Source organism: Dipteris shenzhenensis, chromosome 10 (genome assembly GCF_047967505.1).
Source record: "Dipteris shenzhenensis isolate YYH24624 ecotype China chromosome 10, Dip_SZ_1.0, whole genome shotgun sequence".
In the NCBI taxonomy this organism is placed as follows: domain Eukaryota; kingdom Viridiplantae; phylum Streptophyta; class Polypodiopsida; order Gleicheniales; family Dipteridaceae; genus Dipteris; species Dipteris shenzhenensis.
This window is the reverse complement of record NC_141605.1, coordinates 5,964,919-6,037,007: the sequence shown is the minus strand read 5'-3', so window position 1 is coordinate 6,037,007 and position 72,089 is coordinate 5,964,919. Positions and strand designations below refer to the sequence as shown.

The 72,089-nt window shown below is 40.9% G+C and overlaps 1 protein-coding gene across 2 annotated transcripts; it reads right to left on the bottom strand.

The window, feature by feature from the left end:
- Positions 1–44,591: 44,591 nt before the first annotated feature.
- On the bottom strand, positions 44,592–57,704 carry LOC147897320 (Protein kinase superfamily protein). Of its 2 annotated transcripts, XM_087380258.1 has the most exons (5): positions 57,102–57,704; positions 56,220–56,291; positions 53,407–55,911; positions 52,932–53,200; positions 44,592–45,188 (listed from the first exon to the last, which is right to left on the bottom strand). In XM_087380258.1, exons 1-3 carry the CDS (start codon positions 57,109–57,111, stop codon positions 53,729–53,731), a joined length of 2,265 nt encoding a protein of 754 aa, XP_087236384.1. In that variant the 5' UTR covers positions 57,112–57,704; the 3' UTR covers positions 44,592–45,188; positions 52,932–53,200; positions 53,407–53,728. The 2 variants fall into 2 exon arrangements, with proteins under 2 accessions (XP_087236384.1, XP_087236383.1); XM_087380257.1 differs by having other exon boundaries at positions 52,932–55,911.
- Positions 57,705–72,089: the final 14,385 nt, after the last annotated feature.

Here is a 72,089-nt window from a genome sequence, read left to right as displayed (position 1 = left end):
TGCATTTACTATGCTAGGTCCATAGGTGGTTTTGATTTGAAAGATGGTTTTAGTTTGAAAAAAGGGGAAGCAATACCATGGATTTTGGGAGAAAAACCACCACCTTTGGTGAGGGAGCACCATGTGTTGCCATGTGTCCCAGATTTGAAAAGGTGGGAGAGGGGATGCATTAAAGGAATCTCATAGAAGTCAAAAAAGGTGGTTAGTGGAGAGGGGGTGCATTTAAAGTGGCTACTGCAAGGGTCGCACACTGTACAATGAGTAGAGGAGAGAGAAGACGTGCACCCGAAATTTGGGAACCATTTGAGGAAGGGGGACACGTCCACCAAAAAGTAAATGTGCATTGTGGCTACTAGTAGGAATTGAACCCCTAACCACTTGAGTATGGGTCCTCCACTCTAACCACTAGGCCATTGAACCAATTATGTAACTCTTCTCTGCCACGTTTTATACATTCTAATATGACTTTTTGCTACTCCATCATAATTATTTCCAACACCATATATGGTCTACCAAAACCACCTTAGCCTCCATTACGCCCCTCCACATAGGATTGGATTATGAAAACTAATCGGGAGTTCACTAATACATTCCTTATGAGGCCCTTTTGAGGCCCAAATTATGTTGGAGTAGCAAGAAAGATTCAGCAAGTGAAGTAAAAGAGAGTTTATTCAAGAGAGATAGGCCCAATATATAGGCACAGGTTACATCCAATAGTGACATCATTTGTGAGCTCAATAGAGCATCTAGATCCACAAATCTCTCAATAAGTTCCATGATTCTCTCAATCACACACCATGCACCTGGATTCACTCAATCACACCTACTAAAACCTATCCAAGCACACCATGTGTTCACACACTCACAACCTTAGACCTTAGGACTCTAGATCCCATCACATCAATTTGTCCTTCATTCCCCCCCACAAATTGATGACCTCAACCCTAGCAGTAGTCCATGGGAAACTTCATGGTTTGCCCACCTCTAGTGGCAACATACATGATCCACAACTTGGTACTCACTCTAGTTGCACCAGTAGTAGACTCTTTTGGGCATCTTCATCCCAACATAATCTCACTCTGACTTTGGTTTGTTGGTTTACAATTGGGAGATAGACAATGACTATGCATGGGAATACCCTTAGATCTAACAAGGTAACACATAAGACTAACAATCATTTGAGGGGGACATCCCAAGGCAGAGAACCTTTATTGACCACACACACAAAAATTCTAAATTGAAGATGTGGGGAAATACCCCCCTTTGATGGCATATCTTGTCCTTTTCCTCCTTCTCTTCCAAGCTACCATAGTGTGAGGTACATTGTCATTGGAGACGTTCTTGGTGTAGCCCTTCTGATCCTTGTCCTTTACTGCATCTTCAACAATCATCTTGGTCTTCAAGTCTTTCCCTTGATTTGTGAGTAATGAAACCCATAATGAATTACCTCCAGCAGTCATAGGGAAGGTCTTACCTTTGTAGGCAGTGTCTACTCCCTTTACAAGTGGCACAAATGCCATGATTATGTCATCCAAATATATGACATTCATTTCAAGAAAAAATGGAAGATAATAAAAACAAACACTCATCAAAGACAGTCAAACAATTGACCATGAGGACAAACTTGATTTTAGTTTACCGATCTACAAGTGTCCCTCTCTCAAACTTATCAAGTTTTGAATAGAAGTATCTTGAAATCCACTTAAAAGTAGCATAATCTCAATCCTCAATATAAAGATGAAAAATGCATTCAACCTTCCAATGCTGACAGTCAAAGATCAGTTTCAGTCAACACATATAGTCAAACTTAGTCAAATATACAAAGCTTCATATAGAGATCTTGGAGGCCAAAATTGAGGTGATAGAGAGCATCTCTTTGAGGGCATTTGGTGCACAATACCTACAACCAAGCTTGGGTAAAGAAATGCGTCAGGTTGCCATACCTAAGAGCTTCAATCCTGACTGGTTTTTCTGTCAGTACACCTTAGATAGTGGACCATTGGCCTTCAAAATTCATCAGCAGCTTCCTAATAAGGTCTCGCAGCACCAGCTCAAAGCATTTGAGCAATGGTGACTCCAACAGGCTCAATTTGAAGAAATGGTACAGAATGGAGCGAGGAACAGCATGAGCTGTAGATGCCTTATTTCTTCAATTCCTCCTAGTGGAAGTGTGTCCTAACTAGGCGAAACTATAGCTAAAAGGGTAGGAGCAATGGTTCAGAGAAGGAGAACAAGCACTTGGAAATTTTATGGGAAGAAGGGGAAGAAAAGCTTCAAAAAACTTCATGGTGAAGAAGATGATGGCATGGCACTCAAGGAGGTCTCAAGGAGAGTGAACCAATGCTCTGATACCACATGTTGAAGTAGCAAGAAATATTTAGCAAGTGAATCAAAAGAGAGAGTTTATTCAAGGAAGATAGGCCCAATATATAGGCACTAGTTACATCCAGTAGTGACATTATCTGTGAGCTCAGTAGAGCATCTAGATCCACAAATCTCTCAATCGATTCCATGATTCTCTTAATCACACAGCACACACCTAGATTCACTCAATCACACCTACTAACACCTATCTAGGCACAGCATGTGTTCACACACTCACAACCTTAGACCTTAGGACTCTAGATCCCACCACATCAATTTGTCCTTCAAATTCTACCCTAATGAACATTCACAGCGGTATGGTATGAGCCAAGGGGTAGGAAGGAGAACCAGGATAACAATACATTGTATAGTAGTTGTCTAAAAAAGGAATGGGTCCCAAAACATGATGAAATTTCAAAGCTTTCCACAAAGACAGTCATAGTATCTTGGAAATCAAGGATGAAGAAAACAAAGCACATGGGGTATGATGTAGAAGAAAAAATAAAATTACTGCAGTCAATTATTTTGCACATTACAGAGTTCATAAAGATACTTGCCAAGGAGGAAGTAGAAGGAGATAGCACAAATGAATAATGCCCATGATAACACCATTTAAACATCGAGAAAGGCTGAAGGTGATGGCAGTGGTTAGATGAGAGTGAATGAAGATGGCACCTGGCAAGCGACAAGTGATGACAGAAAGGACATTTGAACAAGCAAATGTTTTGATTGCCCATTTTTGTAATGACAAAAAGGACATTCGAACAAGAAAATGTTTGGATCACCCATTTCTACTTAACTCACTATAAAGGCAAAATTGAATTATTGAAAAGGTCACGACAGATGTCCTTTATACAAAGACTCATCCAAAGCAATATTTCTTGTGAACTTATGATAATGTAAAATTTCAAGCATAGCTATTGCTATTTTTTAGAGTACGAAAGAGGCTTCCATCATGTTCATGTCTATATAAACCTTGTAATTTATTGAATATTCAAGAGTGTTATAGTTTTCAGCATTGAAATTAAAAAGAGTTTTGTAGATCTCTTGTGTATACCTTTTTAAAATTTTGAGAATCTTCAAGAGTGTGGTTTTCAATGGATTTAAACTAATAACTCAAGGGATTTTTTAATTTAATAATACGACTCTTAAAAATAAAAAATACAAAATTAGGATTTAATAGTTTTTGCGTTATTAGTGCAACATTGTAGAGAGATGTTCTGAAATGTATTATGTGGAAATGAGAGTGCTAGAAAGTAAACTTTTGATTCTCGAATGGCATTTTCATAAAGTAAACTTTTCATTTGGAAAGGATTTTAAGGATTAGTCCAAATGTAGACATATGGGTCCAAAATTAATGAAATAAGTGTTCCTATTTAAGTGTAGTGCAAACACAACAAGAGCCCATTCTGAAATCTAGCCCCAAAACTCTATAGACCGATCCACGTACTACAAATCTATGGCATACCCAAAAACCTTCACAATGCTCATGTTCTATCTGAGAACACTTTTAGATAACCTCCGTGTAGAAACAAACCCGGAGACGAGGAAGGAAAATAGCTACAAGGAGGACATGCGTTGTAATTGGCTGTTTGATATGGAGGTGGCACATACGATGAATATTCATTTCCATGGCTATCATTTTTCATATTCCTTTAAGGTACTTGTCAAGCTCATGATGTAGGTTTCTTTTGGTAGGGCTTGGAGGAGGCTCGCCATTGTATAGAGCATCGAGAGTAGGATGAAGGGGACCCCTAGTGAAAGGAGGAGTTACTATGGGCATACAAGACCACAGTGAGTAGCAAGCAGCTAGTGAGAAGAGTGTGCTGAGGTCTGCAATTGTGCATCAGAATAGCCTAAAGAGCTGGGAGATGCTTGCTATAGAGAGGTTGATAAGATAGTGGGGAGTTTGGAATTTCCCTGAGCCACAAAATGTCATTGTATTTTTAAAAAGGAAAAGTTTTGCAGGCATTTCCTAGACTTGTGGACTTTCCTGGACTGCCATCATCCTTGATCTATGGTGCTCATAATACCTGATTTTGTGTCGACTTGCTTCCATGTTAATACTTAAATGTCTTTGGAAATGTGCAAACTACAAACTCCTTTAATTTTCTTACAATTGTGCCAGCTTCTCCTTTGTAGTTCATCCACTTTCACTTCATGGAACACTCTACATACTACACTATTCTTAAGGCTTTGTTTATTATATGTTGAATCCGCGCCTGTGGAGAGGTTAGTTGTAAGCCATGTTACAGCATCATGGGCATCATTGATCTTTTCTTGAGGGCATGTTAATTGGTGTTTAAATAGAGATTGCTTAATAACAACACCACATCCATCATGGTCACCCTTGCCATGGCTAGACCCAAAGAAATTCCACATCATGTCTAGACCAATCAAGGATTTGAACCTTGAGACAAAGTAGAATCCAAGTGCTGATAAAAATTGAGAGGCAACACGATCTGACCACACCCAATGTTGTTTTATATTTTTTGGATGGGGATTTTTCTTTTTCAGCCATTCCCAATGCAGTAGAAAACATGCTAGACAAATAAGGTGTCATATTCCCTATCACCTAAAATGTAGAAATGTGTGTTGCACTGACCTGGACTTCTATGAGTTAGCAAGCAGATTGGCATCAGTCGTAGAAGAATCAAGCAAATAATTGTACGTGATATGCACAAGAATTGTTATCTGCTTGTTGTAACAATGAGCACTTTGTATCTCATCTTGTTCTTGAAAAGAATAATTTTTGAGTGAAATCTATGACACAAACAATAGCATCATGGGGAAAATTGCAAGGCACGTCCTGAATTGCTTATCCTACTACCTGGCCATGAAATTGTGAAGAACATATTTTAGGATGGATTGAGTCACATGACCTATAAGCACCCTTGGCTGAGTGCTCTTATATGATAGTAGCCATCTCTTTTTATCAGATCCTTCAACATTGACATTTTCAAATCTCCTCCATTTTAGAGCAACATGGTTGTCTTCCCTCATTTCATTTGGATAAACATGAAATGTCTTCTTCTTCAGCTTCAAACCACAATGTTTGCATGTGCCACAAATGCATTCAATGTAGTGTCACTCATGGTCTCCCTTTGGATAAAGCACTGGCTCCCATAGAGACCTTAAGCTACAAAACCTACTCTCCCTTGCAACACATGATGAAGATCTAGGTGGCCTACAGACTGCACATTCATCGAGGAGACATGGGCATCGATCCCCATGGAGCAATGCTCCAACACGACTAGATATCAAGTCATTCATAGCTTGCTGGGCCAAGTCAAAGTCTATGTGTGTTTTGCAACAATAAGCATTCATGTCTTTGAGTTTCTTGATGTGCTAGGACTTATAACGCTCAAAGCTCCTCTGCCCAATTGAAATGTCAAGATTCTGATCCATAAACTTGAGATACAACTCTGTTTGCTAACCCAACATGCAGGAACAATAGGATAGTGAGCCCTCTTTTAAATGGAACAAAGTATAATGAGTCCCCTTTTTGCACTACTAAAACAAGACAAAACACAGTATGTGCAAAAACACATCTAATTAAAGCATATAATGAATCTAAATTGAACTAATCATCTAATATTAAACTAATCAAGCTACTAGAAGCAAAACAATTTCAACCACTATGCTAGTTTAGGACAGTCACAATTTCAACTATCGGGCAGACAGTCATAATTTCAATCACAAGAGCTAGTTTAGGACACGGTCGTAATTTCAACCATCGAACTAGTTTAGGACATGTATAGGATAGTCACAATTTCAACGATCGTGCTGGTTTAGGACAGTCACAATTTCACCCATTGGGTTGGTTTAGGACATTTCACAATTGAAAAAACAAAATATATTTCTTTTCATTTTTTAATTTCACAATTTCAATCAATAGCTGCTATTTGTCTTAAACCAGCACCAAGCTGGTTTAGGAAATCACATTAAGTCCAAGCCATCTCGATCTAGAAATGAAGTGGTATATGACCTGAATAGTAAAAAAATTAATTTAACTAATCTAAGTACTAACAAACACATTAATTTCAACCAGTAGGCTAGTCAAGAATTAATTTCTATTGAACCAAGCTGGTTCAGGAGAATCACATAACTGGGTGATTGATGAGCTGAAGCAGCCATGATTGCATGATGTTTCAATCATCGGGTTGGTTTAGTAAAATAACAATATGTTGCTTTTCTATTGCAAAATATATTGCAGTTAATTTTTGCTCAACCACGCCATTAGGTTGGTCAACAACTAATGGTTTCTCAACCACGCTGGTTCAAGACAATCACATAGCTGGTGTTTGAGCTGAACCAACCTACGGTTACATGATGTTCCAACCACTAGGATGGTTTAGGATAATCCCATTTAGTCCAAGCCTAGTAAACTATCCCAAAGCTCAATCACAAACAACCACCGGGCTGGTTTAGGCACACTGACCTACGTTGTATCCAGCATGTGTATGGTGTGCTCCCCTCCAACACCTTGTGTCCCATCTGCTTTTAGAGATGTCCTTTCTATTTGGAGAACCTCTCATATTTTCATGCCAAAACGTCATCACTCTAGCAATGACTTCTGTACTTAGGATGTCTCTCCTTTTTTTTCATTCTGTTAAAGCCTCGTTAAAGCCCACAGACCTCTCGGATCGGGATGATCATGCATTGCTTCTGCTCTATGTTCAACCATTGGAGCCACATTGGTCCTTCTGATTGACAACATTTTTGGCATTGTACTCCCAAGCCATTTCTCCTTTGTTTTAGGGGACACCAACATAGCCACTGTCACCCTCTTTCTAGCTAGTTAATCTAACTTGTGCATCCCTTTCACTTTCTATAGGCCATTTCTCAGGTTAGAAAGCATCGCCTCTTTGTGTGTATCTCCCGAGGTGTTGGTAGGTTGTTACTATACAAACTTTAGGAAGTAAGCTAAATCTTGTGAAGACTCGAGATTGGTATTCACCTGAATGGCCTGATGTTGCTACCTCGAATGCTCCCACCAATCATGACACCACAGCTCATATTCTTTGCTCCGATGGCAACTCGAGGGGATCATTATCTATAAATCCTATTTATCATGTGCGTTCAAGGCCTCTTTGTAAAACCCCTTATCTATAAGTTTATCATAAATAAAAGATACCCTTGTTTATTCAATCTGTGAATACCCCCTTTATATGGTACCCTTCTGTATGTGAAAAATGTGTGAAAAGAGAATTTGAAAAAAATATTTTTGTTGAACCCACGTGCTATGTTTACATATTTATGAGTGACCCCCCTGAGGATGGCAATGATCAAATGCATGCATTTGCAACTGCTTTTTGCTACCACTCTGCAAGGAGTCTTCTTTCTTCTCATTGTTTCTCCCTTCACAAATGTTGAAAAAGTGTCTTTTGTTGCCATTTCGATACCGTGCCACTACTTTCCTCGACTCGCAATCTATTCCTTGTGCCTTGACTAGGATTTTTAGCTTTCCTGACTCGCAACCTCTGTTTGCTTCTCTTGCAAGCCATGGTAAGTTGCATGCTGCCATTTATGCCATGGCCATGATCAGTCCAGAATAGACCTAGACAAGGTAGCTTGTGAGGCGAGTAAAGAATAGAAAATAACTTGCCCAAAAGAAGACAATGCCAACCAAAGTTTGTGCAAGGTCATGTCGAGGTGCATATGGGTTGCAAGGTATTTACATGGCAAGGGCAGGTTGCAAGTACTTAATATTTGAAGATTCGATGGGCAGGAATTGTGAAAATTCAAAAATCATGGGAGTAGCAAAATTTTCAATCGTCAGGTTTCCCCCCTCCGGCGATACACGTCAGCAGAATTGGATAACCCAAACAAGTGCAATGTGGCCTAAAATTCTTCAAAACACAAATAGGCCAAAGGGCATGCTATCAAGTTTGATGCCATGTATTATGACATGCAATGACCTTTGGCATGCTTACAAGCCATATAGCAAGCAAGTGCATCGAAAAAGAAACAATTCAAATTTGTAAATAGTGTTGGATTTATTAAAAGATATTTGCACATGCACAAATTGCACTCAATTTCTTCCAGTTTAGGGTGAGTCTAGATACCAATATCAACAACTATCAATGTTACCACCATGCAATAGTCCCACTAGTTTGGATTCCAAAATTACAATCCGTTTTGGTTTTCAACGTATTAAAAAAAAGCTATGGAGTGTGCCCTCAAATGGGTGTGCATCACTTTAGCACAACATTGGAGGCCCATTAACCCAGGCCTAATGTTCTCATTTAGGTGTGTCCTTGGGTTGAGGAGAATCTTATGTAGTGTATTTTTGAATGATTACTTGGTTGCATATATGTACAGTTTAATGTTTTTGAGTAAAGTGCTATATCCTATAGTCTTCAAGATGCATGCTTCACATGCAACATAGCACTTGTAATGCTTAAATGGTCTCGTTCCAAATCCTTATTCCATAATTTTTTGGTCTCATGTTCAAGCTTGGAGTATGTACTACAACTTGAAGACAAAGTTTGGCGAATTCTGTTGAGTAATGCATGAGTCATGGGTTATGCAAGATACCTATATACAAAAAATTATCTAACCTTCACAAAAAATGGCTACACCCAAGCGAACAATGACCCATGGTCAAAGGAGGATGCTTGTTGAGAATGCTAGCTTTAATATCAACTTGCAAGCTATGTCAACTAAACATCAAGCAATGCCACTTTTTGCAATATGGCACAAGAATAAGTCAACTTTAAAAGTTTGATGCAATTAAGAGATCCAAACTTGGAAATTGGAATTTTAAAATTTTAAATCCTTTGTAAAGTTTTCAAAGCATGTTGCTTTGATAAACTTATCAAGATTTCATCTTTGGAAGAAGCACCTCTAGAGTAAGGGGTAGTATGGATGTATAGGATTATGCACAATTCCACAACATTAATGTTCTAGAGTACTAAAACTAACCATCATCAATGACCACACCATTAATGGCTTAGCATACTACTTTGCTTTCATCAATAACTAAAATATTAAGGGTTCAGTATACTATTTGACTTTTGACTCCATCAGACATTATTGTGTCTATTTATTCAGGGAGAAATCATGAGTCTTTTCAAGATTTCATGAGTTTAAAGTCATGGTAGAGCACCAAATAGTTTGGAAACCAAATTTTGCATATTAAATAGAGGAGGTAAATACATGTCTTCCTCCTTCATAAAATTTTGCAAGTGTAATGATTGGAGTTAGAGCTAGGGTACTGATTGAGCTATCTCATGGCATGTGTTATATGGCCGTAGGCCAATTTTTGTATTACCTTTTATTTGAATATCAATTTGATGTTGGGAATTGTACTTTTAACTGACTCTTTTATTTGGATACAAATTTGACTTTGGAAATTGTCTTTTTATTCTTAGATATACAAGCTTGTTATGTATGTTAAATATATTACTTTATGTTTATTTATATGCTCATTTTAATATATACAAAAAGTCTTCCTACATGGAGAATACAATATTTTGGCTTATATCCTGGAGAACAAGCTCAATTCCACTGTAGATAATGACAATTATTAGGAAAATATAATTCTTGTTGCTACATAAAGATGTCATTTCATATATAAGAAACATAGAATCCACTCAATCGTCCATATAAAAGGTCACATTTCTTAGATAAAGAGGAAAAATCCCTTCCATGTATCTAGAAAATGTGCCTAAATCTCCTAGTCCTTTAGCTATTTACTCTATACAGATTGGTCAAAAGCTCATTGCATGGATGAAAGGATGAAGTAGTTTCAAGGGGAACATGGATTACTTGCCACAATGACAAGAGCACATAGATTTGTGCATGCCAAAGCCTTTGTGTTTACACACATTTTCACAAGCCAATCCGTAATCACAATTTGTGATCCTGCTATCTGTAAGACTGGTTTGCCTCCATAGTCACAATACATTAGGGTTTGCCTATAAACTGTGCCTAAAGTGGAGGCCTTTTGGTTAAACATCTCTTAGTGTCTACATAGCATGGTAGTCCGAGTGCTGGACACCGGGGAATTCAGAAGACATATGTGCTTCTGAAAAGACAATTGTTTTGGCCTGGAATAGGTAAGGACGTCCAAGATTATGTATTGAAGTGCCAAAAATGCCAGGTCAATAAGGCTGAACGCCCTAAGGTAGGAGGTCTCCTACACCCATTAGAGATTTTTTCTAGCAAATGGGTAAGCATCTCCATGGACTTTATTGTGGGATTACCTTGGACACGGAAAGGGCACAATTCTACGTGGGTAATTGTGGATTGGTTGACCAAGATGGCTCATTTTATTCCTGTCAATGAAGATGTTAAAACTCCAGAATTAGCTAGGCTGTTTTGTGGAGCATTATCGATAGACTATATGGGCTACCAGTTGCTATTGTTAATGACTGAGATAGCAAATTTAACAGCCATTTTTGGAGGACTATGTTTAAGAGGTTAAAAACTTCATTGAATATGAGCACCGCAGATCATCCACAGAGTGATGGTCAAACTAAAAGAGTCAATGAGATCATTGAGGATATGCTTTGAGCATATGTAAGTAAATGGCAAACTATTTGCGAACAATATCTCCCCATACTAGAATTTGCATATAACAGTGCCAAACATTCAACTATAAGTTTTGGTCCATTCATGATGATGTATGGATTTCAACCAAGAGCCCCAATGGTAGTGGGACTCGAAAAAGAGAAGGTTCAAGTAGCCAAAGTCTTTCTTGAAGATATGACTCAAATTCTTAAGTTAGCTAAATATAGCATAAGAAGAGCTTAAGATAGAGCATGAAGTTATGCAAACCCCAACTATAGAAGGTTGGAGTTTGAAGTAAATGAGAAAGTCTACATCAAGGTACCAGAATCTTCAGAATATCTAAAAATTGGTAAATGTCTGAAGTTGTCTCCTAGGTATTGACATATTCTTGGATCACAATGCAACCCACTAATCGTGGGTGCTATAAAGTGGTTTGGGAGGATGCAATGGACCATTCACAATACTTAAGAGGATTGGAGAACTCACTTACAAATTAGCCTTACCTGAGGGATGTAGAGTACATCCAGTTTTTAATGTTAGTAGGCTAAAAAGAAAATTAGGAGATGATGACAATGTTATTGGAAATGAAATCCTAGTTGAACTCATTGTACCTGCATCTTTACCACACGAACTAGAAAGAATTTTAGATAAACAAGAAAAAAGAACACGACATACTATCTAGCAAGAATGTCTGGTTAAGTGGAAAGATAGACCTGAAGAGAGTTCAATGTGGGAAAGGGTAAGCAATCTCCAAAGGAGGTTTCCTAATTTTGTTTTTGAGGACATAAACCATTCTTAAGGGGAAGGGAATGTTACATCAGCCATAATCCCGAAACCGTGTGATGTGGTTATGGTCAAAAGTGGAAAACCAGAGGGCTCGACGATGCTTAGAGGCCTAGAGGGTTTGGGTCTAGGGTCATGCCTAGGCCTAGACATTAATGAAGAGGTGCAAATGGGATCTATAAAAGGGTAGAATGTAAGGTCCCTTATGGGACACAAGGCACTAGGGCATGAGGCCACTTGGCAAGCATTGGGTTCAAGGGTGTATTCTAGAAGTAGTTCACAAAAGGTATGAAAAAAAGGTGAAAGGAACTCACATGGGAATCCAGTGGTTGGGCGGTGGACACTTTTGAGAACCCTCCGTTTAGAGGACGTATCAAGTGCTAGTTGTGAGGTTCTATAATGTTTGTGGAATATTGACATGTCATAGAGCAAACTATGCATTTAGATGGATAAGGCATGCGTTGATCATGGTTATGGGTGTCTAAGCACTGGATTAGAGTTGAGAGGCAATAAGTGGAGGTGAACAAGTGAGTAGTGGTCAAGCCATAGTTAAGGGGATTTATTCAAAACATCAAGGATTGAGCACTTGATGAGAGGGTTTGATTGTGTATATGCTATGTTTTACCTCTAGGTTACATGGGTGAAGGCAACAAGAGGTGGAGAGAAAAAAATGTCCTTGACATTGCTTTTTGTTAATCTAAAGGCATGATTAGTTTGAAAAGTCATCAATAATGTGCAATTTCATTCATCTTTCATTCAGTTTGCAATTGAATATTGCTCAATCACCATATGCAAGAAATTAAGGGTCGTAGTGGCCATCCACCACCACCCTACAAACCCGGCTTTTCCCTCCCCTTCACTTACTCTTTTAGATTGCTCGGAGGAGCCCAATTCCATGACTCCTTAATAGAGCTTCATTTTGAAAGATAGTATAAGCATGGTTGTTGACACAGTGCGGCTACTCTATAGCTCTTCCATTATGGTACCCATCTCTCTCTCTCTCTCTCTCTCTCTCTCTCTCTCTCTCTCTCTCTCTCCCTCCCTCTCCCTCTGTGTGTGTGTCTTATATACACACACACTTTTTTGGGGGTGTAAAAGTGCACGCGCGTGCGCACACACACACACAGCTATCTTAATGTTTCACCTTGAATGAAAATTTGGTGATTGTTGCTTTTGCAATCTTTTTAAATGTATCATGAATGTTGTGAGTGATCTATTGGTTTTTCCTACATGTAAAAACAAACATTTTGTTTGAGAATACAAGGGCATTGATTGTTGGAAATGAGTAGAAATCGTAGGTGGGTGATAGTGTTGAACAATCCATGCTTACATTAGGTGAGAACCTAGACTTTGTGAGGCAATCACTTGAGAAATATTGGTGTGACAAGAAAAAGAAGCATGCAACAAAGGATCACATGAGGAGAAAAGTGACATCATCATTATCAACAATACCACAATTAGGAAAATTTGTCAGAAGGTTGCTGGGTGCTCAGAAGATCACACCAAAATGATGTATCAGGGAGAAATAAGATTTTCTCTACAACCACTCCTTTGACACCCAACCTTCTCTAAGCTACACGATGGAGCAGTGTAAGACAAAGCTAATATCATGGTATCAAACTTTCAATGCACTCTCACACAAGTCAAGTTGCTGCACACACACACACACACACACATGGCTATCTCGGTGTTTCACCTTGAATGAAAATTTGGTGATTGTTGCTTTGCATTGTTTTTTAATGTATCATGAATGTTGTGTGTGATCTATTGTTTTTGCCTGTAGGTAACAACAAACATTTTATTTGAGAATACAAGGGCACCGATTGTTAGAAATTAGTAGAACAGTAGGTGGACACAGTGGTGAACAATCCATGCTTATGTTAGGGGAGAGCCTGGACTTTGTTAGGCAATCATTTAAGACATATTAGTGTGACAAGAAAAAGAAGCGTACAACAAAGGATCACGTGAGGAGAAAAGTGACAGCATCATTATCAACGATATTGCAACTAGGAAAATTTGTCAAAAGGTTGTTGGGTGCTCTAAAGATCACATCAAAAGGATGGATCACACATAAACAAGATTTTCTCTACAACAACACCCACCCTTCTCTAAGCTACATGATGGAGCTGTGGGAAAGGAGAGCACACACAAAGGGATAAGGAGACACCAAAAGTGGTAGAGCAAAAGCTACTCCAGCTTATTCCTCTATCATATATATATGAGTATACATGGGCACTGTACAAGTGGGTGGGCACACTGCCCTTTACCCCAACAACCTCCCACTTAAAGGCAGTGTGCCTTTAAGGGAGTATAGTACACATATAATACAATCAGCCATAGGCTGAAAAACAAGATGACCAGACCGTCATCCTATGCCCATCGGTCGGCACTTTACAATGTGCAAAGTGCATAGAGGATAAGCTGCCAGCAGACATCAGGTTTGCAGGATAGAAAATGACAAGCTATAGATGCCTGTCAACCAAGATCTCATGCTAGATCTCATTGGGAGAGTGAACTCTCACCACCACGTGCTCCTGTGCTAAGTCCATAGCACTCGAACTATCACTGTGCAGAGAAAATGTCTCTGTACCACCTGTGACCATAAGCACATAACCTACAATAGACCTCTGCTGATCTACCCAACCTGCATCAACCTACAATAGACCTCTGCTGGTCTACCCAACCTGCATCACCTGCATGCTGCTCCTGGAAGCATAAGGACCTGATGTCCACAATCGCTTCCCTACTGCCAAAATCTACCATAATCATGCTACCAACTCCCACTGCAACGGAAGCAAGAACTGGAAGTGTAGCCCCAATGGCAAACATGTGAGAACCAAGTCTCAACACAGTCATGGATGCATGAAGTACTATGGCTGCCATATCAACCATAACTTGCTGCTCAACTGATCTGTGATCGTCAAACCTGCTGTGTTTCAAGTATGGAGCCAATACAGGCAATGGAGTACTCAATAACTTCCCCCTCTCCATACTGAAACAACCAAGTATCTGACAAACATCATCAAGACCATGCAGCGCCCACTGCAAAGCATCCCTGTTCATAAGGAACCATATGGCAAGTAACCTCAGAAGGATAGCGACCTCCTGAATACTGAGACCATAACCTGTCTCACTGCGCATCACATCCTGAGCTCTCATAACGGTATCAAACCTATGAAGCCAAGCTCGAGGGGATTGCTTCTGGCCATGGAGGCACTTACGAAGTAAACATATCAATGATTCCTGCCCATGCGCAATATGACCCGAGTCAATAACTGCAGAAACCACATCTGTCCTGGCATAACCAGCCAATGGATCATACCGGGCATCATTAGCCAAGGTATCCTCCTCACCATGCATAGCCTCATCCTCATCTGCAAGAGGCACTCCGCATCCTGGGAGTAAACTGTAACTGTCCATAGAAGATGCATCAACAATCTCCATAGGAGCATAAACCTGTGGAATACTTGAGACATATGATCGTCTCTGACCAAAATCAGGAAGTAATCGTGGCTGTCCCAACTTTATAACCTGCTCACCGTGGGAAAAACCTCCCACTCCAAGGGATATGGGCTGTCCCTGAATAGAATTCGGAGGTATCAGTGCACTTACACCCTCCTAGAACACCACTCTCCTGCTATCCATAGTCCTGGGTTGTCCAAACATAGCATCCTCTCTAAAATAGACATTATGGCTGCGTATCAACTCTCTAGTTGAAGAATCCCATAACCTGTAGTCCCTACTGGACTCACTGTATCCAAGAAAGATACACCTCCTCAATCGGGAACCATGAGCATAAGCCTCACAGCCAAACACACGTAAATGCTCATAACATGGTGCCTTGCCTGTCAAGAAGTCAAATGGCACTCTACCATTCAGAGATCTCCTGGGTGACCTGTTAAGCAAGTATGCAGTTGTCTTACATGCCTCAGCCCAATAGCATTTGGTAAGACCTGCATACCGTAGCATGCTACCAATCTTGTCCAATAGAATCTGATTTATGCCTTCTGCTAAGGCATCGTGAGCAGAAAGATGAGGAGTGGTGAACACCCTCCTGACACCAAGTGTATCACATAGATGCTGAAATCTAGGAGAGGTAAACTCTGCATCACCATCAGCCATCAAGCTCAATAGCTTCTTTCCTGACTGATTTTCAGCATTACCCAAGAAGCGCTGAAATGTATCATATACATCATGCTTCTGCCGAATCGGATATACCCATATGTACTTTGTAGCAGCATCAATAAATGTCACAAAGTAAGAGGCGCCACCCAGTGAAACGGTAGGCATAGGCCCACAAGCTGCACTATGAACCAACTGCAATGGCTCAAGATACCTCTCACTGACTGTCTTCCTCACAAAGGAGGATCCTGACTGCTGACCATCATCACAATCATGACATAAAATTTGAGAGACATCCATAACAGGAATGTATCTCAATGTTATAAGGGCTTCCATACCTGCAGTAGACATATGTCCAAGTCTGGCATACCATAAACTAGCTGATGGCTGCTTACTAATCATAAGCATCTTATGTTGGATACCTGATACATGCAATGCATAAGAGAATCCAACCCGTGATCCCCTAGCCATAACCAGATTGCCTCTAGCAATCTTCCATGCATGATCACCCAAAGAGACATGATAACCTGCCTCAACCAACTGTCCAGTACTAATCTTGCTCGTAGCAAGTCCTGGTATATGTCTAACCCTATGTAGAACAAGAATAGAGCCACTAGGCATAACAAGGTGGATATCCCCATAACCATAGCATCCATAGAATGATCAATGCCCGTCAAACCACTCTCCACAATGCATTCCTGATATGCACTGAACCATGACCTATGAGGGGTCATATGACATGAAGCACATGGATCTAACATCCAATCACCGAGAATGGGTACATCAGTGGCCAAGAAGGAGGTGTCAGACATAGACAAAAGAATGCCTTCATCACTGCTACTATCAGTGGAAACCCTGGCATCCACGCCTTGAAGCTCAACATGCTTCTTCTCCTTCTTCCTGTCATTCTTAACCTTGCTCTTCTTCTTGTATTTTCTCAGCCATTTCCAGCAGTACTTTTTCATGTGGCCATACTTTCCACAATAGAAACATCTAACACAAGTCCGAGAGCTAGACTTGCTCCTAGAATTCCCCCTTGAACATGACCTGTCTCTACCAATTGATCGACCTTTGGAGTGCATATCAAGGCTGTATTTCAGCCCATCAGGACATTTCAGCCCATCATGCTGTAACATAACACTATCATGGTCATACATCCGGCATATACGAGTATAGAACTCATATACATGGCAATCTACACCCTGTACACCATCCTGTACCTGCAAGTAGACTGACTTTGAGAGTGATGACTGAATGATAGAGCATGCTTGCTCATCCATGTCATCCCAATCACTCTGTTTAATGCTATTAGGCTTAACACCTTTGCATTGAATGGGCTTATGCTGCCTCTTCTGCACTAACACATCATAAATCTGCTCTTTCCAATACTGAAAGTTTGATCCATCCAACCTCTCAATATCAAAGAGGGCACTACCAGCTATAGATGCCATATCTGTGGCACAATAGGTCACAACCAAAGAGCAGTATAGTGCAATAGGCAACCCAAATGACCAAAAAATATAGTGTTGTCCAGACCAATCAGGTCTCCAAATAAATTGGCTGATCCAATGCTCAAAAGCACTCAGCCATAAAGAGGCATAAACAAGAATATATGCAGCCCAGTAACCTGCCAATGCCTAGCAATCCAAGTAAGAAATGCACTGAACCAAATGAGCAATGCCTGCTCAACCAATGGCAATAGGAGCCCAGCTCAACTATCCATAAAAATCAGTGTGGCATCCACCAATGCAAATCCATAATGCATCGAAATGGCATTTACTGCATCACCAATGCATCACCTCAAGCGCGCAATTGTTTGGCAACAAAATCAAGCATTCACCACTTGCCAAATGTGCCAAAGTGACTTGCCAAAATGCCAATAATGCCCTTGGACTGAAGTGAGATCCCAATCACTTTCTGTAATTTACTGTGAGTTCCCAATTCACTGTTGTGCAAGAGAAATCCCTACAACAATACCTCACAGCCACTTTGGGCAAAATAACACGCTGTCCCTGTTTTTGAACAGCGATATCTTTTCACTGAAAGACCTGATGCCAAAGCTGTAAACAGCAAAGTTGTAGCTGGTAGAAAGATCTACAACTTGTCAGTTGACTCAAGAGCCAAATCCTTCTGGATTCTCAGATATTCTCACCTGAAAAACAGCTTCCTGCACATTGGTCACAAATAGACAGTAGACTGCAACTTTTTGTGGTTTTGCAGAGGCTGTAACTCCTGCAGCTTATACCGGATCAATTTGCTTCCAAAAGCAAAGTTGTAGTATGTTCTGTAAACTACAACTTTCCAATTCGGCACAAAGTGCAATTCTGCACCAGAAAAGAGATGTTCAGTCCTGAAAATGACTGTTTTGTCATAAAAACAGCAACAACTATTCAATGACCTGTCAGTCAAGAATATCAATCATTTTCTCACAGTCCAGCAATAAAATAGCCCAAAAGCACTGGCAAAATAGCCCCGAAATGTGCTCCAAACAATGCTAATCTGACAGGATCTCAATACATCACCATACCACAGTATGTATCCAACATAGGCAAATAACCATGCATCCAACAAACTGTCAATGCATCTCAACCAGGCATGTACCACTGTCAAAGCATGTGTCACTGCCACTGCCAAAGTGATGTATCTGCAAAAAAAATATGCAACCCACTGACTAGATGTAACGGAACGTTTACAAGGACTAAGATGCACTAGAGTATGTCCGTACAAGAACCCAAATGCACGGGAAAACATGAGCTAACAAAGCTCAACTGCAACCAAAAGAAGCTGCATAGTGCACAAGCACATATCCCACACAATGTCCACAAGGCGTACTTCTGCAAAATGTCCCACAAAGAGACCAAAATCAGCCAATGCTCAGCTCCAAGACCTCAAATGCAACACCGGCTATCCCCCAAGCATTCAACTGCATCAAACATGCAATCCAGAGGCTCCCCAACAGCTCCCAGATGAGCTAGAGACAATGGCAAAGAACTATGCCAAGACTGGAACATCTCCAAAGACTGAGGCAGCTCCAGCTTCATCAATGTGAAGCCTCCACAGGAATACATGCTCCAAGCATCCTCTCGGCCCAGCCACGTTCAAGATGGTGACTCAATAGAGCAAACAGCTCTACAATGGCTCCTCGGCATCGTCAACTCTTCTCTCCATGCAGCTTGCATCGTCCAACGCCATCTCATTTTTGGCACCCTGAAAGCAACCATGACTCACAATCGCCACGAATGGGCTCACAAGCCAAGCGAAGTCCCATGATCCAAACAGAACAAGCAATAAGAGTGCCTCTCTAAGTCACAACACAATAGCCAGGCTCCCAGCCACCGAGACACTTCAGTGCCTCAAACTTCAAACAAGCGCCCATGCGACTCAGTCGATCTCAAAGGAGTTTGCAGTAGCAAACATGCCTAGAGTAGCAACCAAGGCTTCAGCTTCTCTAACGAGCTGCAAGAAAGCAGCCGCCATGATGGGCCTCTATGCAACAGTAGCTCCATTGATGGAACTACAACGAGCACCTAACGCAAGACTCCCGGCTCAACCCACAGTGCACCTTCAACGCCTTCATAGCATCTTCAATGTCAATGCTTCTCTACCATGACGAACGAGCTCCACGAGCTCCACCATAGCCATAGCCACCACTCCCAACAAATAGCTCCTTCCATGCCCGTGCTCTACGGCCATCAGCCTCCCGACAGCTCCATTGCTAAGCTCAGAGAGCTCCTCGTAGATCGAACGCCATGGGCTCTGATACCAGTTGTAGGAAAGGAGAGCACACACAAAGGGATAAGGAGACACCAAAAGTGGTGGAGCAAAAGCTACTCCAGCTTATTCCTCTATCATATATATATGAGTATACATGGGCACTGTACAAGTGGGTGGGCACACTGCCCTTTACCCCAACAGGAGCCAGTCATTAGAAAAAAAGGGAGCTCATTTTGCGGCCTTTTAGAAGAGAGAGAAAATAGGCTCTCAACCAATTAGGAGTGGGCCAACGTAACATTGAAAATTCAACAAAAGAAGATGAAAATAAGAAAAAGAAATAATACTATATGTTCATAGAAGCATGTCACATTAATGAGGCGATCTAATTTGAATCTTTAAAAATTTTATTTTCTGTGCAGAATTTGGTGATTCTGACACCGCAGACGCGTCCGAAACAGCCCAAAACCCTAAGAACAGCATTGGAAATGCTGGAATCGGACATCCGGAGGCTCGGAAACGGCCAAAAAAGGCCGAAAAGTGAGATTTGCAGAAAAACGCGATTTGGTACCTTTCTCAGGGAAAAAGTGAGATTTGCAGAAAAACGTGATTTGGTAGAAAGGTACCAAATCACGTTTTTCTGCTTTTTTTGGCCGTTTCTGGGCCTCCAGATGTCCGATTCCAGCGTTTCCAGTGCCATTCTTGGGGTTTTGGGCCGTTCCGAACGCGTTTGTGGTGTCAGAATCACCAAATTCTGCACAGAAAAGTGTTGCTCTTATATGAACGTTGAATGTGAAGCATGTGAAAGAATATATTTATTCTTTTTCACAGTGACATTTCTCATGCAAGTATCCATATTTTCTTGCTTTTGTAGAGAGAGAAAAGAGAAAATAGTGAATTTCTTACAGGGCCCCAAAATGAGCTCCCTTTTTTCCTAATGCGCAAGTCGAAGCTAATATCATGGTATCGAACATTTGGCACACTCTCACACAAGTCAAGTTGCCAAAGTCATCTAATGAGTTCTTCCTAAAAAGACCATCTCTAATGATGATTGTAAATTCTGATAGTGGGTAGATTGAAGACATCAATGTCAACAAAATAGCAAGAGCTCTAGGGGTTGTGTATACTATGCAATGTCATAATTATGAAATGACAATGTTGGGGATTTGAAACTACACAATTGCCACAAATGAAAATGCAGAAGCACTATCACCCATGAGATTCAAGACCTCATTATTGGGTTTTGAATTGTAGAGACCCGAGTCTTTCTAAATAAAAAGATGTGTGTCAACAAAGAATAGGCACATTTGCATATGTGGAGCATCTTGTCCATCTCCTTGATGAGACTCAAGTATGTTATTCTTGGCATTCTACCGAGCTTCTTCCCATACCTATCTTTACAGTGGCTATGGTCTATAGTAGACTGCTCATAATCAATTATGTTGAGGGACTTTATAGTGCCTCTATTTCCAATTGCTTATAACCAGCTTCCTTCAATAGTTTGAATGTTTCTTGTCTTGGAATTTCTTCCCCAAGGAATTGGCTCTCTAGTTATTCTCCTCATCCAAAAATGGTTGGCACTAGCACAGTTTTGGACCCTCCAAATTTTGAATAAATAGACCATACAATATTGATTGAATCTTGCTGTGAGTGGCACTCCTCCACTTGTCTTTGCCACCAATTTCTCCCATTATCCGTTCATGCATAAATGCATCCTAATTCACTGGTTTACCTAGCTTAGTAAAATGCATCAATGAATAACTGTCCTTTGAAATGTAATCATACTTGGTCAAAAGTAGTACTCCTTCCATAAACCATTTGCATTGATCGTGGCTCTAGCCCTTCAAAGCATTCTTGATGTAAAAACAGCCCTTTGAGTGCTCTTGCTCTCTGAACTCCCTTTATCATAACTTCATCTGGGTACTTGCCTGGAGCCTTTGTTGGTGCATTTGGAATAAACGGTAGTTTAAAAACCCGAGCTACCAACTTGACTGTCACTTGCAATTCCCATGTAAGCATACCTTTTGTATCCCGCAAATGATCATATTGTCTTTGTGCCTCCATGTTCATTGCCCCCTCCCACCAGGGAAGATGAATTATAATAATCATGGAGTCCCATCTTATGCAACTATGAAATATTTCGGGGACTAGTCGTATCTCATGCTATGATATTAATCATGGAGTCCATCTTATGCAACCATGCAATATTTTGGGGACTACTAGTGTCTTAATCATGTTTAAAATCCTGAAAATCACAAGTAGAGGTGTCTGTTGACCTTTTCTTTACAGACCAAGGTGACTCCACTCCTTTCTCGTCAATATTAGCACTCACTTGACTGCGCAATGACCATCGTGATGCTTGTGGCCCCTTCCTCTTTCATGTTGACAGATTGAATGAAGTTGCAATCACTTGTAAACTAGACGAACTCCTTGCAACTCCTTCAACAACACTGTGCTCTCTAGCTATGGGTTTGAGGTTAGTTTGCATGTTGGAAAACTGATGGGAATAGAAGGGATGGTTTTTTGATAGTTGAATTAGGTGCAGGACAATGGGAAATTTGGACTAACTATTGTGAGTGAAGTGTAGTGCTGATTTTTGCATGTCAAATCTCTAAAAGTACTATGTCCGACCAACTGGTTTGAATCGTACTTTTTCCTCAATCCCACAAATGGCTTCATTCGAAACCCATTGACTGCTTTCAATGATATATTGCAATCCATATCAGCTATCGAAATGTGCCTTGGTCTAAATCCTTAACAATTTTGAATGGTCCATCATATCTCAGCTTCAATTTTCTAGGAAACTTTCCCAATTTTTTTATTAGACATCTCCTTCCTTGAACAATTTAAATTTGATATTTCTGTCAACCTAGGCTTTTCTTCGCTCTTGGATGACTTGTGGAGTATGTCAACTTTCAAGTTCTAGTTGATTCAATTGCTGTTGTTGGAATTCCATTGACTCCTCTAGACAGCTTGTCTACTGAGACCTATAAACTAGTGATCACAAATTGCATGGTGTTGCTTGTCAGCTGGGGAAAGAAGAACCTTAACAGTTGTGGGATTCGAGGGTGCTGCCATAGAGCCCCTCTAGCTAGACCAAGGGTCACCACCAAGATTTTCTTTTGCCTTAGGAAGCACAATTTCTCCCGTTGCAGGGAGGAAGAAGAAAAAACAGGGGGAGTGAGGAAGAAGGATGTCAGAGGGGGAGGCAGAGACAAGGCAAGGCAAACAAGGATAGAGGCTGGTAAAGGAGGGAGAGGGCAAGGAAGGAGGTGGAAGAAGGAAGAGGGGAGGCGAGGGGGGGGGAAAGAGATGACGGGGGAAAGGCGAGATGGTGAAGCTAGCAGGGGGCGCAATTGATGGAGGAGGAGGCAAATAGGGTGGAGTCTGCAGGTGAGGCGAGGGGGCTATGGAAGGGGCAGGGCAGCGGGGTAGCTAGGGAACAACGGCAACAACTCCAAGCAGGAGCCTAGATTCTTATCCTCCAAGCTTTTCTTTAGCACATTGATTTTTTCTTGACGTGCAAGCCTTATAGACCAGGGTGTTGACAATGGCATTGCAGATATCTTATACTTTTCCTTCATAGCAGACCTAAAATTTTAAAAATAGAGTTGTAAGCTTATCAAGTTACATCAGCAGCATCACAAGCTCCAAGTACCTCCTTTGCTTGCATGGCCCTTGAAGTCCTTCATCACCTCTCTAGCATCTTGTTCACGTAGCTCTTTTTGTCTAGCGTCCTTCAACACATCAATGACATTACTTGGCTTTATTAGACTTCTCAGAACATATGAAGGGTCACTATCATCCATTTCCATTGTTCCCATCACATCCTCCATGAAATTCCTAAAGTAGAATTCAAATGAGTCTTAGTGGAAATGATGCAACACCATGAATATTTTGGAGTAATAAATTTCCTTGAAAATTTGGGGAACTAACCATGCGACCTGTACTCTCCTCTTTCAGGCACCACTATTGGCTGATAATGCATCCATAGATTGCAATTGTCTTTTCCTCTCCTTCCATCCCAAAGGTGTTCCCTTCAACTTTTGTACTCGTTCTATCAACTTCTCTCGTTCCTTCTCCACAACACGTTGAAGTTGGCCATAGGTAGACCTTTCCAAAGCTTGTTTGCTTTCAGCAAGCTTATGGATTGATTCTTTCCAATTCTTGTTGCTCCAAGTCTAGTGCAAGGGCTTTATCACTGAGTTCCTTGTTTTGCAATTGGATATTTTGCATACTACTATGCATTGCCACAATTATAGTAATATTTCCCAAATGTGCTAGTTATTCTCCTTGGTCTCTCTATACCTCACTTGCTTGCATAGCCAATGTTTGAGAATGGTCCAATTGATTGCAATAAGTGAGCAATCCAACATGTCCATTGCCAGCAAACCAAACAACATATGCACTATATGAAAAGGAGGACTCTTTTGGGTGGCAGGGTCTAAAGGATACAAGGTTCCATCCACCCAAAGGTTAAGATGCTTCTTCTCTTGCAAACAAAGACTATGGAGCACACTTTGAGGAGTTACACTAAATCCCAAATGGCATGTGCTTGCATATTCAGCCTCTAGTTTGTAAGTTCACATGGTACTTGTTGGATATGTCCTCCAATGGTGCATGAGTACTCAAGGAGAGGTATCAGTGCTACAGGATGAAATGTAGGGGAGATCAGGCTAAGCAAAAGCTAGCAAAGAGGGAGTAGTGAGAGGGAGGGACTTGCAAGGAAGAGGGAGGAGGAGAAGTAGGTCAAGGCAAGAGGAAGAGGAGGAGAGTAGGGCGACTAATGCAAAAGGGAGGGAAGGAGATGCTGCAAGAGGGAGGAGGAGGGGAGAGCTATTGCAAGAGGGAGGAGGAGGGGAGAGCTATTGTAGGAGGGACGAGGAGAGGAGAGGGAGTAGGGCAGCTGGAGAAGGAGGGGAGAGGAAGGAGGGAGGAGGAGGAGCCAATAGGAGCAAGAGGAGGGGAGAGGGAGGAGGAGGAGCAAGAAGGAGGAGGGGAGAGGAGAAGGGAGGGAGGGGGAGAGGGAGAGGGAGAGGGAGAGGGAGAGGGAGGAGGAGGGAGGGAGGTGGAGAGAGAGGAGGGAGGGGGAGGGAGAGAGAGGGAGATTCAAAAGTTCAAATTTCAAAAAGTGGCCCCCTCCCCTCATTGATGGGGGGAGAGGTGGGCTCAATTGTGGGCTTAACCCACCTAGGCTGGGCTGGTTAGGCCTCCTTGGGACCCTCCAAGCCCCTTGCATTAGCCCACTAAGCATTCCCTAATCCATTCCTTATGACGCCCTTTTGAGACCCCACTTCTTTCTTAATGGTTACAATTTTCTTGAATCAGATGCTACATTGTTGCCCATGATGGCATGTTTCACACTTTACTTTCACCAAACACCATATTGCAAGAAGAAAGTAGCTTGTGCATTGGTGGATTATATAGCTTGTATGCTTTATGATCTACATTATTTTAGTATGCATAGCCAACCGTGATACATTTTCAATTGACATCAAACTTATTTCTCTTATCCTTTGGTACATGAGCATAGTTAGTTAATACAAAGATTTTGAGGTGCTAGATATTTGGACTATGTCCATCCATGCTTCTTGTAGTGTCATATCACATACATCACTCCCCATTTATGAAGTAACTCGTGTGCATACCTCCTTTTTCCAAAACTTTTTAGGCATGTCTTTGGGCTACATCATACCCTTTGCTTACTCAACGATTGTGTGATCCTTTTTTTTTGGACCATTTTGCTATTATATCTTTGGTAAGGGAAATTGTTTATGTCCACTCCATGCTTCCTCTTAAGCATCCCTCATAACCATTTATTGAATCACAAACTTTACCCTCAACTCAGTCTTGCACTTGTTTTTAATGCATCCACCTCAACATTACTTTTTCATTACTCATCCAAAGCATATCCATCAAATTTGAGTGCTTCTTCATCTCAAATGTTGATTTACGTCTTCACTCATGAAATTACCTCACATACAGGTTGAGTTGGCACCATAGACATTGATTGCATAGGTCAAGGCATATCTCTCTACATAGGCACATATACCAAAACTTTAGAATAACAATAATAAATTGTGAAGAGAGTGGGAGAGAGGGAAGGAGTCTCACTTGCGGCTTTCTCACATACGCAATGGGGGAATACACACAAAGGTGGAGGCTGAAAACAGTTTTCCTCTTCTTAGTTGCGAAAGCCAAAAGAACTCTAGTACAAAGAAAATAGAAGAACCCTATATCTGGGTCTCAAACCAAACTCAGCTAACTAAGGTGGCATACTAACTGAGCCACGAACTAGAGTAGATAAGGATAGCTGTCATCCAGCTATTATTCATGGGCGGTGTACCAACTGCATCTGCAGCTAACAAGTCGGTGACATAAATGCACAACAGTCACCTTGGCATATCACGAGTGGAGCTCGATATCTCAACACTCCCCCTCGAGCTCAATCCCAATTCCTGCACACCAAGCAGGTCTCTGAACTTTTGCAGCTTCTCTATGCCCAATGCCTTCGTGAATATGTCAGCTACCTGATCCTCTGTGTTGATATAAACTAGATCAATAAGACCTAGTAAAACCTTCTCCCGCACATAGTGATAATGCACCTCAATGTGCTTTGTTCTAGCATGATAGATTGGGTTATTTGCCAAGTGTATACTCCTCATGTTGTCACATTGAATGATAACTGGCCCATCTGTAGACTGATGCATATCATAGAGTAGCTTATGCAACCAAGATACCTCACATGCATCCATTGCTGCACCCCTGTACTCAGCCTCTGTGCTTGACAAGGCAACTGTAGGCTGTTTCTTGCTGCTCCAAGTGACTGCAATACTCCCAAAAGAGAACACACCACTGGTAGATCGTCTATCAGAAATACTACCACCCCATTCAGCTTCAGTGTATCCATGCAACTGTATCTGAACGCCAACCTCATAAAATAGTCCACACTACAATGTGGACTTCACATACCCGAGTATGCGTCTAGCCACATCCAAATGCGGTTTCCTTGGAGCCTGCATAAACTGACTTACCAATCCAATAGCATAGCTCAAATCTGGCCTGGTAATAGTCATAAAAATCAAACTTCCTACTATGCGTCTGTACATAGTAGGGTCTTCCAGAAGCTCACCAGCATCTAGGCTCAGCTTCACATTCTGCTCCAAAGGAACTGAAATAGGCTTACAGCCTGTCATCCCATATTTGGACAGCATGTCCAATCTGTACTCTTTTTCATAAAATGCACCCAAACTTTTTTGCTGTAGTCATCAATAAAAGTGACAAAATAATGACAACCTCCAATAGATGCAGCTTTAGTAGTCCACACATCAGAGTGGATTAATTCCAATGGCTTCTTACTCTCTTGAACATGCCTAGGAAATGGTTTCCTTACCTGTTTTCCAAATTAACAGGCTTCACATACCTTATGCATTTCTGCAACCTTGAATTTTGGCAATCCTACGACAATATTTTGGGCCTGCATTGATTTAAGTCACTATACATTAACATGACCAATGCGTTTATGCAAGATATCAATATCTGCAACAACACCAGTCCCATGTGCAAACATTGCTGCACTCAATTCAGGCATGTCAGCATCCAAGGTAAACATCCTGCCCTTCTTCTTTCCTTTTGCTATCAAGCGACCGTTATTTTTCATATCCTCAACAAAGCATCCATGAGGATTAAATCTGACCTGCAAGCCCTGCTCAACCATTTGACCAACAGAAATCAGGTTCTTGGTGATATTCGGGACATGAAATACATCAGACAGGTATTTATTTTTCCCATCCTGCATTGACAAAGGAATTTTACCAATCTGCACAATAGGATGTGCAGTATCATCACCAGTCTCCACAAATCATGGTCTTTTCATTTTCCTTGCATCTTGCATCCATTATGCATGACCTATCATGTGGTTTGAGGCACCTGAGTCAACATACCACACATCATTACTTTTTTCTGCACTTGTCACAGAATTGGTCATGTGTTGCACCATAAACAAATGCTCATTTCTGTCATCACCTTGTCTACTAGAGGATGCATAATTCCCTTGCTGCAATTTTCCATTCATGATGTCATTCTGCTTTTTGTAGCAGTCTTTTGCCATATGACCCATTTTACCACAATAGTAGCATTCAACATTGCTGTTTGCATTTTGGCCTCTCTGCCATCCACCACGGCCTCTTTGGCTCCCCCTGCCTCTAGAGTTACCACGTCCTCCTCCATAGGACTGGTTTTCTTGAGTTTGCTGCATATTCTGATTTCTACCACGGCATCCAGATCGGCCTCCTCTACCTCTACCTCTACCTCTTCCAGCATTTGAGTAGAAGACAGTTTCTTTAGAAGTTCCTCCTGAAGAAGATGCACCCCCATTTCTCTGCTCTTCAGAAATTAGAAGAGCAAACAACTCAAAATCAGGAAATTTTTCACAGACGGCAATGGATGCCCAGAACTGTGCATAATCCTTTCCTATACCATTCAAGGTCACAGAAACTAGATCATCATCTTCCACTGGCGACCCAATGGAAGCAAGTGCATCTCCAATTTTCTTCACCTTCATGTGGTAGTCATTGATGCTCATATTTTCTCTCTGCACATTGTGCAACTCTTGCTTGAGCTGCATTTTCCTGGCTTGCGTATTTGTGCTGTACATTTTTGCCAAAGTATCCCATGCCTCCTTTGGCGTACTTGCATCCTGAATATGCATAATCATAGAATCCGAAATACTGATAGATAGCCAGTACATAACTTTTCTGGCTCTCTCATGCCATCCTTTAAATGCCTGCATTTCCTGTTGATTGGGAACATTAGGAAGAACTGGTTCTTCTTCATTTCCTATGATGAACTCCCAATAGCCTTTTCCCATAAGGAAATTCATCATTCGAAACTTCCATGCTTGGAAGTTGTTCTTGTCAAGCTTTTCAGTGACAATCTGTGAAAGAGAATCAGACGCCATTGTAGTGTGGGGGTTAAAGGTCACTGTGCCTTTACCCCGGTTATGTACAATACTCAAACACATATATAAATGAATGAAAAAGAAGATTAGGGTGGTTCTCTACCCACCAAAACTTGTGGCTCTCTGTCTCTCTCTCTCCTTCTTCCGTTCTTGCTTCCGTTGAGAGCACTCTCAACTGGTATCAGAGCCCGGGTGATCTAGCTAAGCGTGCTTGAATGCTTGAAGCTTAGCAGCTCTGTGGGAGGAAGGAGAAGCTCTGTGGGAAGCTTTGTGGGTGACTTTACTTGCATCCGAGTGTGTAGAGACCTTGGAGGAACCTTTGGAAAAGTCACTTTGGTTTTGCGAAGTGGTTTTGAGAGCCTGTTAAGAGTTTTTCAAAGAAAAAGTCGTTTTTTGAGCTTTTCCCTGTTCCGTTCGATGACAGAGACTCCGTATTGACTTGTAGAGTTAACTATTGCTCGCTTTTGGTATCCACTTTACTTCAGGAGCTTGGAAACACCTTCATTATTGAATCTGGGATCATTTCATTGGATTTCTGACTCACTATGTCAGTTTCTGCGTTTTTTGCCCAAGTGTTGGAACTCAAGTTTGGAGCAACCATTTGCAGATCTGTCAGTTCCAGTGGACTCAGGAGGTCCTAAAACTTCTATGTTGCTCATCATTCGCACTCCGGTGGAGTTTACAAACAGCTCTGTTTCCAAAAACGTTTTTCAGTCTGTGTGTTGGACCCAGTGATTGAGACCACGGTTTCCAAAACCATCTGTCCCATTGGGTTCCGGACGCCCAAAAACCCCTACCTGTCAGTTCTTGTGCGATTTGGTGGAGATTTTCAGAGTTATGATCTCTGTGTATTCGATTTTGTCTCTCTGTTATGCATTTTTCATTCTAAGGTTTTGAAACCTTAGATTTATGCCACATGGCAGTGGATAAGTGTTGACTCCCATTTCTCACTCATCGGTTGGGATTTTGGAGTTCTGGCAGAAGAGAGATATTTGCAAATTTTCTTGCTGAGTCCGATTATGCAATGGCGCCCATGTTTTGAGGCATCTCAGGTTCTATTTTCAGTAGCGGTCATTACCATGGGACTATGATTTCTTGAGCATACCTTATGCAGATCACTCTGGTTACAGTTTGAGCAGTGTGTGCGCTCATTCGTGGTATGCATTGGGTTGCAATGGATGATCTATAGGTCATTTGGATGCATTACGGTCCTTATTAGATGCGCTGATAGGCCCAAATTGCCTTGTGGGATGCTATTTTTTATGGACGCTTTGCACATGGATGCTATTTTATGCTGAGGGACAGCTTTGACACATTGCAAGTGATGTACTGATAGTGCTATGCTCTCTTGGATGAGATATTATTGATGCATATGCCAGTGGACGGTGTTTATGCTTGAGTCATTTGGCACTTATTGGCATTTTCTTTTGGGCCAGATTTGCTCATATGGATGCATAGTATATGCACATGAGTCAGATGCATCTTTTGATGCTTTGAGCTTTGAGTTTTGGTGATATTTCACTCTATTGTGGCATATACATTTGGGTGCACCTGGTATTTGGTGTGATTCTCTCTTGCAGACACTAGCATTTGGGATTTTGTTTTATTTGCATCATGGCATCCTCTTCCATGTCTGAAAAGGAGTTTTTTAGCATTAAAAAGTTTGATGGGACAAACTTTTCTTTGTCGAAAGAACAAATAAGGGATGTGCTTATTCAAAAGAAGCAAATTAAACCCTTGGCAGGGATTGAAGCTAAGCCTACAAATATGTTTGAGGATGATTGGAATGAGTTGGATGCATTAGCAAAATCTACTATTAGACTTCATCTTGCAGAGTCAGTTTATTTCACAGTAGTAAATGAGCAGACTACGGAAGATTTGTGGAAGACATTGTGTGCCACTTATGAAAAGGAAACTGCCTCTAATAAAGTTTACCTCATGAAGAGGTTGTTTGAGTTGCAGATGAAGGAAGGGGTCTCCATTGCTTCTCACTTGAATGAATTCAATATTATTTTCATCCAGCTTCAGGCTCAAAAAATGAATTTTGATGCGGAGACTAAGGCAATAATTCTCTTATGTTCATTGCCATCCTCGTGGGATACCTTCCGTACAGTTGTCAGTAACTCTGCACCTGGTGGAGTACTGAAATTTGATAATGTTGTGGGTAGCTTGTTGGCCGAGGAGATTAGACGAAAGTCTATGGATGGCAACAAGCAGGATGCAGCCTTAAATGTGCAAAGAGGCAGATCACAGTTCAGGGGGAAGTCCCAAGAAAGAGGGAAGTCTCATAGCAAATCCAGGGCACGGAACATTGAGTGTTACCATTGCGGCAAGAAGGGCCATATGAAAAAGGATTGCTACAAGCTGAAAAGAGAGCAAAAGGATAAGAAAAAGAATGCAAAATTGGGGTGCGAATCAAAAGGAAGAGAGTCCAAGGGAGGACAAAGGAAAAGTGAAGATCAAGGAGATCAATGCAGTCACACATGATAGTGACAATGACGTTCTCTTCATGTCTAGTTTATCTGCAGAGTTGCTTACCACTTCAGATGATGCATATTCCCAGGATTGGATTTTGGATTTTTGGTGCTTCATTCCATGTTACTCCCCATACGGAATGGTTCTCCACTTATGACAGTGGAAAGACAGGTTGTGTGCATCTTGGAAATGACTATGCATGTGACATAGTGGGAGCAGGTAACATAAAGTTTTCTTTTGGAAATGGGTCTGCATTTGTTTTGAAACATGTGAGACATGTGCCTAAGCTGACCAAGAGTCTTATTTCAGTGGGTCAGCTAGATGATGCTAGTTTTCACACCACTTTTGGCTTTCAGAGTTGGAAAATTCAGAAGGGCTCTATGCTTTTGGCCAAGGGTGCCAAGTGTGGGACTTTGTATCCCTTACATGTATCAGGGGTATTTGATCATGTTGTTGCAATAACCGAGCAACCAAGCACTTCTTTGTGGCATTACAGGTTGGGGCACATGAGCCAGAATGGAATGAAACTCTTATGCCATTTGGGTTATGTACCGCATTTGAGTTTCTCTGATTTTGAATTTTGTGAGCACTGTCTCTATGGGAAGCAGACTAAATCAGCCCATAAAAGAAGGGGAAAGAAAGAGTTTGAAAAGCTTGATTTGGTGCATTCAGACATATGTGGTCCCATGCCTACACGGTCATTAGTCGTGGTTGAATACTATGTGACATTCATTGATGATGCAACTAGGAAAGTGTGGGCTTATGCTATAGCTCAGAAGAGTGATGTGTTCTAGGTATTTCAGAAATGGCTGGCCTTGGTTGAGAATCAGTCAGGTAGAACGCTTAAATGCCTACGGACTGACAATGGTGGAGAGTATCTCTCTCATGACTTTCAGCATTTCTGTGATACACGGGGGATTAAGAGGGAGCTCACATCCCCTCATACTCCAGAGCAAAATCAAGTTGCAAAAAAGATGAACCGTACCATTCAAGAAAGGTTGCAATGCATGCTTTCCAATGCAAGTCTTTCTAGTGGTTTTTGGGCTGAGGCAATGAAGACTGCAGTGCATGTGATCAATAGATCACCTAGTAAGAGTTTGGATGGTGGTATTCCTGAAGAGGCATGGAGTGGCAAGAAGCCCTCTTACTCTCATTTGCGTATATTTGGGTGTGAGGCATATGCACATGTGCCAAAAGAGGTTCGAAAGAAGCTAGATCCTAAGTCTAGGAAATGCATCTTTCTGGGTTATGGTGAAAGTGGAGAGATGGGCTATCATCTCTGGGATCCAGAAGCAAAGAAGATCATACGCAGCCATGATGTGGTCTTCAATGAGAAGAAGATGCATAAGGCACCCATGAGGGATGTGGAAATGAGGAGAATCACTTTCCAAGATGTGGATCCACCTGCATATGTTGATAGACAACAAGCTGTCCATGCACCAAATGTGCAAGAAATGGTACCACCAAGTACTCCCACAGGTATACAATCAAGGGTAGATGATGGATCATCTATTGGTGGAAATGATGAGCCAAATGTGGTTGATATGCAGGTGGGACAACAAGCTGAAATGCCCTTGAGAAGATCATCTAGAGTGTCTAGACCGCTTGATAAGTTTGTTCCAGGAGTAGACTATGTGATGCTTACTGATTGCGGGGAGACTTCTTGCTATAGAGAGGCTATGATGCGTGAAGATCAACGCAAGTGGGAGTATGCTATGCAATCAGAGATGAGTTCACTTATGAAGAATAAGACTTGGGACTTGGTTTCTTTGCCACATGGAAAGAAAGCATTGCCATGTAAATGGGTCTACAAAATGAAGGTCACAGGTGATGATGTGCCTAGGTACAAGGCTCGTTTGGTCGCTAAAGGGTTCAAGCAAAAGAAGGGTGTGGACTTTGATGAGATATTCTCTCCAGTTGTGAAGATGACCACACTTAGATGCATGCTTGGACTAGTGGCATCAGAGGATATGGAGCTTATGCAGATGGATGTCAAGACAGCTTTCTTGCATATGGGGATTTGCATGAGGAAATTTACATGGTGCAGCTGGAAGGCTTTGAAGAAAAGGGCAAAGAGCATTTAGTTTGCAAGCTGAAGAAGAGTCTCTATGGTCTTAAGCAAGCGCCTAGAGAATGGTATCAGAAGTTTGATGCTTTCATTCAGTCCCAGGGTTTTAGGAGTGAAATTGATCACTGCCTCTACACTAAAAGGGATAAGGATAATAGCCTGATAATCCTGGCACTATATGTGGACGATATGCTATTGGCTAGCAAGAATACTTATGAGCTAGATGCATTAAAGGCCAAGTTGCATGAGGCCTTTGATATGAAGGATTTGGGACTTGCAGGTCATATTCTTGGTATGCGCATCACGCGTGATCAGAGTAGGAAACTCCTTTGGCTTTCACAAAAAGAGTATGTTACAAAAGTATTGCAGCGTTTCAATATGGAGGGGGGGAAGGCAGTGAGTACTCCATTGCCTCCATATGTGAAACTGAGTCATACAGATAGTCCCAAATCAGATGAGGAAAGGGCCATGATTGCCAAGGTTCCTTATGCATCAGTAGTTGGGAGTCTTATGTATGCTATGATAGCTACTAGACCAGACATTGCATTTGCAGTGGGAGTTGTTAGCCGGTATATGGCTAACCCAGGAAAGAGGCATTGGGAGGCAGTTAAGTGCATCATGAGGTACATGAAGGGTACCAAGGAGATGTGCATCTGCTTTGGTAAAGGAGACATGCGTGTACTTGGGTACACAGATTCAAACTATGCAAGGCATGTGGATAGTAGGAGATCCACTTCTGGTTATGTGTTCACCTTTGCAGGTGGTGCAGTGTCGTGGATGTCTCGCACACAAAAGTGTGTTGCTTTGTCTACCATAGAGGCTGAGTATGTTGCAGCCATAGAGGGTTGCAAGGAGGCTATATGGCTTGATCGGCTAGTGGGAGATTTGGGGATTCATACAGGTGTACCGACATTGCATAGTGATTCCATGAGTGCTATTCAGCTAGCACGAAATGCAGTCTTTCATGCAAAGACCAAACACATTAAGGTCAGGTACCATTTCATCAGGGAGGTACTTGAGAACAAGCGCATAGAGCTTGTCAAGGTTCATACAGATGATAACCCTGCAGATATGCTGACGAAGAGTCTACCTAGTCAGCGGTTTGAGTATTGTCGTGTATTGATGGGCATTGGATAGTATGCTCACTGGTTGTTCTCCCTTAAAGGCACATTGTCCTTTAAGTGGGAGGTTGTGGGGTTTAAAGGTCACTGTGCCTTTACCCCGGTTATGTACAATACTCAAACACATATATAAATGAATGAAAAAGAAGATTAGGGTGGTTCTGCACCCACCAAAACTTGTGGCTCTCTGTCTCTCTCTCTCCTTCTTCCGTTATTGCTTTCGTTGAGAGCACTCTCATGTAGAACACTGCAAAATATTCTGTCACTGCAAAAAACACAGCTTCTGCCTCACACGGGCAAATTTGCAAAATTGACGAAAGTGGTATTTGACCACACAGTCACTTCCTAGTGACGATTTTGCATCAACAGGCAATAAGGATGATTCTGTAACTCCCAGTATCTCTGCGCGCAAGCATACGATGCAATTTTTTGTGGCAACTTTTTACCAACCTGCAGAGCAATGGTCGCACCGCAAAAACAGGGCCTTTTTCTGAGTGCCTACGAAGAACTTCTGCCTCCAAAACGGGCCCCGAAACGGCCTCGAATCAGAAAAATAAAGTCTCAAGAAAAATAAAGTCCCCGTAGCATATACTGCCCTCTCGCCACATCGCGAAGGGCGTCTCAATCTGAGACAGTGCACTCTTGCACTTCCGGCTGTGCTACCTGCAGAGATTTGCTCCCAAACTCGAAAAAGGAAAGCAACACTGGTCCTCTTACCAGGACACCGCGAACTTGGTTTGCTTTTTTGAGCTCCTTACCACGAACAAGGCTCTGATACCATGTGAAGATAGTGGGAGAGAGGGAAGGAGTCTCACTTGCGGCTTTCTCACATACACAATGGGGGAATACACACAAAGGTGGAGGCTGAAAACAGTTTTCTTCTTCTTAGTTGCGAAAGCCAAAAAAACTCTAGTACAAAGAAAATAGAAGAACCCTATATGGGGGTCTCAAACCAAACTCAGCTAACTAAGGTGGCATACTAACTGAGCCATGAACTAGAGTAGATAAGGATAGCTGTCATCCAGCTATTATTCGTGGGCGGTGTACCAACCGCATCTGCAGCTAACAAGTCGATGACATAAATGCACAACGGTCACCCTGGCATATCACGAGTGGAGCTCGATATCTCAACATACCTCATATGGGAAGGACGCACTCCCAGACATGCAATCTACGGAGTAGTAGCAATTTTTATGCTTGATGATGCAAGTTGGTATGCTATTCTTGTCTCTTTGCTTGCTAGAATCTTCATTCTCATGCCATACCTATGAATAGATTCACATTGGAACACTATCCATATAGGGCAATTCATACAAACTCTATCATAAAACCCTAACAGTCTACAAGGAAAAATTCTTCAATTATTGCCATGTCTTAAAACAGTCGTGTGTGTGCACGCACGCACTTGTGTGTGTGTATGCATGCATGCGTGTGTTCTCCACATGTTTGTGTGTGTGTGTGTGCATGTGTGCATGTGCACATGCGTGTGTGCATGTGCACATGCATGTGTGCACATGCACATGCATGTGCATGTTTGCATGCATGTGTCTATGTGTGCATGTGCATGTGTCTATATGTGCACACATGCATGTGTGTACGGTGTGTCCTACACCATAACTCCCTCCACTTTCATGGCTATAAGCACCTTGTGAACCTCCATATTTCATGCGACTCCTCAGTGAAAGCCCCTCGATTAGTTGAATCCCTATTTCTAATTGCTTTCCATATTTCATAGAAGTGAGGATCAAACTCACATTTCCCCTTTAAGGACTCTAGGAAATCATTCTGAATTGAGTAAAACTCAATTCATTAACAATTGGCATTCGGCTAAGGGAGTCTGCTACCACGTTGAGCTTTCCCTTTCGATATGTCAATTGTATATCAAACTCTTGCATTAATTCATCCCATCTAGCTTTTCTGCCTTTAAGCTCTGGCTGATTACAAATCCACTTAATGCTCTCCTAATCAAAGATGATCTCAAATTTTGCACCATATAAATAGTGCCTCCACTTCTTTAAAGCATAGACTATAGCATATACTTCCTTCTCATATGCTGAATAATTATGTTGTGCACGATCTAACTTTTTGCTTTCAAAAGCCACTGGTTAGCCTTTTTGTAAAAGTATTGCCCCAATAGCAAAATCACTAGCATCTATCTCAACCATGAATGGTTCATTGGGATCCACTACTTTTAAGATGAGATGTTGCTATAGCTACTTTTAATTTTCCAAAACTTCTCTTTTGAGCTTCATCCCATATGAAGGTGCTTCCCTTCCCCTTAAGCTGGCCCATCATCGGAACATCAATCTTAGCATAATCCTGGATGAATCTCCTATAGAATCCAGACAAACCTAAGAATATCTGTAATTCTTCTAGATTTGTAGGATGTGGCGATTCCAATATGGCCCTTACTTTGTCAAGATCCATACGAACCCCTTCTTGGGATATTATGTCCCAATTATTTCACTTCTTTTGCAAAGAATTCACATTTGGATTCTTTAGCAAAGAGTGAATTATCTCGAGGCAGCTGGAACACTTTTTGCAAATGTTCCAAATGCTTTTTCTTGGTTTTACTATAAATAAGGATACCATCTAAAAATACTACAGCAAATTTCCCTAAATATGGCCTTAAGACACTATTCATAAGTGTCATGAAAGTTGTTGGAGCATTTGTTAATCCAAATGGCATTACTTTAAATTGAGAATGCCCATACCTAGTACAAAATGATGTCTTAGGGACATCCTTTTTCCTAATTCGTAGTTGGTGATATCCTGACCTTAAATCAATTTTAGTAAAATATTTTGCCCCTTGCAATTGATCAAAGAGCTCATCAATGCGAGGAATAGCATACTTATTTAGTGCTCACTAATCTATGCATAAACGCATAGTACCATCAGTTTTCTTTACTAGTAAAACTGGTGCAGACCAAGGTGAGCTACTTGGTTGAATTTGGCCCTTCCTAAGGTATTTTGTTAACTGTCTTTCAACCTCACGTTCCTCCATTTGACTAAGCCTATATGGGGGTTTACAAACAGGGGTAGATCCAAGAATCAAATCTATTTTATGATCTACTTCTCTCTCAAGGGGTAAACCATCAGGCAAATCAGACGGAAAAACATCTTTAAATTCAATCATTAAATCATTGAAAGAAGATTTATACTTTTTAACATTATCAAAAATAATATTACTTCTTTTTTATGTAGAAGACATAATAAAAGTAAGTTCACAAAGATATGTATTGATTTATGTTTGAGACTAGCACTCATCTCTCCTACAAGAGTTGTGTGTTGCAGTTTCAATTTTAATATAAATAATTGTTTTTAACCTAAGGCTGGCACTCATCTCTCTTAAGAGAGTTGTGTGTTGTGTTGGAATATGAAGCCAAAGTGAGTCAAAAATGAGTGTACTAAGTCTCTAGGGGGTGTTTTATAGTCTAGTGATTCCTAGACATGCCACGTGTCATATTGGGAGTTATCCCATATACACTATGGCTTTCTAGAGTCTAGTGTCACACTATATAGTGTTGTACTTGTCTTGAGTCTTTTCACATCAGTCAACATCAAGCTCTTTGGTACCATGTGAGAACTTGTCCATTGCTTTCATTTTCTTTCCATTTCATTTCCATTATTCTTGTTATCTTTCCCTTCCATTCCTAGTGTTAGCTTGCTTCTCTTCCTACCACTATCATCTTTCATGTAGTATCAGAGCCATGTTCTTAGCCATGCTCTCTCTTTCCCTTTCCCTTCCAAGACGTTGAGCGGAGAGAGGACAATGAAGCTACTCTAGCTCCTCCTCCTTGGAAGGCTACCCTCTTCTCTCCTTCCTTGAGCTCTCTTTTCCACACCATGATCTGCCACTTCTCTTCTCCTTCCTTTAGCTACATCTTTCTGTGACCTACGGATGATAAGACGCTTCTATCCGGATCTAGAAGTAGAATCATGGCTTTGTGTCTTTACAAAAGTTGTAGAGGACCTTGAGTACTACAAATTTTGTTTTTACATCATTGCAATCCGATTTTTTTGTGAAAAGTTACAGCCCTTGCAAGAAGTGACAAAATTTGTTTCTACGCGTGAATTTTGTTCTGGAGCTCAATGATTTGATAGCCCAAGCATGATGCAGGCAGCTCGACGTGGAGTTTTCCATCCTCTTCATCATTGACCTCTGCTCCATCCTGCCATTTGCTCCTTTTTCCCGACATTCTCTTGGAGCTGTTGTCCTACTTCTGTCTGCCATGAAAAAGTTCCAGACTTGCTTCAACTCATGAAGAAATATCAAGGTGATCTTTCCATAGTTACACTTGTCCATATCTGAAGTGAATCTCCACTTCTACTATTGCATTGGAAGTGAAGATGCTTCCAGCATGATGTAAGCACTCCGACACTACTCGACACATTACACTATAGTGACTTCTCCGATTGGTGCATTGCTTCGAGCTTGACGTGAATCTCAGTTACACCTTGACTTCTTTGATCACCTCTCCGAGTGCTTGTGGTACCCGTGGTACACATTGATTGGCTCCTTGAAGTGCTCGTGACACCTCCGGCCTCTACTTCGACATTGGTGACTCTCCCTTAGCCATTTTGAGAGTCACTATGTGAGTGCTCCATCTAGCTACCCCATGGACTTCATCGACACATCTTTTAGGGTGTTCCTGCCTATCGACATCGTCACCGTCTCGCAGGGATGTGCACACGTGTGTAGTGGCTACTTAGAGGACATCTCTTACTCCTAAGAGATCTATTTTTATTATTCCTCCAGCTCGATGTATTTTGGGGTCCTCTACTCTGGGTAGTCCCCCTAAAATGATATGTATTGAGTGTTTGGTTTTTATTAAGTCTAAAGGTCCTCTGCCTTGGATAGTCCTCCTGAAAAGATGTATTGGTTTTCCTATTTTGGTGTGTGGCTTCCTAACATGTCCTGTTATGAAGCAAAGGGGGGATGTACTATGGGAGCCATATGTATTGGCTTTGATGGGTCTCGTTATCAGGCCTGGCTAAGTTTCAGGATGGTGGTGTATTTCTAGACCTATGAGCTGGTCATGTAGCCATGCTATAACATGAGCCTATGAGCATGTTGAGTCTCAAGCCATGAGAGTGCTTGGATCAACCTCTAAACACGCTCAAACTTTAGCCTCTGGGGTGCACAGTTTGATGACTATCATTGTCATGTTCTGTTCTTGGTTCCATTCCAGTAGTCTCTCACCTTGCCTTCATGGGGGGGTGTTGGAATATGAAGCCAAAGTGAGTCAAAAATGAGTGTAATAAGTGTCTAGGGGGTGTTTTATAGTCTAGTGAGTCCTAGACATGCCACGTGTCATATTGGGAGTTATCCCATATACACTATGGCTTTCTAGAGTCTAGTGTCACACTATATAGTGTTGTACTTGTCTTGAGTCATATCAATCAACATCAAGCTCTTTGGTATCATGTGAGTACTTGTCCATTGCTTTCATTTTCTTTCCATTTCATTTCCATTATGCTTGTTATCTTTCGTTTCCATTCCTAATGTTAGCTTGCTTCTCTCCCTACCACTATGATCTTTCATGTTGCAATACCCCTCCCTTTTCAAATTGGGAAATTTGTTGAACTTTGGAACAAAACCTGTTTGCTCTGAAGTTACAACTTTAGATTTCCCCGTCGTATCGTCGTATATTTGGGCATACTTGATTGCTTCCTCAAAGTTTTTGGGAGAATTTCTTTTCACCTCAACCTTATAAGTGTCTTTGAGACCTCTCATGAAACCCCTTATTTTTTGGAATTCAACAATTGCCTTCAACTTAAGGGATTGCCTCCCCCTGTAGTTCGCTATGTACTAGACTAGAGTTTTTTAATCCATTGTGCACTTGTCCCAAGCCTCCCACGCTCTTTCTAATTCATTTTCCAGTAAAAACTCTTTTAAGAAGGCTTGTTCAATCTCAGTCCAATATCTAGGAATTCTATCATTTTCCCTGAGGCTCATCCACCATTTATAGGCTTTATTTCCAAGGGAAAGACTTGCTTCCACTAGTTGATTTTCAGAAGGAGTATTCCTGAATCGTTGGAAGTCTTGCCACTTTTACAAGAACGTATTAATCGCATCTTTATTGTGCTCCTTTTCTTCCCCGCTGTAAATTGGTAGTTTCAAGTCATTAAGGATGTTAGAGGTTTCTCTAAGTCGAGAGGTAGACCTCTCAACTTGATGAGGAGGATTCACTGATTTTTCTGTAGTAGTTACTGATTGAGAATCAGCTAACTTAGTTATGGCTTCAACTACGGTTTTCAAGGTATCACTGATAGCTCCTAGCTGAGTGGTGAGGCTAAGGAGTTTTGGAAATTATGAGTAATGAACTTTGAGAGGAAGAGAGGGTGGAAAGAACCTTTTTAAAGAGAGGGAAAAAGGAAATGATGAGGTGGCATTTTTTTCCTAAGGTCCAATGACCTTATGATGACATGGCTTTTCTTCAAAGTCTAAAAACCATGGCTTTGCAACGACTTTTCAGTCTGGTCATTTCAGAGCTGCAGATTTTCGTCGTCACGGACCTGCGGCTTAATGTCTGGACTCTTCAATCGAAGGTTGCATCATTGCGTTGTCTCCCCGCTTGTTTTCCGTGCCATCACCACGCTTCACTGTGCATGTAACTCCATTGGTTGTGACTTTGTGAAGACTATGAGTCTCTGATTATGATGTGAACTTTGTGAAGGAAAAAGGATATCTTACGCAGAGCATGCGGCCAATAAGGCTATCAGGACTCAAGTGCCATGCAAAGGTGGGATTTGCAAACCATCTGTTGCTTCATTTAGAGTCGTCTTCCAGATCGTTGCCTTGGCAGACGCTGGATTCTCCGCCATCGCTCCTAACTTTCGCGGTTATGGTCTCACTGAGAATAGTGATCCCAGTAAAACCACGTTTGAAGGTCGCGGCGTCCATCCTGCTCTCTGCGCAGATGATGATATAGACGTCGACTTAAACTCGACTTAAACTCTAGTCTTCTCTTCCGCCTCCACTAATGGCATGAAAGCTTTTGCCGACTCAAATCTGCTCATTGCTCAGGCATGCGCGTCGCTCGTCTCTACTCCACGCTCGTGCTTCCATGACCCATCTCTGCTTGCCCACAACCAGCCAACCGCCTTACAAAGGCTAGGCCTTGTGGCCACAACGCCAACTATAGACCGGTGTAGTCACCAAGGCTGAAGCCTTGCAACTAGCCCATACTCCAGGAGCAGAACAGACAGATTCATTGTGCGACGGCGAGTAGCCCTCGGGTCTTCACAAAGTTCTTGCTCGAGGCGATCCAATCTGAGCACCTCACCCAACTCGGTAGACACCCCAACAACACAGCAACAATTTCTCTCCTTAGATTCGAGGCTCTAATACCAATGATACGTCCTCTAAACAAAGGGCTCCCAAAAGTCTTCACCACCCAGCCAATGGATTCCCACGTGAGTTCCTTTCATCATTTTTTCATACCTTTTGTGAACTCCTCCTAGAATCCACCCCTGAACCCAATGCTTGCCAAGTGGCCTCATGCCTTGGTGCCATGTGTCCCACAAGGGACCTTTCATTCTAGCCCTCTCATAGATCCCATTTGCACCTCTTCATTAATGTCTAGGCCTAGGCATAACCCTAGACCCAAACCCTCTAGGCCTCATAGTATGCAAGCATCGTCGAGCCCTCTAGTTTCCCGCCTGACCACACGGTTCCGAGATTATGACTGACGTGTCGACACCCATATCATCATTTGAGCTTGTAAGCAAATCTTGGCATTCACAGCTATACATTCTATCCCAATCCAAGTGAGTGCACCATTAAATACTAATACCCTTCACACTAAACTAGGATCCTCATGAATTATGTAACTTATAGATTACCATACATGCATCATCAACAATCTCACCCTCTCATCAAGTCCTCCATCCTCATTGATCAAGATAACTCCTCTCATCAAACAGATCTCACCAACCACTCTTGGGCTATGTAGAGTCCAGAATAAAGGGAATTGTAAAATGAGCATGCATTTACTATGTTTTGGAAGATGGTTGGAAGTCTCATTTATCTTACCATCACTAGACCGGGACTTGAGTTATGCTTTGGGTGTAGTGAGTCAATTTATGCAAAAGCCTTGCAAGAGTCATCTTGATGATGTGAGAAGAATACTTAGATATGTGAAAGCCACAATAAATGCTAGCTTGTTTTATGCCAAGCAAGAAGGAATATGCTTGCATGGTTATACCGATGCAGATTGGGCTGGCAGCATTGATATTTGAGGGTCAACCAACGGGTATGCTCTTAAACACTTGTTTGTTCAAAAGTAAACGTTTGCTTATGCAATGAATGGGCAGATTCGCAAGTGCCAATGAAAATTGAACAAGCACATGAAAAGGAAAACATGAAAGAAGTATTTATTAACTAGTAGTTGAAAAATGATTTAAACAGTCACAGTTACATGCACAATCTCAACATAGAGCAAATCATTGACTATGAAATACAAGTTCATCGCATTGCTTTGTGTGAGAATTTGTCACCTTTGAGATTGTTCTTAATGAATACAATGAATAACTAGTTTAACTCCCCACAATGTTCAAAGGATCTAGAAGATCTATTGCGAATAAGTAATTATTATACCAAAACATTGTTAAATGGGAATAATGCACACAAGCCTATTATGTTATGTAACCCCATCTAATGAAAAATGGAAAATCCGATTGATTATTCTCCCCACCTTGAAAAATTAATATGATTGACCTAAGAAGGGGCCGCCCAAAAACTAATCAATTAACCTAATCCCTCAACTTCTTGCGTGCCTCCCAGCCTCGCCTCCCTCACTCATCCCCTTCCCCTTCCATCCTCCCCTACCTCATCTCTCACTTCCCCTTCCCCTTCCCCTTACGTCATCCCCTCACAATGCCTCGCCTCCTCGTTCCATCATCCCCTCTCCCTACCTTGCCTGCATCGACCCTCTCCCTCCCCTCTCTCTATGCCTCTCTTGCACCCCTCCCCTTCCTCACTTCCCTACTACCTCCCCTCCATCTATCCCCCTCACCCCTCTCAACAACCCTCCCTCTTCTCTCAACCTACCTTCACTCCCCATTGTCACCCCTCCCCTCCCCTCCCTCCCTTTCCTTACTTCCCTCCCCATCCTTGTTCCTCCTTGGGTTAAATTATATTGGCTAGGCTTAAGTTAGCTTACATTAGGTTACGTGGGTTAGTGGTTAGTCTAGCTAGGCTAGCTTGGGTCAAATGCTTATATACTTCCTATCAATCATCAATAGACAACTTATTGTCGGGTAGGATTCCTAAAGTGTAAAAGCTAATTAGGCAAAAACCAACCATGAAATATATTAGCTAAGTAAATTGTTGAACATGGTGTCCATTATGCTACATGATAATGAGGTGTTGGGAGAGATGTACTTCTTTGGGAGTCAATTTCAAACCCATGGAAACCTACATAACGATGGCCCTATATTGGTAGGAAATGCATCAATTTTGAGAATGCAAAAGAAGGAATACACATTGAAATATGATTCAAAAACATAAACCAACCACAAGGATTTGTAAGCAGGGCCTCTAGTATTTTCATAACCATGCATAACATAGATAATGTGTGGACACAAGCTTCTAAAGATGACACGGGGATGCATATAAGATATGAAAACAAGAATCTTTGTAATTGTGGCATTGACCCAAACTAGACAACAATCTCCTATTAGAACATATTTACCCCAAGGCGCTTGACTCATGATGTTTCTTCATTGTATAACTCAGCCTTTTGAATGCTTCTCAAAATAAATGTTGTGCTGAGATGAAGTAAGATGATTATGATTATTGCAAATTATATGGAAACACATGGAATTATCACTAGGCATATATTTTAGAAAACCAAAACTCTTAAACCTCCATATTACCTGATCTCTAATCAAGATTGGATCAAGAAAATCAGCTGGAGTGAACATCCTGCATGAATCTTAATGACAGAATCATTAACACAACCTCTTTGCTTGATATAGCTACAAACATGAACAAGCCATCTATGATGTAGCATTAGCATTATGAGAAATAATTGGGTATGGGTCAATTTCTTATTTGTAAGCGAGCTACATGGGGGAGTGTACAAATAGAGGGAACATGGATGGAGTGAGGCTGCCTCGTCGGCAGCACCCATGACAACTCAAATATTACCTCCTTAGGCTTTATTATGCCACACCCTTCAAGGCTGTGGAAGGGCAAGCCATGGTGTTGGCCATCTACAACAAAATCATTGTATTGTATATCTACTTCTAGCATGAACTCTACATGGTCAAAAAAATAGATGTAAAGTCCAGAGTTACTGAACATGATTCACATGCGTAGAGGCAATTACCGTTAAAATGTATACATAATTAAGAAGTCTTAGCGTCATATTTTAAATGCAAAGAACAAAAGAAAAGTCTGCTTTGAGACAAGGTACTCAAAGCAATATACACTTCAACCAACTTGTCCTAAATGACACTCAGATCTACATTTTTCCCCAAATTTGGAACTATTCCTTTGGTAGTGTTATGCTCCATCACATTATTACCATTCTCAGCTGATTCAAATACTATGAAAACAGAAAGACCTCGAACAACATTCCAATAGATTTGGGCAAAAACAATATGGGGTATCATAAGTAAAAAGGGTTGACTTCCACAATTTCTGCAAGGTGAACCAATGGAAAAATCAAGTTCAGACAAGTTGAAAAACCTTACCCAGGCATTCCAGGCTCCATAACCCTTTCAGAGCTGACATGTCTACTGATTAAGCTTACATCTCACTTGTACACTGCCTCATGGTGGAGTAAGAATTCTCAATCTTGGTTAATAAAATGCTATTTACACTCTTCTACATGATACAAGAAGCCATCACTGTTGACTAGAAAATTCATGATCTCAATAGCAGAGAGAACGCGAGATCTGATGGCACTATGCAGGAAACTATTGCATACTCGTGTGGTCTGTGTTGTCAGAAAGGAGTAGTAGTTGGCTGGCTGCTGCAGCAGTCATTTTAAGATGATAAAATGACTGTCAGTTTTTGCAGCAGGTCTACAAATCACTGCTTTGCCACTGCAATAACCTGCAATCAAGGTCTCCCAAATTGAGCAGAAAATCCATGGTAAACTTAAAACCCGAACCTGACAGCTGGTAAACACTACTGGTAAAATCTTAAAGACTGAAATATGTCAAATCTAAAACAAAACAAATATTGCATCACTTCTAAAGGAGGCATATGACTTGAATGGAAAACCCCTTAGATATTGAAGTACCATCAAATACCTACATCCTCAACCGCAGATAATCCCTACAGGTACACTACATGTGTGCTCACATTTTGTTCACATGGGTCAGCTGGACTGCGGAAATAATGTATCCATACATACAGAGCTACACAACATGACTATGTGCAAGTACTCGATTAACCTGTGGGTAGCCAGCTTCATCATGTAGAAGAAAATGCTCATGCAGATTTCAGCACCTCACAAGACTCCCACAATTGAACTGTCATCATGCACACTACGGAGTCCGGACATACCTCATCAGTGCAAAACCATGCATTTAGGCCCTTGAATAAGAAATATGTTCCGCAGATACATGCAGAGTATACCATTAAACAAAGGTCTTTCAAGCCGGTCGTTTATTTCATACAAAATTAATTTACAATTATACAACAGAAGCACAAACCAAGCATCCCCGACATAAAATGAACCATTACCACCACTGGGAAAGCCTGCAAGGCGATTAATCTATCATTTTTCAATTTAAAAACCAACAAGGGAAGTCACTAACAGTGTCAACGTCCCCAGCATTGGATTTGACAAATAAACACCCAGCATTGGATTTGACAAATAAACAGTAAGTGTGTCATGGTTTTTGGTCGGCACTCATTAGATGAAGGCAACACTACTTCATGATGGAGACCGACAAACAAAAATATCGCTTACTGTTAGAATGGGTTGCAATACAAATATTTGAATATCTCTTCATGGGTTCTTTGTCATTTGGCTGCATGGCAGATGCAATCTAATTGTACAGAGCTTCCAAGTGGTGTATAACGTCCTAGAGTAGGTCCCACTGGAATGCAAACACGCACTGCTACTATGTGTATGCAACTCCCCCTAATTTGCAGAAGAGAAAACACATGAAATCTACAGGCATGTCAGATCGACAACCTTTGTATACTGCGGAGGTATCTGGAGAGGAAAAAAGTACAATTTAGATTACTTTAGAAAAATGCCCTTTAGAATCTCTCCACTCATAAATTATTATATGCATTTGGCTAGGCATACAACTGAGAAGCCCTCCAGCTCTAACCATGCAATCAAAAGTAAGTTTTTGCATCCTTCTAGGACCCTTTCGCTAGCGAAAGGGTCCATAGAGATTTGATGAACTTAAAAAATGGGTCATAACTCTCAAACCGTAGCTCGGATTGCTGAGCTATAAAAAGAAAAACTGATGTAATTTTTGTGCTCTACCTAACCATGTAGTTAAAAATAATATTTTTCGTCCTTCTAAGACCCTTTCACCAGCAAAAGGGTCCATGGAGACGTGATGATGGGTGAAAAAATGGTCATAACTCTCAAATCGTAGCTCAGATTGACGAGCTGTAAAAAGAAAAAGATGGAATTTTTGTGCTCTATCTAACCATGCAATCAAAAGTAAATTTTGGAATAAAGAAAAAGTATGTTATTTTTTTGTTCTATATAGCCATGAAATCAAAATTAATTCTTTGCATCCTTCTAATATCCTTTCGCCAATGAAAGGGTCCGCGGAGATGTGATGAGAATTAAAAATGGCCATAACTCTCAAACCACAGCTCAGATTGATGAGATGTAAAAAGATATACATATAGAAATCTAACCAACCAAATGGTGAAAATAATCTTATAGGGAAAAAATTACCTCCCAACACAAAAAAAGAGCTAGAGAGGGTTACATTCCAAATATGAGTATATGCACGGTGCACTAAGTGTATACATAATGAAAAAGGTAGATAGTATGTTGGAATATAAAAGGAAGAACTAGAAACTAGAAAACTAGAAGTAAAATAAGAACAAGATTGAAAGACAGACAAAGAGTTACCTTGTAGATGAGTGTAGACAAGACACAAGCTAGATAGATAGATTGCAATGATGTGACCCATGAATATATGAGCCAAAGTACAAGACATAAAGCAAGAGTGATTATGGGATAATTATAGAGGTGCCACATGGCACACACTCAAGACACAAAGACTAGACTAGATTTAGACAAATGTAGACTAGGGAAATAGTACACTTAGTGTGCACTTATCTCCAACACCCTCCTTAAGTGGACACTAGGAGTAAGACAGAAAGACAAGACTAGAAGACAGACATAAAGACTGATAGACTGAAAGACAAGATAGAAGACATGACAGACAAAGATCCTGAGACACCCCTCCTCAAGTGATATCCTCATATGGGTCCACAAGGGTAGGGACAAGATGGATCTAAAACAAAACACAATCAGATTGATAGACAAATAGACAGACAGACAAGACTAGATAGACAGAAGACTAACTGTAGACAAACAGAAAGACCAAGACACTAGAACCCCTTGACCTACATCATCGGTGGTCAAAGTGGTAGATAAGAAATAGAAGTAATCAGAAAGCCCACTTCTCATCATATGAGGAAGGAACAGCATGATCTACTGATGGAGATGTCACAGCAACATGGGCTGAGGTAGATGCAGGGGCTGATGTAGAGGGTTTGGAGTAGCAGTCCCTCTCCCGGTGATTATCACGGCCACAAATGGTGCATGGATGAAGCCTTGAAACAGTCCTTCTCCATATGATTAGTTTTGCCACAATGGGTGCAAGGCTTTCTTACCTTAGAACTTCCTTTCTTTGCTAAGAATGCACTGTCAGTTACCTTTCGTTGTTGAGTTCTTTCTTCCTCTTGGAGAGCATTGATGATACCTTCAAGAGAAGGATTATTGTGATACTTGAAGGTAGTGACAAGAGTAGCATAGGTGTCAGGTAAGCTTTTGAGAAGCACAGCAATAGCAATATCTTCGGAGATGGGAGACTTTACTGATGCAAGCTGAACCATAAGACTGCGAAGATAATTGACATGAGAGGCTATAGTAGCTCCTTCCTGCATATGTAGATCAAAGAATGAGATCATAAGTGCAATCTTAGAGTTTTTAGATCGGGGTCCAAAAAGGGTATCCAAAGTGATCCATGCTTGAGGAGCAGACTGTATGTCGGAGATGTGATGAATGTAATCATCTCCAAGACCGAGCAAGATGATAGCATAGGCTTTGTCGTTCTTGGCAGTGACAACTTGCTCAATGTCGGGATCTTCGGGAGCAGCACGGTGAACAATGTCCCAAAGACCTCCTTTCATAAGATGGCACTTGATTTTGATTTGCCAAGTATGAAAGTTAGACCCATTGAATTTGTCGATAGACATGAGAGAATGAGAGGAAGATGCCATGTGGGAAGGTCTTACCTCTTGCTAAGATGCAAGGGCAGTGTCTATTCCCTTACAATATTGCAGAAATAAATGAAAGGAGAGATCCAAGAAGCCGGTTCTCTTACCACTTTGTCAAGGCCATAGCATGTGACAGCCCATCGAAGCAGGAGGAACCAGCAAAAAAGGGACTGCTCAGCAAACTGAAAGAGGCAAAGCACAGTACCTTAATCGCAGGCAAAGGCAGAGGCGCAAAAAGAGGCACAGTCCAGGAGGTCGAACAGATGGCGCAGATCTCCGTGAAGATGGCGCAGATCACAAACAGCAGCTGGAGAGGTGCGGCCTGTGCAGATACAAACGTGCAGGTACGGATTCCGTACAGTCGTACGGACTGTATGGACAGTCTTCGTTCGTTGATGCAGGTGCAGGAGCAACAGCAGGAGCGGGAGCTGATGGGCGCAGATCTGGAGCAGAACTGCGCAGATCTGGCAGAGCAATGGCGTGCTGTGGTGGCGCAGATCTGGCAGAGAGATGGCGGGGCAGAAAGAGGCGGGTAGATCTGCAGCGGCAACCTGAGCAGGAATGGCAGCAGCGTGGAGAAGACGGGCAGAAGATGGAGATGGCGACCAGCTGAGCGGAGCAAAAATCTGAGAAGAGGCGACTATGGCTACAGCAGACTGAGGGGAGAGAAGAGGAATCTACATGGCTCTGATACCATGTTGGAATATAAAAGGAAGAACTAGAAACTAGAAAACTAGAAGTAAAATAAGAACAAAATTGAAAGACAGACAAAGAGTTACCTTGTAGATGAGTGTAGACAAGACACAAGCTAGATAGATAGATTGCAATGATGTGACCCATGAATATATGAGCCAAAGTACAAGACATAAAGCAAGAGTGCTTATGGGATAATTGTAGAGGTGCCACATGGCACACACTCAAGACACAAAGACTAGACTAGATTTAGACAAATGTAGACTAACACTTAGTGTGCACTTATCTCCAACAAGTATAAGCATGGTGCATTGCACCCTTTTGTAAGTGTAAAAGGGGTCATGGTGGCATCCATTTGAGAGCACGCATTTCCTACAACCATTGGATTCCAAGAGACTCATGTGCATTACAATTATTTCCCTTGATGCTATGCTACCAAGGATTTCATGGTGAAGCATGTCCTACCATTAGTACATTCCAATAGGCTCATAGAGTGCCCTTGCCACTAGAAGCTTAATGAAGTGTTCAACATCCATTTCACTGGAAAAGGGGTGACAAAGGGTTCATCCACCCAACCAATACAAGTCATGATGATGAAGCCCCAAAAAAGGGATGACAAAGGGTTCATCCACCCAACCAATACAAGTCATGATGATGAAGCCCAACAAAAGGGGTTTCAAGGGTTAATAAACCCCTTTGCTAGCAAGAGGGGTGCTAAGGGTTGCATGTCTCCCAGGACTCTTTCTGAAACCATGGAAAATTAACACGATGTTGCATGTCTCTAAGGGTTGCTAAGGGTTGCATGTCTCCAAGGACTCTTAGGTCACAAGGGATAACAACATCGTGTTAATTAACACGATGTTGTTATCCCTTGTGACCTAAGAGTATTAATCTAAAGTCCTCTCTCTCTCTCTCTCTCTCTCTCTCTCTCTCTCTCTTGTGTGTGTTCCTTTTATCATAAGTTATAGCTACTATACAAAAGTATAATGCATGTGTAAAATAGTATCCTTTCACCCAAAGATATAGGCGGTATGCAAAAGTTGTGTGCGCGTGCGAGCACACGTGCACATGCGTATGTGTGTGTGACACACACACACGTACACATACACACAAATTTGAGTACGTGATTTGAGTTTAGGACTAATCTTGTTCCACAGAGACATCCTATGATAATTACAATAGTAAAGGGTGACTCTTGGACTTGGGGTAAGACTCCAAGACTTCAAGACTCACATTGCACATGGTTGAGTACTTCCTTCAAAGGACATATATTTCACCCTTTTTCCAAGAAAGAGTAGTTTGGGTGGCTGTTTTTTGAAGCTATCTTGGCAATGCAAGCTCGAAGCTCGATGGTTTAGGCTCGGAAAAGGGAAGCCCCATGGTAGGGCAACACACCACGTATTATAGAATTTCTTGCAATATCAACAAGCCGCAACACGGACGAAAACTTCACAAGGTGAAATTTACATGTCCACTAATAGGATGGGTACATATTTCTACATCTATATATCTAGATGAATCCAAAAACATGCCCAAACTCATCCTCTTAAAACGCAATGCAGTTTCAATCTCATGATAATCACTCACAAGGTATAAAAACCATAAACTCCATCACACATAGCAAAGACTGGCTACTATGACATCCCCACTAACGTCATTAGTGCCCAACAATGCGTGTAGACCAAAGTATAAACATATACTCTCACACATACATATCCACACACCCACACATACGTGAACATCCATTTATACAAAGGTCATTGTAACAAGTTTCTATCAACACTCAAGAGGTGAAGGGCAAACTCAGCTATGACAAAGGCTAGCACTAAAGGAAAGGGCTAATCAAAAAGTAGTCCACATGCAAGGTGCCCAAGGAGATTATCTACAGCTACGTCTCTACAAAAATCGTTGTTCCTCACTGAAGGGTAACATCATCACAAAGCTTGCTCATCGATATTATGGCCCTTACAGAACCATCGCAAGGTTGCAAAAGTAGAATATCGATTGGAGCTACCACTCACCTCCAAGATCTACAGTGTGTTTCATGTGTCTTTAATTATCTATGTCGTCTGCACTTATCGAAGGTAGCAGGAGCCAAGGAGCATCCCAATAGTCAAAAAACATAGACGGAAAGCCAATTTCCAGTGTCCACACAATGAATTGGATCAGCCCCAAGACGCTATGCGACACCGTCATTGCTGAGCTCCGCCGAATGATGTCGTCAGCTTTTAGAGGAGGAGCTATATTTAAATTTTAATTTTTAAACAGTCAATCCTAACCTAAGGTACCTTCACCAAATTAACTAGGACAGGACTAAGTCGCTTAAGCTATCTTAGGCATCCTAAGAGACCTAGACTAGGATCTAGATGACATAGGACGCCTTGTGTGACTTGCAGTCTCCACACCCGCTTTCTCCACCTCTTGTAGACTCTATTCTGAGCCATAGTTAAGGCAATATTTTCGGACCCATAGTTATAAAGCTGCTTCATCAATACTTATCCTGAGCCTGTCCATGAGTGTGTCGAGCTCAACCGCACAATACCAATTGTCCTATTTGCTTGCTTACTTCTTTACATCATTGAGGTCTGCATCTCTTCCATTGCACCACAATAATACTTGTGGGACAGCTGTGTCTATCAACATGGGGACTCATCTTGCAGGTACCTAGCCACACATTGGCACTTCCTTTTGCATTTACAGGGTACCATGGCACCCAACGTGCACCTCGATTTGATAAATTTGCCAAGTAGTGATGCACAGAAGGACGATGCTAAGCATGAGCAAGTGCATGCCACATTGGGAGCACCCATAATTGGCAAAGGAATGCCTTCTCGTCCCATATCACCTGCATCATCAAATGCACAGGCGGAGGTTTTGGAGGCACTATCTTCAACACTTCAGGGCACTCTTTTGCAGATGGCAAGCAAATATCCCCACAGATGATCAGCAGATCAACCATTTCTCAACAATAGAAGATTTTTTCTCTTCACAAAAAATTGATGAATAGCATGATAAGACCCACAACAGAAGGGTTCCAAAATGAAATCATGTTAAGTAATTATGTTCAAAAAAAAGATTTCACCATATCTATTCCTACTATAAAAGCCTTTTGACCTATGTTTGCACTAATACTGTGATGTAGCTCTAAGTTCATTCCAAAGATTTTTTGAGGATAAGAGATGGTTCCAATTCATCATCAGGCTGAAGTTTGCAACCTCACAGGTGACTAATTTATCCACGTTAATAGTTTCAGATTCATTTAATTATACTCCATAAAAATTTTCTTAGCTTGATAGTCTAAAGAATGGTGACTAAGGCAAAAAAGCAAAACATAAAGTTCCAAATATCTAGCGCTAAGAGACTTCATCAAAATGAGGACAAGTCAATGACCCTGGCTTGACACAGACAAGCTTTAATGCTGATTCCAGCAAAAACTGGGAGTATGTATAGGTTAACTCTTTCGAGAAACAGATATGAATGGACCACCTGCAGTATGTGTATAGCTTTTGCCGCATGTGGCATCATATCATTCCCCATTAAATTATTTGCAAATAAACGATCTCATTCTACATTTAACTACTGTATCACTTTACGGCTCTACATGTGAAACAAATATTTCTTTTGATAAAACAAACTAAAGACTTGCAGAGGAGTGCATAAGCAGGTGCTTACCTAGGCAGTATGAAGTGACAATTATGCAGTTCTGCTTCCTTCAACTAATCTTCATCCAACACGAGCCTTACAAGATGAAGAACATAGCCATCAAACCAGCTGACCCACTGACAAGTGTACTCCTACAATAAATAAGTGCAGCTTCCGCAAAACATTGCATGTGCCACCTCTGTTGAATGTTTCAGGTGATTATGACGGTCTTGAATCTTGAATCTTGTCCAAAAGCAGCCTAATTAATATCTAGAATGAACCTTGAATGGTTCTGTTACCTGTCGCCATTAAATGGACATTAGCCTATGAAAATACCCACCTAACTTGAAGCAGCCTGAAACTTATAATATTGCCAAGTACTACTCATAGCTCTATGATGGCATCAATCTGCCCTTTGAAAGTCCCCTTCAAACTAAAGATAGAAGGTCTGCAGAGCTGCAAGAGAAATCACAGATTGGAACCGACTGGTTAACCATGGACACACCTTGCAGTCAAACCACATCTTTCCTGTTTAAAACTTGGCTCCCTTACAAAAGCTAGGTCTGGGGCCATGGTTAGTAGCGTTTCCATAAACAGCAGCAGTATGCATTGCTAGAGGTCACCTTAAACTGGCGATTGACTGCTTTTAAGAATCCCAGAAAATGTCCTGGCTTTACAAATCAACAAAGAGAAGCAGGGCAGCAGCTGAGCTGGTAAACCACAAATGCATTGCAAGTACAATATGTAGAAGATTATTCCTGACCAGCAGTGTGCATAAGATTGACAGAGTAAACTTTTATTCTGCGTGAAAACCAACACAAAAACCCTCAGCTTAGAGAGGCTCCTGACGTTCCTGATGATTCTGCTACATCATCAGCCCTGTTAACCGACGTATCATACTCAATTCTCTTCCCTGAATCCTCTCCATGAAGAGCCCTGTTCAATCTCCTCAACCAGATATCATAATCAACAGGATATGGAGTTCCACAAAGGCTGTCCACGTAATCTGCTAAAGCTTTAAGAACTGCAGAAACTTCCCCCAGTTGCTGCTGGATGGCCCTCCGAGCCCATGACCTCTCTCTCCACTGCAACGCAGACTCGATACTGTCAAACTGAGGTGTATTCCCCCCACATAAGAAGTAAAGAAGGTAAACCAAACTCTCAGCATCAGAGGCAGGACAGAGTTTTCCTTCCTGCAAAGCATATGTGGAGGAAAACCTTAAGCTGATTCCAGGACTGTCCCTATCTTCAAGAACAGCATGGCCCCACTCGACTAAAACATGGTAGCTGTCTCCATCACCTCCAATCACACGCAATACATGCTCTGGAGTTATATCTCCATGCTGAATGCCAGCTGATCCTGCACTTCGTAAGGCTGAGAGGCAGTCATGGCAGCATCTAAGTGCCCCCTCAGGTGAGAACACCCCGTCTCTCTCAACGATCATGTCTAAAGACTCTCCTACAGGAGAAGTGACAAGAATAGGTGTTCCACACCATGGATGATCACAGCGCCCACCTGGACTTTGTTTTGTGCAAGAACCAGGATGGAGAATCCTTCCTGAGGCCACAAGCTGAGGTAAATACTTGCTGGATATTCCTCTCTGTTTCATTACATTTAAAACACGTGTCTGCCGTTGCACCTGATACCACGTGCTCATGTCCTCCCAAGAAGGCTCCAGCTGAGAAGGATGAGCTCCAACATAGACATTCAGGAGCTTACTTGGTTCATCCAAAGCAGTTGCACTGTAAACAGAATGCCTACCATCACCAAGATCTTCATGTATCTTGAAGCCTCTTTGCCAATGAGAATCCTCCAACCATAAAACAGTCCCTGATTCAAGCTTGATACGTTCTGGTTCCTTCACAGTTTCTGGTTCGGCCTCTTCATCAAGTTCGACTATTTCTCCTTGACTTCTACTACTATGATGAGCAACAGAATCAGTACCATTTTCATGGACTTCTAGAAGACGCCGCTCAATCCTCCTTTGCTGTAAATGAGTATTATGTTCTGTTGCAAGTTCAACAATGGACTTCTTGGGCGACCCTTTACATTGTTCCATGCAATGAAAAGTAGCCAAAAGCAACTGAAGAGCTCCCAGATCACCCCAATTTGCATTTCCAAACCTGTTCCAAACTTGGTTGACGGTGGAAACCGCAATGTGTGCATGTTCCTGCACCCATGCTGCTGTACTTTCATAGACCTTGGTTGTGTTTGTGTCCAGTTCACTAACGTCACCCTTCAGTCTCACCACACCTCCACATTGAGAGTCAACAAGCAGGATGTAAGCAGTATCTACATTCTTGTGAATCGCAGACCTTGAATGGGGCATTTTTCGTGAGAGCAGCATGTGCAATCCATAGAACACAGCCTGACACACAACTGCTGGTGTAGGAACAAACCCATTGAGATTAGATGCACTTCCAAGGTCAGATTTCAACAGCACAAACTCTGATATGTGCTCCCATAAAGCATTAGCCCCCCCACTGCTCTTTCCTACAAGGGCTGCACAATGCGGCCCTTTGACTCTTCTTGAAGAATTTTTCTCTCCATATGCATTTTTTGAGCTAAACCCATGCGATCCTGTGACAAAAAAGGGAAAAGGATCGTCTGCACTCCAAAAAGTCTCCCACAAGCCTTGGGCACTAGCGTGTAAGAAATCCTCCAAAGCAAGACACATTTCTGCTTCGGCAGATGCTGCAGATGAGGCTGGATGAATGGATGGCATTCTAAGCAATTGCTGAAACAGCACACCCTCCAGTGCAAAGTCAAATTGACGAAGCTCATCCAATTGAAAAAGTGCTTCAATATGAGGACGCCCATTGGCTTGGATTAATAATCTGTCTTCCAGCCAACTCTGCAGCTTTCTACTGAACGCCTCACTGTCTGCTAGCCTCTTCAAAAACTCCTTTGGGCCACCTGGACTGCTACCTGAAAGTGATGATCGACTCTTAGGAGACACTCCTGTCCTGCTGCTACTTGCAATAGCACTTTTGCTATCTGGGGAGATGCCTGCAAAAAATTACAAACCACCGCGCCTTTGTGGGTCAATAAGGGTAGGCATAGTCAGTATCCTAGGCCCATTCTAAAAACAGATGGCTCTCAGCAGTCAGCAGTTGATATTAAAAACAAAGTTTCCCTAAACTGGCCTTTATTGCTCTGTGGTAGGGTTCGGTTTTTTAATGTTCCCTTTCTTCCCACACATACAAGATTCTCATTCTAGCAATCCCAAAGGGAAAAGAAAGTTGGAAGAAGAAATAAGATGGAATAAGATTTAGCTCAAAGTATGGGCAAAGAAACACTTTGCAAAACAAATAGACCTGGAGGTGCCTTCCTGAAACTTCGGTTTCCTACGGACCCACCAGAGACTTCCAATGCTTTTGGGCGCCTTCCTGCAAAAATTGTTGCAAATCACTGTTAGTATACTGCAAAATCCTGCCATACAAGGAATGACATCATTCTCTGATTACATTATAATAGCTACGTTGTATGAGTGGCAACAACTGTACCGCCTCCCCACACAAGTATGTCAAAGGATGCGTTTCCATCCGGGCTTCTACCATAAGCTCCAAAGCATATTACCAGCGATCGCCCTAAGAAAAGGCTACAGTTATGCTATTATTCCACCGTTACCTAGAGCTATCTTCTTGAACGTCGAAAGAAAGACAGAACTCACCCCAACTGCCCCGTCCCCTATTCCCCTTCCAATTTTGGACAGCTGTCACCACATGAGTTTAAGGTAGTAGAGATCAAACAAATCTATCGAGGCTACGGAAAAAACCCTGATAGAAATGAGGACCATTTCTACAGATATGCATGCTTTTTTTACGAGTTTTGGAACCAGTTCTGGTCAAACGGGCGAAGATGTTTTGGTAAAACTTGCGAACATGGACCTCTACGGATTCGGAACGCCCAACGAAGCACTATCTTGTTTGTATAAAACCAGCTGCCTTCAAAAAATTTGTTCCCCTTTTCATAAAACTAACACTATGCACTGCATTTGGTTTTAGGCTCGTAGATTTCGCATACTGTACCCAACAAAATCGTGACACTGGTTAAGGCCGGACGCCAAACCAAGATCAGGATTGTGAGAGCAGAGTCACGCCGCTTGTCAGGGTCAGAATAACTTTCAAAAATGAGCAAGCCCAAAGATGGTACGACCGGAAACAGGTAAAAAGAAGCTTCGAAGGACTAGTTTTCACCAGATCTCATGTTGAAGCGCTCTGCACTTTACAGCGGGATTCTTTGGCCAGTTTTGGATTGGAATTTCTCATAAATCTGTCCAAGCTTGTCTGTCTTCAATTGTGAGGACTCCCCGAAGATCCAAGTGACTTCCTCCGGGGTGTCCGTTTCGCAATCAGTCATGTTCTCGTTTTTTCGGATCAGATAGGTCTCCCCGTGAAAGCATCGAGTGGAGGAAGGACGCTTGCCCGATTGCGTTTTGAACGAAGCACGAGGTTCAGAAAGCAAGCACACTGGAGGCGGGAAGGAGTGGTAAAATTGAGCACGGGGAGCTACAAAAGGAGGGAGGAAAACCCGGCGGCTAAAAGCGGGGAGGGAGGGGGAAGGGGAGGAGCAAATGAGGGGGCAAAATGGACAGATGAAACTCGAATTGGGAAGAAGAAGAAGATGATGATGAAGATGGAGGAGCAAGGCAGGCTAAGGCTAAGGCTAAGGCTAAGGCTATGGCGATGGCGATGGCGATGGCGATGGCGATGGCGAGGTGGAATCCGCCATAGCTTTTGAGCGTTTCTAGTTGTCTGGAGGAGAAAAGGGAAGAGATTCCCTTAGTTTTGTTTTGCCCTTTTTCTTTCTCTTGTATTGTATTCAATGCCTTGTCTCCCTCCCCCTCCCCTCACCATTCTCCCTTCCACTTACTCTCCCTTCTCTCTTGCCCCATCACGACCTGTTTCCAGATGCGCTAGATGCACTCATCTCAGTGCGGGTATTTCGGGTCTCATCGCTGCGAAACTCGATCCACCCAAAAGTTTTAGACTCCTTGTGACACCCCCTGCCTCTGTGGAAACACGCCCTGAGATGGGCAGATCTAAGCCCATCGATCAACATCGGGTCATGACTCATGAGAGGGCAAATCTCTCAACATTTCACCTCAGCGTTAAGCTAATTTCTGAGGATCGAGATGCCCATCAATCAACATCGCAGCTTTCCACAAGTAGCACAAGGCTCAACAGTAAGCTAGGCCTAGTATATAAATTGCATGCAGCACTCTACAGTAAGCAAGCAAATCGAAAGCTTTTCATGGGCTTTGCACTTTTTACTTGGCATGCCTAATTTCATGAATTTAGTGGAGCTTCTAAACTATGGTGAGAGGAATGCACTATGAACATCAAAGAAACCATCAAAATATCATTCCAAAAAAGAGGAGAGAGTGAAAATGCAACTCTGGAGCACACTAGAAGGAGGATTCTATTTCCCTCCTATTTCAGCTATCTTTTAGAACAAACATTATGCCTAATAGAACGGAAATTCGTTGCTCCAGCAAGGTTCCCTCCATGGCATAACTCTATTAGGCACCTCTCCCCCCCTACTCTCCTTTACTTATACTTCTCATAGCTCATTCAACATCCTCTCGTGACACCACCTTCACCCACCCCTACCCATCGTAGAGCATAAATCATCCCCTCAAGCAAAACAATAATGGCTTCTCATCTAACACACTTCACACTCTGAGACCTCCTTTGCCATCCAACTATAAGAAGTTGGAGATGGAGGTCTCAGTATTGTTGTAAAATATTACCATCCAACTACTACCATCTACTATCATGTAAATACGAAGGTTGACGATGGTCTCAATGAGTATCTTCAAGACCATGTAGAAAAGGCATTGATGATGGTCAATAGGTGGATTTAATCAAGCTATAAGCATTGCCGCACCACTAGCCATGTCACCTAGATTTCCAAGTAGAGAGCATCACCACATCCCCTCCAGTGAGACCATTGGAAATCGCACAAGTAACCACGATGCTAAGCACCACCACAACAAGGAATACTCTAGTGAGGATCACTAAAAGAAGCATTCCCACAATAGGGATTACTATAGTGAGGGTTACCACATTAAAGATTACTCATTGAGAGTCACCAAATGGAACATTGCCACATTGTATCCACACCCTCCCATGAATAGTAGTGTATCCACGCCCTCACATTTAGGATTACTCTATTGAGGGTCACCAAACGAAAACATTGCCACATTGTATCCACACCTCCCATAAAACATATCTACTGAGGGTCACCAAATGAAACATCACCATATTGTATCCACACCCTCCCATAAATAACACCATGCATGACCCAATAATGATCAGAGTCTCCATCTCTAGTGGACCCACCACACCAAGGTCTACACTTATCCCCCAAGGTAGCATTTCCACTCACTACCCTCCGTACAACTCCCCTTTTACTTTTTGGTTTGGATGCTCACATACAATTAACCATGCCTCTTATCCATGATTGTATGTCCCTCATGAGAGGGCAAGATAATATTTCAAAGGGCACACATTCCCTCCCGTATGACACCCTTCTTTGCATGCTTGCACTTTACCTATCCCCCCCACCTAGAGGACTGAGAACCATATCCCCTCTTTTGGTGCTCTGTTTGTTAAATTCGTAGCCATAATGTTGTCCCTTGCTATCATGTTGCTTCCTCACCCTCAATCATCAACCTTCATTTTGCCTCACATACATTTCCCACAACCCTCATCGCTACCCTTATCAAGCTCTTAACCATGTGTCGACTATGATGACCTTGCAACTTCCTCTCTACTCCTCTTCACATCAATGTCTGAGCTCATCTTCCTTGAAACCACTTGTTGCACGTATAATTTTTGTATCTTCTCTATGAACAAGACATTATGCAACTTTTAGATCGAGTTTGAAAGCAAACAAGAACTAATCTCTCCTCGTGGGTCAGCATACATGTTCTAGCCTTTTGGAAATTTGTTCAATGAATATAAATATGTTTTGTATTTAAAAAGCTATAGGTGATTGATATGTACACCTAAAGGTGCATGTATATCTCATAGGTTTTCATTTCTTTCATAAGAGAAGAAGTACAATAGCAAGCTCATATGACCAAGGTTCTTGAAAGGGGATGCATCTATATGGATTTAATGAAGACCCAGGGATGTGTCCTAGTCTTGTAAAATGTCATTCCAAAGGTTAAGAATTGTTGATTGATAGTATTTTTTTCCTTTTACACAGAGGGGCTATCTCATATCCCTTAAGTTAAGGTCAAAGTACCTAACACCATTCATTCTCGTGCACTTTGTGTTAATTTTAAAGAAGCCATTACATATACTATACCAATGTACTTTAACCTTATAGGCACATGAAACTCACCCCTAAAAATCAATAACTTGATCAATGACATATTAGCCAAATGACTCCAATGACAAGTGACATGTCCCCATCTTTCATGTGTTAAAGCACAATTAAAATTGTATTCAAGTCTAATCATGTCTGTTGAATCACACTCATGAAGGACGAAGTCTATGAATTCAAACATATGAGCTTCAATGGGGCTTCTATGAGATGTGTTGCTAGTTAGCAAGTTTCCATCCTTACCACTTATGAATATTGCTAGCTAGTAGGTTTCCATGCTCACCAATTATATATATGAGGCCATGGGTTACAAGTTGAAGCTCTCCTTTACACTCAATTTTAAAAGACAATATTCACACATTCTTCACACTTATGGTTTAAATGCATGCCTTGTGAAGGCAAACGAATTTGTATGAGCAAAACATGTTTATTAGCATTAACAGCACATACTAAATAAGGTTAAACTCCTTGCTTCCAATTTCCAAACACATTCATGTGGTTTGCAATGCTTCATGGTCCAAGATTTGGTAAGATTTTACAAGATTTATGCTATGAGGATTACACAAATGCTAACTTTTAAGAAATGACATCAAACATCAAATAGTTGTAGTAACAATGAGGGGTTACCACTAAAAAGGTTTAATATAATAATAATACCCATTAAAGGAGTGGTCAACTGTTGCTGCTGCTAGCCCCTAAGACATTCATGTGTGTCGCATTGAATGACTTGTCTTAATATACCATACAATCTATAGTACAATTATAATTATACTAGACTATGCACACAAACATGTAAATGTCTAGAACATGTAGTTGGGTAACATCTTTACTAAGAACTCAATGGCCTACTTTGTATGCATGTGAATAGTTGGCTTTAAGAGTGGCTACCCAAACAATGCATGTGGTGAGCCATTTTTGAAATATACATGTAGGATAACCTCCCTAATATTGGTTACAACAAAATAATAAGGATCATAAGACATGACAAAATTGCAACAAGTCCTTATTTTTATTTTATTTTGTTCTTAATCACATCCTTTACGACTTTGTACTAAAGTTATGTTGAGGGCACTCACTTGTAGTGAACTTTGGCCCTCCATTTTCTAATATTTAGATCTTTGATGTGACCAATGATGATCTTCACCTTTATAGTAGCAAGCACTGAAAATACAAAAAGTGTACATTGTAACATCAATCTATTAGCATACGTAATGTTTATCTCTCTGTTAATCCAAAAGGGTCCCATGAATTGAGCATTAATATTTTGTTGCATGAAAAAAAGGAGTGGTATTAAGTTTATACAAAACAAGTTTGCAAGCAAACTTATTATTGAACTTTTGATATTATTAAGGTTTGATGCTTAAAATCTGCATCTCCATGGTGACAAAAGGGAATATAAAATACGTTCATATAAAGACATTACCTACTTCCAAATCTTCCAATTTAAATTATTTTATCAATTCCACTTGAGGGCTGATTAAGCACGGTACCAATTCTTATTTTCATCAATGATACAAGTGTACCATACTGGCAAAATATATCAAAAAGTATCACCAATAGTTCTCGAGTGCAATGAAATTATAAAGATGGGTTTCTATGTATTTTTTTCACTCTTAGGCAAACTACTTAACAACGTATCCATTCCTCCCATCTTGAACTTTTCATTATCGTTCCAAGTAGATAATCCCTAGGAATAAACACAATTCGTTAAGGCAAGGTGCCCTTTTCTAAGGGGGCTTGAATGTAGACCCAATATTCCAAAGTTTAACTCCTATTTCTAAGCGAACGTTTTGTTCTATATTTTTTGGACATTTGAAACCAATGTTTACCAATAAATAATCATTTTTTAATTGCTTTCATGAACTAAAGCAAGCATTTTTTTTTTTAAATGATAAATCTTGTGGTAGCATAGTGTACCACATATCAAGCTACAATTATCTTTTGCTATTATAAAGAAGTAAATTCTTAGTCTTCATCAGATCTACAATAGCTTTTTCTAATTCATGATGTTTGTTTGCTAATTAGCTTCCTCATATTTGCTTTGTATATTCCTAAAATAAGTTTTTTGGTCTAAATATGCACTCAGTATCACTTGTCAATATGGAGCTTCAAACTATGGTTGCTTCTCCTTTGTAAGGATCATGAATACTCCAAAAAAAAGTCATGTTCTTTATGGAAACAAAAGGTTAAAGTAGAGGATCAAGTAGCCACTCTAGATCTAGAACTTTGGATCAAATATCTAAAGATCATGCTTTGTTTAGCCTACTCAAGAGTTGGCTTACAACCTAGCAATCATAAAGTTGCAAGAAAAGTCAATGGCCCTCATTATATTCTATATAGCAAGCTAAAAGCCATATATATCTTTAACATTGTGAGCATCATCATCATAATAAGAAGAGGAGGGCTAGGAATTCTTTAAAGGTAAATAGGAAGAGGAGGGCTATGAATTCTTGAAGGTAAATATTTGATCTTAGAAATATATGTTCCATGCCTCCCAACTAGCATGGCTATAAAGCTCAAGATACATGAAGATATTCATGGGAAATCAGTTGATTGGCCACATGCTCTAAATGAAATTTGGCCACATTCTCTACTTCATTTATTTATTTATTTAGATAGATAGAGAGAGAGAGAGGGGGGGGGCGACGGATGGACAAATGGATGGAGAGAGAGAGAGAGAGAAAGGGAGAGAGAGAGAGAGAGAGAGAGGGAGAGGGGGAGAGAGAGAGAGAGAGAGGGGGGGGGGGGGGAGGGAAGGAGGGAGAGAGAGAGAGAGAGAGAGAGAGAGTATTTAGACATTGGGAGGGAGGGAGGGAGGGAGAAAGAGAGAGAGAGAGAGAGAGAGAGAGAGAGAGTATTTAGACATTGTTTTTCTGGTCCTCTTCTACTTGCCACTTTCAAGCTAGCCTTTTTCTCAAATCCTTGACCTCAATAGTCTAGGCATTTTGCCAAAGATCATATGTACACTACCAAAATTGCACTAGTGCTAATCCTTCCCTTACGACTATATTGTAAGTATTCAATTAACATTTAGCTCAAAATATTTCTTCCAAATGCCTTTAAGAGTTTTGATGGTTTGATGGATGTGGCCATATGATGTGGATAAATAGCATCAAGTCAAGTAAGGAGTGTGTAGGACTTAAGCCCTTGAAGGGATCAAGCTTGGCCCAAGGCTATTTATCTAAATCAAATTTCCCTTCTAGTTCAACCAATCTTCGTCTTTTCATCAGTATAAACAAGATGTTAGAGGACAAGGTGTTCCCTTGTGTTATCATATTAAGTCTATGAAATTATATAAAAGGTTCATATGTATTACATTTATTATAGTTATAAATGAATATTTAAATTACAAGTGAGCTAATTTAATACCTGATAATTGTACAAATTGAATTAAAGGTAAATGGTCATATTTTATAGTGTAATATTGTTATGATATAGATAAAAAATAAGTAGAGAAAATGTTAAGGAAAGTAGGCATATCAATAAGAGAAGGAAAGTAGGCATGTCAATAAGACGTATCAAAATAAGAGATGTTAGGTAAAGAAGGCATATCAACAAGTAAAAATTGAAAATAAGTCTTGTTAAATAATAATAAAAAGAAGTAAAGTGAGGATAAGACATTTGCTAACATACACAAGATGGAAATAGCCATCTCCTCCAATATCCCATAAATCTACATTATAGAAGGGGGAGGAAAAGTGTGGTTACCACTTTATTACAATTCTAAACTAGCTAGTTCAAAATGTATTCCCATTTGATCTAGTTGGTTCAAAATGGGTTGACAGTGCAATTCAAACCCACCAAAAGAACTTCGGATGGAAACAATAAAAGAAAGAAAGGAAGAATGAAAACAAAGAATGAAAACTCAAGGGGAAAGAAAATAGGTGATGATGGGACAAAACGTTTTATGATGGAAGGAAAGGAAGTTAAAAATAAAAAGAAGGAAAATTAAAGGGAAAAAGGAGAGCAGATAGGATTAGGGTTTACCATTTTAGCATAAAAGAGGGAATCCCTCATTGTTCATCCCCACAAGCTTAAAGCTTCCAATGAAGTGAGAAACAAATGAAGAGCAAGAGCAAGACCTCTACTTTTGATAGATCTTGATGAAGAGTATGCAAACGAGGGCTTGATGAGAGGTGAGGTAGAGGTGAGCAATAAGGGTCAAGTAGTGAGGTAGAAGCAAAAAGTAGTAATAAACAGTGAGTGATTGTAGAGCTGGGTTAGTACTACTCATCCCACCCTCCCTTCCGCTCCCTCACTACCAGCATGGCCACAGAGGTTACAAAAGAGGGGGGACTAAACGGGAGGGGAGCTATTTCGGACTTCTTTCCCAATCCTAATTCCATCATGGCTTGCCTAGGTGTGGAGTAAAGGTCAAGGGCATTTCACCCCTCCTTCTCAACCCTACTTCCTTGTCCATTTGTCTAAGATTTACCATCACGTTAGTGCTATGAAAATGATTTTCATTAGTTGCAAATCATAATCCTAGCATGAGGGTTGTGCACCAATATCAAAAGCATGGAAAGCAAGCAATAGGATACTATATCACTTAACTTTTATTTATTACCTCTCAATGGGAAGAGAAGAGGATTTACCTCTCAATGGGAAGAGAAGAGGATTTACAACATTTTGGGAGTAATAGAAAAACTAAGCAATAGAGTAAGCACACAAGTAGCTAGGCATAATGGAGTCCAATGCTGAGTTTTTTTTGCTCTTAATGTGCCATCTTTGTTATGCAGAGTCTCTCCCTTGTTCTCAACAAGTCAACTCCCTCAATGCCTTGGGGCTCTACAAGCATGATGATGTATACTACAGGAGCTTTTAATGTTAAAGGATTACCAGACTTATAAAATAGACCAAGCAATAATGTGGCATTAGCAATCCCTATTGCTATGCTTTTTTGGATGGATGTTTGGGACTTTGAAAGCTTCAGTATCTTTTGCTTCTGCTTTGTATGGATCTATTCTCCTTTCCTAATTGAACACCCTTTTATTAAAAAAATAAAAAAGACTTCTCTTAATATGAAAGAAAACCGTGTGAGCAAGCTCAAAGCAGAAATACATCATGCTAGGCATGAGGATAGAAAACACTCTAGAAGAGTAAAAAAATACTCATAATGAGTTGGGAAAAAACCAAGGTTGATGCTGAAATTGCAACCTCAACCCTATTGTAGTCTATGACAAAAAGGGGGATCCCCTCCATTCCATGAGGAATATATCCCTCTTGTGATAAGGGGCTCCCCCTCCATGCATGGGTCCCTCTTGGAACATAGCCCTTGTGTGAATGGTGAAGTCTTGGGCCTTAGGAGAAAGATCAAGTTGAAGGGAGTATAGAAGAAACACAGAGAAGAGTCGATGAACGTGGGCTACATGACTTTAGTGTGGTGACACGCAGTACTCATGTAAGCATCACCCAATGCCGGTGCCATAGAAGAAAACATTGACTAGCCGTTGTGCTCATGCTCCTTCAGGGTGCCTCAAGCTAGAAGCAGTTGAAGTGAGGAAGTGAACAATGTGATGATTTACATAGAGGTAGAGGAAAGTGACATATTATAGCAAGCATTTCTTCCTCACTTCTTCATAGAGAAAGAAACACAGAGAACATGTCATCCAAAGTTCAAACCTTTACAAAAAAAAGCCAATTCATCTCTTCTTTTCTACTACTTTCTTCCCAAGATTGGTCCCAAGGCTTCTTTAAAGCCTCTTTTCTTTCCAAATATCGTTAATTGATTCATTTTCCAAGACCACTTCCTTGTATCCTCTTCTCTCCAAAGTAAAGCCTTGCCATCATTAAAAGAAAGAGGATCAAAGTTCGAGATTGAGGGAAGCGGAAGAGTGGGATTGAAAGACGAGATCGTGAATTAAAGAAAGTGAGATAATTTTAAAGATGAATCTAATGCCTCGAATAAATACCAGGGAAGTGGCATTGCATGTTTCTCTCTGTTAAGCTTTTTGTTTTATATTTGCATTAAAAATGGCAACCCCAAAAAAGAGACGAAATGATTAGGGAGAGTGAAGAGAGAGAAAAGGGAAAGCTATAGTTGAATAGGGAATACATGAGGAAGTCCATAATGAAATTCAGGAAGTTTAAATAGAAATGGAGGACATTGTTTACGGTGATTATGAAATTTCGTATTCAAATTCATTAAAGTTGAAACTAGAACACAAAATATAGAACGTGGTTAGGAACAATTAATGATACATTAAAAGCCCTAACTGAAGCCATATCTAAACTATCCAATTCCCAATCTAGAGCTCTAATGACACTATCACCAACTCCTCCTGAGATCTACTTCTCGACTTAAAGAAACCTCTAATATTCTTAAGGACCTGAAACAACCAGCTTTCAATAGGGAAGAGAAAGAATGCAACAAGGATGCGATTAATACATTCTTGCAAAAACGGGAAGACTTCCATTAGCAATATCTCCAGCCCTCATCACCGTCTATCATTCTCCAACATCAAGCTAGCCAAATGATCCAAATGTCAAGTCTTTCCCTTGGAAATAAGACCTATAAATGGTGGATGAGCCTCAGAGGAAATGAAAGAACTCCTGGGTATTTGGCTAAATTTGAACAAGCCTTCTTAAAAGAGTTTTTACTTGAAAATGAGCTAGAAAGAGCTTAGGAGGCTTGGGACAATTGTATTATGGGTAAAAATATTTTAGTTCAATACATAGTGAACTACAAGGAGGCAGTCCTTAAGTTGAAAGGGATCGATGAATTCCAAAAGATAAGGGGTTTTGTGAGAGGTCTAAAAGACATAAGGTAGAGGTGAGAAGAAATTCTCCCAAGACCTTTGATGAAGCAATTAAATATGCCCAAGTATACGATGATACGATGGGGAAATCCAAAGCTGGAACTTTAGAGCAAACAAGTTTTGTTCCTAAGTTCAATAAATCTCCCAACTTGAAAAGGAAGGGGCACTTTAAGAAGGAGGCTTCTCAGGAACCACCTAAGAAACCTCAAACACAAAAATATCCTCTCTTGAAGAAAGAGGATTATGAAAGGGGCAAGCAGGAAAATCTTTGCTTCAAATGTTTGGGCAAAGACCATGCTGCTTGGAACTGCCCTAAAAATAAACAAGCGGGAGCTAAAGCCCCAAGTAAACCTCCACAAAAACAAGTACATGTGATTTAGGTGTTGCCGCTAAATGGTACTGAAAAGTACACTGAGATAGAGGTTTATCATGAGGGTAGCACCCATATGTGGTGTCTATCATCGGCAACGTGGTAGCCCACCTTTAGTGCTCATCATTTAATGAAGATGCATGGAAAAATAAAGGGTCAAAGGGTAAGATTTATGGTTGATGATAGTGCAACACATAATTTCTTAAACTAATCACTAGTTAAGAAATTGAAGTTTCCAAAGAGTACAAGTGCCCATAAATATTTGCTCTCTAGCAAAGGACAGTGATAAAAGGGCTTGGGACACCATGATTCATGGTGTAGAGGCGGAATTCCAAGGTCATTTTTTTGCCTTAGATTTCCAAATTATGCATCTCGAACAGACGTTGTGCTTGGCTGAGAGTGGTTGTATAGTCTTGGGCATAGCTTCTAGCGGAGCTATCTAAATAACTCCATTATGTTTGAAAAAGATGGTAAAGTCTTCTAGATTCAAGGAATGATGTGCCAAATCTCCTCTTATTTGTTCAATCGAATTGGAATGACTTCTACAACAACAATAATGTGAGGTATATCTTTGTGAATTTTCTTTTATTGGTGATTTTATTTTTGCTACATCTAAAAAGAATAAATTTTCTCTTGATATGATTAAAAAGTATGAATCTTTGTTTAAGGATTTAATGGTTGAATTTAAAGACATTTTTCCCAGTGACTTGCCTGATGGTTTATCTCTTGAGTGAGATGTAGATCATAAAATAGACATAATTCTTAGATCTACCCCTGTTTGTAAACCACCCTATAGAGTTAGTCAAATGAAAGAACATGAAGTTGAAAGACAATTAGTTGAATACCTTAGAAAGGGCCAAATTCAACCTAGTAATTCACCATGGTCATCACCAATTTTACTGCTGGTAAAGAAAAAAATCAATTTTATACGTTTATGCATAGATTATAGAGCCTTAAATAAAATCACAATAAAGAATAAGTATCCTATTCCTTGCATTGATGAGCTCTTTGAACAATTGCAAGGGGCAAAGTATTTTACTAAAATTGACTTAAGATCAGGATATCACTAAGTATGAATTAGAGAAGAGGATGTTGCTAAGACATCCTTTCATACTAGGTACAGGCATTATCAGTTCAAAGTAATGCCATTTTGTTTAACTAATCCTCTAACAACTTTTATGATACTTTATGAATAGTGTCTTGAGACCATATGAGGACCATATCTAGGAAAATTTGCTGTAGTATTTTTAGCTGACATCCTAATCTATAGTAAAACGAGGAAAAAGCATCTAGAACATTTGAGGAAAGTGTTCCAATTGCTTAGAGATAATTCTCTTTTTACAAAAGACCTCAAATGTGAAGTCTTTGTAAAAGAAATGAAGTACTTGGGACATATGATGTCCCAAGAAGGGATTCGTATGGATCGTGATAAGGTTAGGGCCATATTGGAATGGCAACACCCTATAAACCTACAAGAGTTGCAAACATTCTTGGGCTTGTTTGGATTTTATAGGAGATTCATCCAAGATGATGCTAAGATTGATATTGGTACCTTCATATGTGGTGAACCTCAAAAGAATAGTTTTGAGAAATTAAAAGTGGCTATAGCATCTGCTCCTGTCTTAAAGGTAGTGGATCCCAATGAACCATTCATGGTTGAAGTAAACACCAGTGATTTTGCTGTTGGGGTAATACTATAACAAAAGGGTCGACCAAAAGCTTTTGAAAGCAAAAAGATAGGTCGCACCCAATGGAATTACTCGGCATATAAGAAGGAACTATATGTATAGTCTATGCTTTGAATAAATGGAGGCACTCTTTGTATGGTGCCAAATTTGAGATCATTTTTCATCAAGAAAGCATTAAGTGGATTTGCAATCAGCCAGAGCAAGGTAGAAAATCAAGATGAGCTGAAGTAATGCAAGAGTTCGATATCCAATTGACACATCGAAAGGGGAAGTTCAATGTGGTAGCAGGCTCCTTAAGCTGAATGTCAATTGTTAATGAATTGAGATTTACTCAATTCCAAAATGATTTCCCAGAGTCCTTAAAGGAAAATGTGAGTTTGATCCTCACTTTTCTGAAATATGGAAAGCAATTAAGGAGAGGAATCCAACTAGTTGAGGAGCTTTCATTGAGGAGTCACATGGAAATGGTGACACACCACAAGTTGGTGATAAAGGAATCAAATGGAAAAAGTATACGATTAAGGATGGGTACTTGCTCTACAAGAGTAGAATATGCGTCCCAGATAATAATGACATCAAGTGCTAAATACTTTTTGAGTGTCATGATAGTCCAAGTGCTAGACAACTAGGAATTTAGAAGACATATGCACTTCTGAAGAGGCAATTCTTTTGGCTTGGAATAGATAAGGACGTCCAAGACTATGTATTGAAGTGCCAAAAATGCCAGGTCAATAAGGCTAAATGCCTTAATTAGGAGGTCTCCTACACCCATTGGAGATTCCATCTGGCAAATGGGAAAGTATCTACACCCATTGGAGATTCCATCTGGCAAATGGGAAAGTATCTCCATGGATTTTATTGATGGATTACCTAGGACGCAGAGGGGGCATGACTTTGTGTGGATAATTGTTGATTGGTTGACCAAGATGGCTCATTTTATCCTATGAGTGAAGAAGTTAAAACTCTAGAATTAGCTAGGCTATTTACGGAGCATATTTATAAATTGTATGGGTTACGAGCCAGTATTGTTAGTGATCAGCATAGCAAATTTGATAGCCATTTTTAAAGGGCTGTGTTTATGAGGTTGGAAACTTCTTTGAACATCAGCACTGCAGATCATTCACAGAGTGGTGGTCAAACTGAAAGTGTCAATCAGGTCATTGAGGAGATGCTTTGAGCATATGTAGATAAATGGCAAACTAATTGGGAATAATATTTTCCCATACTAGAATTTGCATACAACAGTGCCAAACATTCAGCTATAGGTTTTAGTCCATTCATGATGATGTATGGATTTCAACCTAGAGCCTCAGTTGCAGTGGGACTCAAAAAAGAGAATGTTTAAGCGGCCAAAGAATTTCTTGAAGATATGAATCAAATGCTTAAGTTAGCTAAAGATAGCATAAGAAGAGCTCAAGATAGAGCACGGAGTTATGCAAACCCCCACCGTAAAAGGTTGGAGTTTGAAGTAAATGAGAAAGTCTACCTTAGGGTACCTACATCTTCAAAATCCCCAAAGACAGGTAAATGTCCGAAGTTGTCTCCTAGGTATTGTGGACCATTCACAATGCTTAAGAGAATTAGAGAATTTTCTTACATATTAGCCTTACCCGAGGGATGTAGAATACATCCAATTTTTCATGTGAGCAAGCTAAAAAGAAAGTTAGGAGATGATGATAATCTCATTGGAAATGAAGTCCTAGTTGAACTCATTGAACCTACTACTTTGCCACATGAACCAGAAAGAATTTTAGATAAACAAGAAAAAAGAACACGACATACAATATGGCAAGAATGTTTGGTTAGGTGGAAAGATAGACCTGAAGAGAGTTTGACATGGGAAAGTGTAAGCAATCTCTAAAGGAGATTTCCCAATTTCGTTTTCGAGCATGTAAACCATTCTTAAGAGGGAATGTTATGTCAACCATAATCACGAAAGCATGGGAAACCATAGGGCTCAATAACACTTGCATTTTGGTGGGGCCTTGAAGGCTTGAGTCTAGGTTCATACCTAGGCTTAGGCATTAAGGAGGGGTGCAATGAGAAGTCCATGAGAGGACTTAAAGGATAAGGTCCCTTTGGGACACATGACATCAAATTAAGAGCCACTTGGCAAATCTCATCTGAAGAAATAGATAGCTTGGCAATTGACTGTACATCAAAGACCAAGGCATCCTCCTAGGCTTCCAAAAATGCAATAACCTGAAGAGGAATACCTGCCCTCAAAAAATCCCCCATCCCTATTAACAAACAATGGTCCTATCATCTGTATTCAATCATGGGGTAAGGCTACATCTATATGAAGTATACACCCTACACTTCCTCTAAGGTGATTGACCAATTGCTATGGATGACCTTTTGGAAGCCTTTTGAAGGATTTAGAAGCATCTACAGAGGTGGAAGGGCCTCTCTCCCACTTGGACCACTGCATGTAATGAGACAAACAAAGCTGCCTACCATGCGCATCAAGTATATTGTCATTCCACATGATAGGATACTGTTCAATCTCTTCGAAAGAGGAGGGAGGAACTCTCATTCGGGCCTTTACACAAGGAGGGAAAGCATAAGGTATCCCTTCTTTATAGTTGGGGGGATGTTATAATTTACCAAAACTATAGGCCATGTTAGCTAAGAAATAAATCATATTCCAAAAGAATTCACATTATCCATCCCCTCGAGGCAAGTTACTTGACTCCTTTGCAAAGGCTGACCTTGTGTTATTTGTAATTCTATGCCACATAATTTGCAATAATCCTTAGAGTTCTATCATTCACTACTACACCTCTATCTTTTTAGTCTATGCTCCTGGGCATTGGCCCCTTATCTAATGAGCTTCCACTCATCCTCTCCATAATATGTACACCTCCAAAACCATAACACAAAAACTCAAAAAATTAAAAAATTACCCAAGCATCTATCAAATTTGGGAAAATTCCCTATTTCGTCAGTATATACCGACTGAATTACCCTAATTTTTTTGGAATATTTCGATGGCAATACCTTAAAACCATCTGTAAATACCGAGTTCTAGGC

Bases quoted from the DNA above. Each gene is read 5' to 3' on its own strand.
- LOC147897320 (XM_087380257.1), bottom strand. The intron at 55,912-56,219 runs GTCTATTTGTTT...AATTTTTTGCAG, and splicing joins TTTCAGGAAGGCACCTCCAG to GCATCTCCCCAGATAGCAAA.